This window comes from Bidens hawaiensis, unplaced genomic scaffold, assembly GCF_021521415.1.
Source record: "Bidens hawaiensis isolate Kalapana, Puna unplaced genomic scaffold, B.hawaiensis_p1.1 tig00000296_1, whole genome shotgun sequence".
Classification (NCBI taxonomy): domain Eukaryota; kingdom Viridiplantae; phylum Streptophyta; class Magnoliopsida; order Asterales; family Asteraceae; genus Bidens; species Bidens hawaiensis.
In genome coordinates this window covers 3,008,765-3,080,853 of record NW_027491024.1, presented here as the reverse complement: position 1 = coordinate 3,080,853, position 72,089 = coordinate 3,008,765, and the positions used below count along the sequence as shown (strand labels likewise).

Sequence of the window (72,089 nt, the reverse complement as noted above, 5' to 3'; positions counted from 1 at the left end):
CAAATCACTAATTCAAAGTTGGTGGTTGTCATTTCTATTGGCAATCGTTCATGATCGATTCATGTTCTTGAAAGATAGAAATACTTTGATACATTAAAGAAACATGGATCCTTATGTTGTACTTAGAAATGATGAGATATAAGTTATGATGTATTTCTCTAAGTCTTGGTAATCTGAAAATGGCTTTGCTTAGGATATCATGCTAGTTAAAGAAATCATATGTTAATTGAATGCGTAATTATAACCTACATAAATCAACCAAGGGGAAGGTTGTGTGAGTTAACTACAACCACCCGAAGTTGTTAGAATTGGTATTTGAGAAATCAGAGTCAATCCTAATGTTTCTACTTTACGAAACTACTTGCCAACTTAAATTGACATCATTGAGGTGGCATGACATTAGGAAATGGTGGACTTTAAAATGCGAACGTTACCTCCTTAGCGCCAAAGATGCTCACTTAAGGTTTAAGGAGCTATCTATCATATATTTCTACGGCAAGTTTACCACATGTTCGAATATTAATTATCAATGCTAAAATGGAGTGGATTCTTGATCTTATATGGTAACCTTCACTTAATTGAACAACTCGTTGAGAATCTCTTGTCTTGGTCACTTATATATTATATATAAGTATTTATGTTTTATTAAGTTCAAAAAATTAACCCCAAAATGATTAAAACATCCGATTAAAGTAAAACAACGATTTATCATTAAAACATTTGTGTGCACGGATCGATACTTGGTTCTTACCAATACTATTCTACATATACGATAGGTACACTTGCCTATTTTGTGTGTGTTTAGTCTTTGTAGAAATCACTTTTATAAATTTAAAACACGATCTTGTGCAAAAGCTAAATATCCAATCTATCATATTTTTATACAGGCTACGCGCACACGCATCAAGTTTTTGGCGTCGTTGCCGTGGACACGGTACGCTTCTAAGAACGATCCAAGTTTAATTTAATCATTGTCTATAATTGTACAAATTTTTAACTTCTATTTTATTTTATCTTTATTTTTTTACTAAATACTAAAATATATAATTTTACGGCTAGCCTACTATTTACCTTACTTTACTCTAGCTTAATTAACTTAGACCTTAGTTTAGTTTAAAATAGCTTAGCCTAACTCGTAGTTTAGCATTAGACTAACCCTTAGTTTAACTTTAACTAACTTTTACTTTAGTTTTTAAATTTGATTTAGTCCCATGTATGTCCTCTACTTTTGAGCATGAACTTGTTTCTCCAATTTCTGAACCGGAATGACTCTTTTGTCGACGAGCACGTAAACGGACTACAGAAACCGCCGAAGCAACCAAAGACGAATCAGTAGACGCCACCACATCAGGAGAAAATCAAACAGAAGAAATGATGGCGGCCCAGAACAATGAGCCGAACATGAGCTAGTGTGCCAAGCCAAGTCTCGAAGGCTACGGAAATGGAGTGGCTCCACCCGAAATCACCGAAATTTCGAAATCAAATCAAGAACCATTCATATGGTGGAAAATTCAATTCAATTTCATGGCCTCCTCGATGAAGACCCTCTTTCTCATATATCTCGATTCCTACGAATCTTTCAGAATTGTTCAGACGATCAAATCAAGCTTATACTCTTTCCTTTCTCTCTAAGGGGCCAAGCCATAGAATGGATAGAATCTCTTTCCTCTGGTTCCATCACCACTAGGGACCAGTTGGTTGAACAGTTTCCCCTTAAATACTTTCCGCCCGATAAAACTGCCAAATACCGAGCCAGCATTACCGGATTCCGGACCGATGATGATGAATCGTTACACGCAGCATGGGAAAGATACAAAAGTCTTCTAAGAAGATGCCCACACCATGGACTGAGCGTATGGTTACAAGTACAAACTTTGTTTATCGCACAATCCAGTCAAAACAAGTAGGCTATCGACCAAATCGCTGGTGGAGACCTAGGATCCAAATCACCTAACGAAGCATTTGAAGTCCTGGAGAAAGCCGCAAAGAAGAGTTTCGCTTATAACCCACCAAGATCTACACCTACCCAAAAAGGAATACACCACGTCGATTCCAATACTCTTTTCATAGCACAGCTTGAAGCTCTTTCTAAAAAAATTGAACAACTTCAAGCCGAGCTATCAAAAACCAGACTCACCTGCGACACTTGTGGGGGAAATCATAAGACGAGTGACTGTAAACAAGTCATTATGGCCATGGAAGAAGTCGATTTCATTGCTCGACAGAACAACGCTTTCAGAAACAACTACAATCCAGGATGGAGAAACCACCCGAATTTCAGCTGGAAAGACGGAGGTAACACTCAACCCTTACCCGGATTCGAAAAAAGACCGATAATTAAACCCTTCCAACCAAAACCTCAATTTCTAGATCAAAGTTCTAGTAGCCATCAAAACCCAAGCTACTCAAAAATCGAAGAAATGCTAATCCAACTCATGACCAAAACAAATGAAGCATAGAAGAAGGCTGACTCAAGAGCTGTTGATATCAGCGGAGAATTATTAAAACGTGAAGCCGATATCAAAAGTCAACAAGCATCACTACAGAATCTAGAAACTCAAATCGGACAAATTGCCCGAAAATTATCCGAAAGACCACCTGGCACTCTTCCAAGCAACACAATCACCAACCCGAATGCAACATCTAACGCTGTTTCACTTAGAAGCGGTACAACCACTGTTGTCTCACCAACTTCAGAACCAGTTATGGAGAAGAAATCTCCTGATGAAACACAAGAAAGATTGACCCCGACATGCACCGTACAACCCAAGGAGCCAATTTGAACTTATGTTCCACCTATTCCATACCCTGGAAGGCTGAAGCAGGAACGATTGGAAGCTCAGTACGAGAAGTTTTTAGAACTTTTCAAACAACTCCATATCAACATCCCTTTTGTCGAAGCCATCTCTAAAATGCCAAAATATGCCAAGTTTCTCAAAGAAGTGCTGACAAACAAAAAGAAGCTGGAGGAACTCTCGAATGTCACTCTGAGTGAAGAATGTTCAACAGTCCTCCAAAGCAAGTTGCCAATGAAAATGATCGATCCAGGGAGCTTTACTATCCCTTGTCTCATAGGAAATTTGTCTATTAGCAATGCCCCTTGCTGACCTAGGAGCTAGTATTAATTTAATGCCTTATGCAGTTTTTGCAAAACTAGGGATAGGAGAACCAAAGCCCACCCGCATGAGCATTCAATTAGCTGACCGATCTGTTAAATATCCTCGGGGCATTGTTGAAAACATGCTTGTCAAAATTGACAAATTTGTTTTCCCACTAGATTTTGTGATTCTAGACATGGAGGAAGACAAAAGTGTACCTCTGATTTTAGGAATACCCTTTTTAGCCACTGCGAAGGCTATTATTGACGTTTGCACCGGCAAACTCACTCTCAGGGTTAATGACGAGGCAATCACTTTTGACATAGGAAAATCTATGCAATATCTGCAACATCATGATCACACATTATACTGTGTTGACATCATAGATTCCATCGTAAGTTGCTATATGCGAGATTCCTCCATTAATACACCACTAGAAACATAAGTCCTAGACAAAACACTCAACATACCCATGTTAGAAAACGAAAACATCAAAGATGATTATCAGGAAGCATCAGAAGTAATATATGAAATCACTGAACACAATGGCAATCAAAACCATCAATCGAAGAAACACCAGCCGTAGAATTAAAAGAACTACCAAAACATCTCGAATACGCCTTTCTAGAAAAAGACTCTCAACTCCCAGTAATTATCTCATTTCACCAATCTAAAGAAGAGAAAGACGAACTTCTTAAGGTTCTCAAAATCCATAAGAAGGCTATCACATGGAAGATCATGGATATCAAGGGCATCAGTCCTTCCTTTTGTACTCACAAAATTCTCATGGAGGAAGAATACAAACCCGTGGTCCAACATCAAAGACGTATCAATCCCAACATGCAAGATGTGGTGAGAGGTAAGTATTCAGAGTCCTTGATGCCGGATTAATCTACCCGATCTCGAATTCACCTTGGGTAAGTCCCGTTCAAGTAGTACCTAAGAAGGGAGGAATGACGGTCGTAATGAATGAGAAGGACGAACTAATACCAATGAGGACCGTAACAGGCTGACGAGTTTGCATTGATTACCGGAAGCTTAATGACGCCACAAGAAAAGATCATTTTCCACTTCCTTTCATCGTCTTTTTTTTCTTATGACACGAGAATTCAATCCGGATTCTTGGATTTTGACCACAAAATAGAAATCCGCGTTTGAGTTCGGATGGGGGTTTGAATTCAAGTTAATAACCAACTCAATTCTATTTCGTCCTTTGTTCCCCGAAAGAAACCTCCCGGCAAGGCCTAGGAAAGCCCTCATCTCTTTTTCGTGGTCATCGAGCTCGTCGGAGAAATATACCCTCCCTTATTCATCGCTCTTATCGGCTAACGATCATTAGGCGAAGCGGTTGAATCATCGCCGTTCTTAACCGAACTAAGCATGCCTTTACGCGTGTGCCCGCAGTTTATTACGGAGAATTGGTTGTTGATTGCGGAGAATCAGTTATTGGCAATTCATTTCTCCCCTAACATGTACTCAATCTCACTTCCACTTGCCTGAATCGGTACCCTTTGATATATGGAAGCGTGAGTTGATGCTTATTATCTTACTTGTGCTTTAGATTTGATTGAATGAAGGTGGACGAAGCATTGGGTTTCGATAATTAGCAGACCTCAGACATAAAATGAACAGGGATTCGATAAACGAAAGTATGTATACCGTAGGGGACAAGGTGCATGGTCCTACTATTAACCCTGTTGTCACCTTACTTGTTGGATCCTGGTACAAACGATCTAGCCAAATTACCTGTACTCTAGAATAGTAGCCCCCCGTCATTATCAATGAATTCCCATTTTCCGCTGATGCAGGCAAAGGGATAAAAAACCTACTTTGTTTGTGAAACGTCAAGTCCCGCCTGCTTATGCGTACCTTCGTTAACTGCAAGGGTTGTCGTAGGCTCACTAAAATCTTTTTGAGTGCATGTTTCTCATATGATCGCCTGCCAATGTTTACTATGGGAAAACTCTTGCATAAGGTTGAATCTAAGGTGAGAATGACTTGCTTTCGCGCATTCTTTCCGGTTCTTTTATTCGTCGCTCTGATGATGCTGTTCTCTCTTCTCTGTCATGTACTAGGGGGAATCTCCTTTTTCATTTCTATTATGTTAAAAGTGGCAGGCTTCATAGCGGCGAAGGGCCTATCTAGCTGTTTGAAAAAAGGGGGGTGCTCCTCGGCTCTGGCCTCAGTGATAGGCTGTGCTTTTCGAGCGCTCGTCATCGCGGGGGTCGGAGCTAATATGATGAATCCGTCGGGTGGGGAAATAATCCCTTCCAATTCAGGTTCCGGGGGACCATCACACTCGAACTCCTGGACGGAAGATTCGTTCTCGATAGGAGTGTTGATAGAGCCATTTCCCGAAACATCAACGGAGGGCGCCTCAACCGCTTCTGCAGATGCAGGGCCGCCCCACGTTGTCCGAAATGCGAGCTTGGAGTCGTCAATGCGAAATCGCATTGTACGACTCGAGCAGGACAATAGCCCTTATCTACTAGATAAGGGCAAGGGGGCCTACTGGTCGGACATAAAAAGGGAGCTGGATCATGCCCCCTCTCAGGGGGAGTATAACCGGTTAGTCTCTTTTGAGAACAGGGACCTCCTGCTCCGAGAACTCAAGCATGAGGATTTACGCCTTTTTCAAAGAGTCTTGGAGCAGAATGCTCCCTTGGCCGACCAGGCCCCGTACAGCCCGCAAGAAGTTTTTCAAGACTTCTTGGACAAGCATGGCGACCAACTGGACCGGCTCCAGTTGGACGTATACCAGCGAGACCAGTTGGAACTAGAGTTTTTATCTCTGGTGAGGCAAGGGCTCAAAAGGGATGGCCCCGCCTATATCAGAGAACGCATTTTCTAAATGGAAAGCGTACTGACTCTGACTGCTATCTACGATGCGATCAGGGGGGAATAGCGCAAGGGCTTAAGTCATCGATTCAAATCCTATCTTTTTTTCGGTATGCCGCTCCGCGAGCAAGGATAAAATGATCAGATGCCCCTTTCGTTTACAACAACCTTAACCGCACAAGCCTGGGCTGGGCCTACCTCCATCCCTAGAGGAGCCGTATGAGGCGGAAGCTCCACGTACGGTTTTGAAGCCGAGCCTTTCCAGCAACGGGGCCTAGGGACCGATATGATATTGGTTTAGGTAGGGCGGCCGGCCTACTACGGGCACCTGTAGGGATTAGCGTGTGAGATCGCGATCCACAAACTGACGCATGGGACTCACCCTTTACATGGGAATAGAGAGGGGAAACATAGCATGTCACAAGAGCGAGGTGAGGTTTGGAACTCTACTGCGAGAGGGACGCCTCGCGAGCCGGGCCTTTAGAGATGAGGCCTTTTGGCGAAGCCAAGTCAATTTCGGGCCACCAAACCCTACAACTGATGAAAAGGCCCTATGGTATGGAGTAAAGGGAAGCGTGTACGTTGTCACACTCCCTGCCTTCCAAAGGTGCCTAGAGGACGGGCCAGACGCAGAAGAGCGACGACCCGGGAGCGGATTCCTCACCGGCGGGGGGGGGGGGGGGGCAGGAGACGGCCATCTCAAGGTACATCACGACCTACAGGCAACACCGGCGAGACCTGGGAAGGCAACCCGATTGGGAGTCAGAGGATCCATAGTACCTGCAGCCTCCCGGACTTCATCTTCATCATTTTTGAAAGCGGGGGGAAGGGATCTTTTTTCTGCAACGGAAAAAAAACGGAGCATATTTGACTCGGCACAACCTAACGATACATCCAATACCAATGATCTGTGCTTAGTGCTTGAGTGATTATCTGGAAAATGTTCTACTGTTTTCTTGACGGATTCTCCGGATATTTCCAAATTCCCATTGCTCCTGAGGATCAGGAGAAAACCACTTTTACATGTCCATACGGAACCTTCACCTACCGAAAAATGCCATTTGGACTATGTAATGCTCCAGCCACCTTCCAACGTTGCATGGTGGCCATCTTTCATGAAATGATCGAAAACTCTATGGAAGTCTTCATGGACGACTTCTCAGTTTTTGGAAATTCCTTCGATCATTGTTTAAACAATCTCGACAAAATGTTAAACATATGTGAAGAAGTAAATCTAGTGCTCAACTGAGAAAAATGGCACTTTATGGTGAAGGAAGGCATTGTTCTCGGTCACAATATTTCTCAAGCGGGACTAGAAGTTGATAGAGCCAAAATAGAAACCATATCCAAACTTCCACCGCCAACTTCAGTCAAAGCCATTAGAAGTTTTCTAGGTCACGCAGGCTTCTACCGCCGCTTCATAAAGGATTTTTCCAAACTTGCCAGACCTATGACCAAACTTCTGGAGAAAGACGCACCATTCATATTCTCTGAGGACTGTGTTGAATCATTCAACATATTAAAAGAAAAACTTGTCAACGCACCAATCATGACTACACCCGATTGGACCCTTCCATTCGAAATCATGTGCGATGCAAGTGACTTTGCAGTTGGAGCCATACTCGGACAACGCAAAGAATAACACTTTCACCCTATTTACTATGCTAGTAAAACTCTTAATGATGCACAAGAAAACTACACCACAATTAGCAGTAGTTTTCGCTTTTGAAAAGTTTAAATCCTACCTAGATCTTTCCAAAACTATAGTCTATAACGACCATGCCGCAATACGTTACCTCTTCAAAAAACAAGATGCCAAACCCAGACTTATCCGATGGATCCTACTACTCCAAGAATTCGACATAGAAGTCAAAGACAAAAAGGGAGCAGAGAAGGTCGCCGCAGACTGCCTCTCACGTTTAGAATGCCCAGCTTCAGAAGAACTTCACAAGAAAATTATCAACGATAATTTACCACATGAAAGTCTCATGTGCATTCAGGCGGTCATTGAGGAGAAAGACGAAAGTCCTTGGTATGCCGACTTCGCAAACTACCTAGCTTGTAGAATCCTAAGAAAAGGACTTACTCATCAACAGCGGAAGAAATTTTTCTCCGACATTAAGCTTTACTTCTGGGAAGATCCATACTTGTTTAGGATAGGCGATGATCAAGTTTATCGTAGGTGCGTAGCAGGCAAGGAAGACTTAGATGTTCACAAACACTGCCATGAAGGACCTACGGGTGGGCACCACGGTACCGCCACTACGGTCAGAAAAGTGTTTGATGCAGGTTTCTTCTGGCCCACCATATACAGAGATACACATGCTTTGATCCAAGCATGCGATGCTTGTCAAAGAGTCGAGAACATCTCATCCAAAAATGAGATGGCTCAAAAAGGCATCCAAATTTGTGAAATCTTTGATGTATAGGGAATAGATTTCATGGGCCCATTTCCCAACTCATTCGAAACTAAATACATCCTTGTAGCAGTCGATTACGTATCTAAATTGGTAGAAGCACAAGCTCTTCCCACTAACGATGCTCGAGTAGTTGTAAGATTTCTGAAAAAGTTATTTTCACAATTCGGCACTCCAAAAGCCCTAATCAGTGAAAGAGGTACCCACTTTTGTAATACTTTAATGGACAAAGTCATAGCACGATATGGAGTTCACCACCGACTGGCAACACCATACCACCCTCAGACTAGTGGGCAAGTGGAGGTCTCAAATCGACGAATTAAAAGGATTTTAGAAAGAACTATAGGAATGAATCGCAAAATTGGGCAGAAAAGTTAGATGATGCTTTGTGGGCCCTCAGGACGGCCTACTAAACCCCCATAGGAATGACACCTTTCAAACTCGTTTACGGGAAAGCATTTCATCTACCAGTAGAACTAAAACACAAAGCCTACTGGGCTCTCAGAGCAGTAAACTTTGATCTAACGTCCGCCGGCGTAAACCGGGAAGATCAAATTCGTGAGCTCGAGGAACTGAGAACATTGGCCTATGAAAATTCATGGTCTTACAAGGAAAAGACTAAACGCCTGCACGACGCCCATTTGAAAGGAAACAAAAAATTTCAAACTAGCGACCGTGTACTGTTATACAACGCTCGTTTACGTCTTTTTCCAGGAAAATTGAAGTCTCGATAGACAGGTCCATACGTAGTTGAATCAGTTTTTGACTATGGGACAGTTGAGATCTCAAATGCAAATGGCCAAAAGTTCAAAGTAAATGGACATCGATTAAAGCCATATATCGATGGACCATTTGAAGAAGTTCTGGAGGTATTAACCCTCCAATAGGAAATCAAGAAAACAAGGTCTGGCCAAGACCTTCACAAAACTAAGCCTTGTTAATAATTTATAAAAAAAAATAAAAACGAAATAAAATAAAATAAACCTAAAAAGCTCAAAACACGGGGGCGTGCTTCCAAAATCACGGTCCTGTGCCAAAAATAGCGGACCAGAATCTTCGCTGCAAAAATCTCAGTCAGACTGGTTTGTAACAGAATTGTCAGAACAAAAACACGGGCCGTGCTTCCAAAAGCATGGGGTGTGCTTAGGCAACTGGTTGGCTATAAAAGGCACCTTGTGTCATTGCGTTACTTGCACCAACCAAAACCAATACAATAGTCTCTGAAAATTCAACATGCCGACCGAGATGAGTGAAGCAATCCCCGTTTCCCGACACCGGAGAAACGATGCCCGCCATGTTTCCAAAACCGAGCTTCTCTTGAAACTTCAAGAACTCGTCAAAGAACTCACCGAAATGAATCTCCTTGCTGAGATGCGTCTCGTTCAACTCACCGAATCAGTGGAAAATATGAAAATGGAGCTCCGAGACATCAATGAACAACTCCAGTTTCAAGTTTTCGGTTTCACATACTTTAAACCACCAGGACCATTCGGAGGAGGAGAGCCTTTTGGGGAAATCTAGGAAACTTAATTTTCTGCTTTTATGTGTAAACAAGTGCGTTACGCACAATGTGTTAGGATTTCAGGCTTAACCCGAATATTTTTTATTATTTTTAGGAAAAACCGGGCTTATCCCGTATTTGTCTTAGGACCTTTTAATTTTAATGAAAAGTAATTTTTAGATGACCAAACTCCTAAATTATCATACTAAACATCATTTTAAGAATTCCAGCTCTCGCATCTTGCTGAAAATTACAAGAAAATTACCCTGACAAAAAGCACGGGTCGTGCTTCCCTAAGCACGAGGCCGTGGTCACCCAAGAATCTCAGCATGATACGCGCTGACTCCGTACAATTCTTTGACTTAGAAACATTTATTCCCCTAGCAGCACGGGACATTTTTTTGGAAGCACGGGGCCGTGTTCAACTTTTCAGTCTCTATATAATGCATGCATAAACTCACTATTCCATTCACACCAAAAACAACATTACTAAAATGGAAGGCAATAAGGTTGAATGGAGGCCAGTAAGGAAGGGAAAGCAACATGAATCCTCCTCATACCTTGAGGAGGAGGTCATGAGGCTCCAATGCATCATAATAGATCAAGTTGAAAGCAACATTCAAACCGAAGCTCGCGTAGTCGAGTTAATTAACAAAGTCGAACTGCTTAGGTTCGAAAACTTCCATGTTGTGGATGGCCACCACAAAGATGTGGCTTCGAAGCTCAACTTTCTCAACCGAGAATTCGTTAAGCTCGACAAAAAGCTTTCCGAGCTCTTGGAAGCCAAACGAGCACCACCTCACATTCAAGACTTGTTCGGGAATGGTGGTCGTTGAAGTCCCGACTTTTGTTTCGCTTTGAAATTGCTCCCGCTAGTGTTATGTGTTAGGATCAAGGATTGTTGTTGTACTTTCATTTCTATTATGTTTAACCACGCTTTTATGTTTTATGTTTAATGAAATTTAGGACTTTTAATTACTATCTTAAAACTAACCAGCAAATAAAACCAGTTATAAACAAACCAGCTCGACAAATAAACAAAAATAAAAAAATAATAATATTGTCTGCACAAAGCAGCACGTTACCGTGCTTCCAAAAACACGGCGCCGTGCTTTTTAACCCAGAACAGTTACAATTTTTAAAACATAAAAGCAACTTTCTCAAACACCAACCCTAACACCCACTTCGTTTTCTGGACGATAAACCGCCGACCAACCCTTATTTCACTAATTACTTCATCGAATCTTCAATTTCGAATCAAAGGTATGTTAATTTAACAATTGTATTGTTCAAATTCATCATTCTAGGTTTAGTTTACCCTAAAACCTATCAAATTGACCAAATCGGGTCTAAACCCGAAAATAATATGGGTTATTCTATTAGTATAGGATGAATGAATTGGCAAAAGTTTGATTGTTAAGGTTTAATTGAAAGAAGCAATTCGGGTTTTGGATATTGAGAGGAATACCCAACAAACTAGTAAACCCAATTGTTATAACCGGTTGCAAACGAGGGTTCGAGCCTGAATAGGATCGAAATCAGAATTAAAAAAAAAACACGAGCTGTGCCCGAAACAACACGAATCATGGTCAACCAAAAGTCAAAATCAAAGAAAACTGAAACAGTAGCAACAGCACGGCACCGTGCTTTTGAAAGCACGCCGCCGTGCTTTGCTCTCTGTTCCAGCAAATTGAAAATTTTGGATGGCTTTTGACTAATTTGGGTATAAATTGCAGATGGCCGAGTATGGAGAAGATATTCATGCATTTATAGTCTTCACCGGACGTGATGCAAGAAACAGAAGGGCCCAGGCAAGACTAACTTATCTTAACTGAATACATCCAAAAGCCAACTTCTATGCATGCGAAGACACTCTGAGACACGTCAACCAATGGAACCGTTACGAAAACATTGTGAGAGGACCATGGAGACGGGTTCTGGGTCAAAGGGGAGAAGCAGTAACGGAACTAACGAAAAAGTTTTTAGCTTCTTTCCAAACCGGACATGTGGTATGAGGACGCCATTGAATTTAGATGTGGGGGTGAGTGGTATACAACTTGTTTCACTTAACTCGGAATCGATCTGGGCATTTAAACAGAAGAAGAAACGGACCAAGATATTTGGTTAAGGGCTGGAACAACTTTTGCAGATGAAGACGAGGATGACGATGATGATGCTGGAAACACACGTTTAGAGGCTTGGGAACAACTAAGCTACGGAACCAATAACTACAATGCGAGTGTTTCAAAGAGTACTGCACTATGAGACCCACTGATGAGATACATTCCCGATTGCTCAGTCACAGTGTCACTGCCAGAGGTCAAAGCGAGGGGGTTGTTAATTTAAGGGATCTTTGGACACTTTACTAGCATAAAGAATGACGTCCCGTGCAACATCACATATCTATTCTGCAAGTTGTTCACAACTAATGCAAACTCCAGAGGAAACACACCGATCTTTGGCGGACCATGGATCTACAACCTCTATGTAGCCTATCATGTGGATACAGAAGGGACCCGAAGCCCATATTCGATAGCCCTCAGCCTTGACTATTGTGAAAGCACGCAAATGGTTCAGCGAATAGGACGAAACCCCGATGTGTGGAGATTTTGTGACAAGAATAACCTGGTTTTGGATCCAGAAGACCCTACAGAGATGATGCTCCAGGATGTGCCCGAAAGACGAGAGTCACCACCCAGACAGTACCGCCGCCGCACCTACCATCAGCGAGGAGGCCCATCTTCATAAAGGGCCGGCCCCAGCTCGTCACACGATAGGCGATACTCTTTAGAGGGTATATATGGACTTATTGATCAATTCTTAGCTAACACTACTGCCTCATTTAACAAGATCACAGAGCAGATGGCTGCCTCAGATGCACAGCGAGCAGCCGAGTATGAAGAAACGAGGCAAGAGATTCATCGATTGGGCTATCGCATGGACAGGTAGTGGGGACCATTTGACCCGGACACGGGGAACTGATGACTGGCTGCACTGGTAGGTCGTGCATTGGCATGGGTTGGTAGTAATTTATGACTTTATTATATGTGTTTAAACAATTTACTTTCTGTCGTACTTATTTATTTGTTTATTTGTTGGTTTGGATACTTTTATGGCCATGGGTGCTAAAGACACTATTGTAGGAACTAATTTAGCCCAATAGGGCAAGGGATGGATGATTACATACCCAATTTTCAGCAGTTATACTTGGTTGTTTGTGGTTGTTTGCAGTTTTATATTATACATGTACAAAAATAGGAAAACGGACGATAAACAGGGGACGCTCTATCGAAATTTCGTTAACCCGTAGGTAAGTAACTCTCCATTTTAACCCATAATAATCAATTAGAATTTTTATCTTTTTATGAATCTTTTCACATTGAGGACAATGTGAGATTCAAGTGTGGGGAGGGGAATTACTTGACCAATTATTTGTTCAAATAATTATAAAAATTCTCTAAATCAACAAATATTTTTGCAGTAAACAAAGATTATTTTAAAACCTAAAGAAAAATCCAAGAAAATTTTTCGCAAAATAACCAATCATTATTCAAGGAAAGTGAAAAGGTAAAAATAAGTTTTGTAATATTGAGAATAAATTTATGCAAAATATGGCGTTAATACCCAAGTCCTCCGTTATTGTGAGATAAACCTCATGCCATATAAAATTTTTTTTCGGAAGCTTTGAGCGAGTCATATGTTTCGTGTGATTTAGAACTTGTCACAATGATGCAATTCAAGACCGCACGAAGCGTTGTATAAGAAAGAAGGTAATATTGTCACAATTTTATCAAACCAATCGCCAAATTACAAAACCCAAAGACCTTCACCAAAACCCTATCACCTTATCCATCTCAACGGTAAAATACAACACTGGTCTTTTACCGGCAGACCCTGAAGAATTGGAAATGCATTCTTTTGATTTAAATTTCCTTTGCCTCCTTAACTTAGGGAGAGAATCTTTCTCTTTATCAATGAGGTGAGGAAAAAGTGGCACCAAGACGAACAAATGCCACCATTTTGTGGAATTTTCAAAAACGCAATGAAGAGAAAAGCAAAAGGATGCGAACGATGTTTAGTTCTGGAAACTGGTCCCACGAAAGAAGATGTAGAAAAAGTCAAACTCAGTCTCAGCATGAATATACCGAACTGATGAGGGTGGGGGCTATTAGGCTTAAATCCGAACAATCCATTAGAATCGGAAGTTATGTTCAGAACAGGATTGAGGAAGAACTAATCCACATCCTCGATAAAACTGGTCTTGACGATCTGACCTTAAAAGAGTCACTAGGTTTATAAAAAAATGGGTATATCTCGAGATGAAAAGCTAAAAATCGAAGACATCTCATAATCCCTGATGACCAGAGAAGTTGTATTTACCATCCTCAATCAAGAGCCCTTATCCACCACAAAAATACCAAAAATCCCAACTCATACAAAACCAACCCGTAATACCTTCTGATCTATGCAACCTTTCACAAAGGTGGAGATTTGAACTTGTTACAAGCTTATTTATCACAGGTTGCATTATGACTAAGAGTGTTCACATACATACATCACAGGTATGATCAAATATAAAACCGAGTGTGAGTGAACATTGTGAGAACGTGACGTTTTGCATAAACGGAAGCTCATAAAAACAAAAGTTCCTTTTTATCTATCACTAATACAAATTAATATTGGTTATTTTGTTTCCATCTTCTTGGAGCTCACTTAAGGGATGGTTATAATCTAAGCTTGCTGTTTTTAGAGAGTATTTATAAGAAGATTTCTTGAGGACAAGCAATGTTCAAGTGTGGGGATGTTTGATGTACATAAAAATATACATCTTTTCAGCATCAAATAATCTCTAAAAACTGCAATTTCTATCAAATAACATAGCATAAAAAAGCTACTTATCATAATAAATTGTAATTTCAGGTGAAACCAAGCCCCAAACGAAGAAACAAGCGAAAAGACGAAGAAAAACAGAAGAAAACACAAGAAAAATAAAGAAACACCTCCCCATTCCTCAAGAAACACGCCCCCATGCTTCTGAACACCAGAAAAGACAAAAATCTACAAAAAAAGAGACAAAATCTGGAAACAAAAGCACGGGGCCGTGCCTCTCAACCATGGGGCCGTGGATATCTACCAGAAAAGACACAATGAATTTAGCACATGTCACTATAAAACACGGGGGCGTGCCCAAGAAAGCACGGGGCTGTGCTTCACACTCCAGATTGCCTATAAATAGTGGCTCATGTTGCACTCATTTGGTGTGCCTTGAAAAGAATTCTATCCGGTTTTCTCTTATAAAAACACACACTAACACTCACATAGAAGATTTAGTGAAGAGTTTGAAGGCTTGTAGGTCATCATCATCAACCATCATCATCATCATTAAGAAGGAAGATTCATCTATATTTGGTTAGATTGTTCCAAGTTTAATCATGTATTTGTTATCATCAATCATCTTAATGTTTATCATCATGCTCATTATGAGCTAAACACCTTTTACCATCTAAAATCTATGAAGAAGCTTTGTTTTACTTGATAATTATACAAAGCATGTGGTGTAGTCAAGTAAAGTACATGGTTATATTACAATTATCTTTTGATGAGAAATGTTTCACCATCTCAAATCACTAATTCAAAGTTGATGGTTGTCAATTCTATTGGCAATCGTTCATGATCGATTCATGTTATTGAAAGATAGAAATACTTTGATACATTAAAGAAACATGGATCCTTATATTGTACTTAGAAATGATGAGATATAAGTTATGATGTATTTCTCTAAGTCTTGGTAATCCGAAAATGGCTTTGCTTAGGATATCATGCAAGTTAAAGAAATCATATGTTAATTGAATGTGTAATTATAACCTACATAAATCAACCAAGGGGAGGTTGTGTGATTTAACTACAACCACCCGAAGTTTTTAGAATTGGTATTTGAGAAATCAGAGTTAATCCTAATCTTTCTACTTTACAAAACTACTTGCCAACTTAAATTGACATCATTGAGGTGGCATGACATTAGGAAATGGTGGACTTTAAAATGCGCATGTTACCTCCTTAGTGCCAAAGATGCTCACTTAAGGTTTAAGGAACTATCTATCATATATTGCTACGACAAGTTTACCACATGTTCGAATATTAATTATCAATGCTAAAATGGAGTGGATTCTTGATCTTAGATGATAACATTCACTTAATGAACAACTCGTTTAGAATCTCTTGTCTTGGTCACATATATATTATATATAAGTATTTATGTTTTATTAAAAGTTTAAAAAATTAACCCCAAAATGATTAAAACATCCGATTAAAGTAAAACAACGATTTATCATTAGAAACATTTGTGTCCATGGATCGATACTTGGTTCTTACCAATACTATTCTACATATACGATAGTTACACTTGCCTATTTTGTGTGTGTTTAGTCTTTGTAGAAATCACTTTTATAAATTTAAAACACGATCTTGTGCAAAAGCTAAATATCCAATCTATCATATTTTTATACAAGCTACACGCACACGCATCATTAATCTTTTTCTATTTAAGGTTTTGAGACAAGTATTTTATATTTATTATGTTTTAAATCTTTTGGTGTCTTGCATGTTAAGATTTAATTCTTTCTATCATTTCATGTGAAGTTTATGTTCGTGTTTCCTCGTCAATGATTATATGGTTTAGATCACTAATGTCTTGTTACGTTTTCATATAGATGGTGGCTTGGTGGTCAAGGAAAAGAAGGTCTAGAAGTTCCTAAGCGTTACTTGGAGTTCAAGGAAGAAGATTAATCAAGATTTTGCAAGATCTAACTAAAAAAGAAGAAAATTCGAAAATCCTCCCCTAATGTGCGCCGCGCCGCGCGACCGGGGTAGCCAAGGCCCGTCGCGCGGCGTCTAGGACTTCCGGTCAGTTATTTTTCGCAGGTTAAAGGGCCAGCTCGTTTATATAAAGGGGGATATAAACCTAAACGAAATAACAACTATTGGCAGCCGATTTTGAGAGGAGAACCAAGATTTTGAATGTGTTTTGAAGCTAGGAATCAAGGAGGATCGAGTGTTCTTTCAAGGAGGTGTTCAAAGATCAATTGCTAAGGGTTTTATCGCTCTAACTTTCATTCCTTGTTCATTATTTATCATGTCTTGCTTCTTCGTTTTCAATACTTGTTTGGGATTGTTTTTAATAATGATTCTAGGCTAGAATTCATGTCTACCTAGGTTTGATGAACATGTTTGACGCTTGATTCTTTCTTTGGACTGTTGTTTTGATTATAGATTTGTTGGTTTAATAGTAAAGACTTTATTTTGTTTTCATGATGCATATGAGTGTTTTGACTATTGCTTCACATGGATCTTGTTTTCTATTGATTGTGTTCTTTAGATATTAGGGTTCATGTTTAATCAATTACTTGGTGTTTTGATTATTTTGATTGAATAGGCCTATTAGATCATAGAATCTTGTTGATTGTTGATTAGGATTTTGAATATTCTGCTAAATTCCAATAGCTGTAAGGTGAGGAGTTGTTCATGTGTCTTGGTCAATTGCATGCTAGGATAGATTAGTGACAATATTCTTGCTTATTGTGTTGATCCTTGTTCATGATGTCATGTGTAATTTATCAAGTTATCTAAGGTTTAGTGTTTCGTGAGATTGCTTCATTTAGATACTATTAATTAACCCTATTTGATAACTGTAAGGAAATCAATTCTACTGATTTCTTAATAATATAATAACTTTTCTTTAGGATTTCGTTTGATTCGGTCAAGGGTCCTTTAGGGTTTGTTAGATGAATATGTTTAGAAATCAGTTTCCATATCATGTTATTTGTCCATTGCTTGATGATTGTTGATGCATGGGATTCTTACCAAGGTAGATTCATTCTCTTATTGGTTGCGATCTTGTGATTTATTGCTTGTTTCTAGTTTATTTAATTTCTTAGTTTAATATTAGTTTAAAAACCCCCTTAAAACATTAATAATAAATAGTCGTGTCGTAAGTCGAGTCTAATTAGTTAATTTACGTAATTTATAGAGTCTCGTGGGTTCGATATTCCGGACTTACTTAGCTTTAGTACAATTGATCGGTTCACTTGCCGGTGTTTTGTGTAGTTGAGTCTTACGTCTAGTTTTTATTACTTGTTTAATTTAGTTAATATTTAATTGACTGTTTTTAGCACATCATTATCCCTAATTGGACTCTGTTATCCCTAATTGGACTCTATTATCCCCAATCGAACATTGTTATCCACAATTGGACACGGTTAAATCCCCAATTGGAAACTTTTATCCCCAATTGGACATTGTTATCCCCAATTGAACTATGTTATACCCCATTGGACCCTGTTATACCAATCGGACTCTCTTATACCTAACTGGACTTTGTTATCCCCAATTGGACTCTATTATCCCCAATCGGACACTGTTATCCCCAATCGGACACTGTTATCCACAATTGGACACTGTTATACCAATTGGACTCTATTATACCCAATTGGACTTTGTTATACCCAATTGAACTCTGTTATCCTAAAATGCAGTCTATTGTACCCAATCGGACTCTGTTATCCGCAATTACGCTATTATCCCCATCTGGCCAAAATGGGTTGACAAATTTAAACTGGTTGGGTTTTGGTTTCTTATGTTTTTTTTTTTGGATGATTTCTTAAATTTTTTAATTTAAAAATAATGAAAAAAATCATAACTCAAAATATTCAAAAAAAAAAAAAAAAAATCATAACTCAAAATATAAATCAAAAATAAAAAAGTAAAACAAACTAAAACGTTTCCTCCGTTGTCCTCGTTAAAAAAAACTAGACCCAAACTCGTTCCGACCCATGACCCGTTTCGACCCAAATCTAATTAAACATAACTCACGTAGGTTCGACCCAACTGATAAACACATGACAACGTGGTTCCAAATCTAAACCTCTGTGAGAAATACAAAGTAAGGTATGTATTATTTCCTTCTGTTTAATTAGTAGAGTAATTATGTTGTTCGACTAATTGATAAGAATAATTACTTAGTTGGTTTAATTATGTTTACAATGGTGATTTCAAAGATGGACAAGTCTTGGATGGCAACGAATAGAAACATGAAGGTTTATATGGATGGAGTTCTAAGTTTCATAGATTATGCAGTTAGACATTTAAAGAAATCGAGCAATAAGCCAATAAAAGAAATACCGTGTCCATGTCAGACTTGTTTAAACCACATATCACTGAGTCTGGACGATGTGAAACATCACTTATTCAAACATGGCATAGATCAAAACTATACGATATGGTCTAAGCATGGAGAAAAGGATGAGCCCCAAATTAGTTATCTGGTTTTGGAAGACAACTATGAAATGCACACAACCGATTTTACATCAGAATTACCAACTGATGTCGCCCAAACAGTAAATATGGTTGAAGCTACAAAAGATAACTTCACGGATGACCGTGATGATGCAAAGTTCGTAAAACTAATTGAAGATGCCGAGAAGCCACTTTACAAAGGTTGTCCCGACTTCACAAAGTTGTCTGCGCTGGTACAGCTTTTCAACTTCAAGAGAAAGTACGGATTTTCGGATAAATGCTTTACAGAGTACATATGAGGTTAAGAGAACATTCAAAGCAATAGGGTCAGGTTATAATAAAATACACGCCTGCATTAACGACTGCATTCTTTACAGGGGAATGTACGAAAAATATGAAGTATGTCCCACTTGTGGAAAATCAAGATGGAAGGTGGATGATATTAAAAAATTAACATACAATACAATTCCAGCAAAAGTATTATGGTACTTTCCCATAATTCCACGGATTAAACGACTTTTTCAGTAACCGACGACTGCACGACATTTGAGATGGCACGCGGAAAGTAGAATAAAGGATGGTGTTTTACGTCACCCGGCGGATTCACCAGCATGGTCTGCTATAGATGACGGATATGAATTCATTAAACAAGATCCAAGAAGTTTGCGGCTAGGCATTTCAACTGATGGGGTGGATGTTAATAGAGGAAATCGATACCACAGTGTCTGGCCAGTTTTAGCTGTCATTTACAACCTTCCACCGTGGCTGTGTATGAAAAGGAAGTTCATCATGCTATCATTATTGATATCGGGGACACCGGGTAACGATATTGATGTATTTTTAGCAACGTTGATTGAAGATCTACAACAATTATTCGATACGGGGGTAGAAACATACGATGCGTATGCCCGAGAAAGGTTTACGCTACATGCTGTTGTCTTATGGACCATAAACGATTATCCCGCCCTTGGTACACTTTGTGGTCGTCCATATAGTGGCTTCTTTGGTTGTGTAGTTTGTGGTAAGGAAACAAATGTGTTAGACTAATAAGATCAAATAAGCAAAGCTATGGTGGCCACAGACGGTGTCTACCTTATGACCACCCGTTAGACTAAGAATCAGATACAATAGATCAAGGCAGCAACGATAAACCCTACTGGAAGAAATTTAATATTTGGCATCGGAAACTTAGATATTGGCGGGTTAATTCTGTCAACCATTGTATAGATTTTATGCATGTTGAAAAGAATGTGGTAGAGAGTCTGATTGGAACACTATTAAACATTTCGGGAAAGACGAAAGATGGATTGGAGGCTCAACTTGATCTGGATGATATGCACTTAAGGTCAGAGTTACAACCGAAGAGAGACGACACAAACATTAGGCTTCCGCCTGTGAGTTACACATTAACAACAGAGGAAAAAGACAAGTTCTGCGACACGCTGTACAAGTTAAGGGTCCCACAAGGGTATTGTTCAAATTTTGCTATTTTGGTTAGTCTAAAGGACAGGAAGCTAATAGGACTTAAATCACACGACTATCACATGCTTATGCAACAGTTTTTGCCCCATGCAATATGATCTATTATGCCACAACCCACAAGATATGCTCTAATAAGGTATTGTTCTTATTTTTATATTCATATCACCATATCACTCCTTAATTTTTTGGTAAGTTGGAATACAGCATGTGGTTACGTGACCGTATACTTTTTTATTTCAGCATCTGTTTTTTTTCAAATAAATTTGTAGCAAGGAGATCGAGATCGAGGAGGTTGACAAATTGGAGGCAAATTTTTTTGTGACATTGTGCCTTCTCGAGAAATACTTCCCTCCATCGTTTTTTGATGTTATGGTTCATTTAACCGTGCACATTGCTAGGGAAGTTAATTTATGTGGTCCCGTATGCTTTCGGTGGATGTATCCGTTTGAAAGGTGTATGAGGGTTATTAAGGGGCACGCGCAAAACAAAAATAAGCCAGAAGGATGCATTGCTGAACAAAATTTTGCTGAGGAGACGATTGAGTTCTTGAGCGAATTCAAAAAATACTTGAAGACTATTGGTATTCCTAATAGCTTGAGGAACTCGATTGAAAATAAGAATAGAGCAAGTAATAAAGACGGAGTCCGACTATCAACGGGCAAATCGATGGACGACATTTCTTCAGATCTGTTTGTGAAAGCACATTTCTATGTGCTGCAAAATACATCCGAAATTGTTCATTATATCGAGTAAGTATTATGTACATGGATTATATTAGTTTATTTTCTACTACACGGTGTATAAAATTTGTCAATATTTATTTACAGTCGGCACATGGCATCTCTTGAACAACAACATCCTGACAAGAAAACAACATGGCTAGAATAATCTTTGATTGAAATTATAACTTATTATACAATAATCTTTGATTGAAATTATAATAGTAAATAAGACAATGGGGTATAACTTACGAGGGAACCCTTAACTACCCTCTTAAATGTGTAGTCGTATTCCAGCCCTTGAACGTTTGTGTAGTCTTCTGCATTAAATCCAAAAGAACATGCATATATACTTAATATTTTGATCAAAATTTTAAAAATCAAAATCGGATTCAGATACTAGATTGTATAATTAATTAAAACCCTAGTTCATGTATTTATAACTACGTTCGATATACGCAAAACTCGAATAGAAAGGAAGACGAAATATCGTGCATGGTTGCATATGGTTATTCATAAATCGATCAGACGTGTAAAGCATATATGAAATACCTTCGTTATGGGCATGATTTTGAATTTTTTTTTAGAATTATCTGATCGATTAGGGAGTAGGGACAGGGCTGACGAAAAGGCGCTTGGATACAACTGCGTATATATCGTGTTTTAACCAAAAAGGCCCAAATAATCATCTTTTAAGCAAAATGGCCCTTAAAAAAATAATATAGTCTTTAGTCACACATTACAATTAAAACTATCAATAAACTACTAAGACAACACTAACGTTTCCTTAAAGAATGTAAAGAATGTAATGGTCACATGTTAATTAATTAAAGGTACTTACACTTCACTAACATTTCCTTAGTAATGAACATTTAGTCACACCCAACAAAGTGAACAATTAACATATGATACTTCTAGTCACATATTGTATGCGTTTACTATCACCAAAACATATATTTCATCACACAATCAAATTGGAGATGAGACCAAAAATTAATTATACATCAATAACGATGATTGTCTATTGAACATTTGGTCACGCCTAACTAAGTGAGCAATTAGCATATGTTACTTCTAGTCACAAATTGTATGCATTTAACATCACCTTAATATATTTTTTGTAACACATAGGTAATTGGAGATGTGACTATAAAGTACTTACACTTCACTAACCATTCCTATACCATCTCCATTCACAAATTACTAACTCAACTCAAATATATATATTTTTATAAACTCTGTTTTAGTTAAAATTTATACCGGCGTGTTCACAAAAATAAACTGAACAAGATATAGATATATATATATATATATATATATATATATATATATATATTTATGAATGTATAATAGTTATTAAAAATTGATAAAGGCTTTAATAATAAAGATTTTAATAAGGTTTTCAATTTAAAATACATAATCAAAAATATATCTTGTTATTTAACATATTCAAATATAGTTATAGGTACAAGTATTTTATAAACGAATATATTTTATTTACAATATTAATTTAAAAGTAATCTTTATTAATAATAATAAAATTTAATAATTTATTATTTCTCAGATACCCATTCATATCTCAAATCTCTATTAATCCCTTCATTAATCTATAGTGTTTTCCGCCATTATTATTACATAGGATTTTCCGTTGATATATCTCGACGAGCGTGACGTTTATTTTTGATAAGGTGAGTAATCACTCCCCTCATTTTACTTGTTTTTCAATGTTTTGGGGACATATGCGTATTTATATTATTTACATATTATTAGTATTCACATTAGCAATTGTTAACCTTGTGGGCTATCAGTTAATTGCCTAAATTGTTGTATGTTAACTTGTTTTATTTGAACGCATTCAGAGAGGTCCATCATATTCACATATCAGTATGATCATATGACCGTCGTAGTAGCCAAAGCCCACTTCACAAGGCGGTGGTTTTACCAACACTCATTAATTCCTCATTGGCTTGGTTGTATATCTCATAAGGACAGTTTGCTCATTTTCTTATATTATATTACATTGAACTAACTGGAGTTTTACTCACTCAACTCAGTGTTAACAAATTTTATCTTTATTTTATACGCATATGCAGGTTTTAGATTGAATTGATTTACAAGATTGGTGAAGAGTTAATGATGCTTTAAGTTAAAAGAACTTTATCAAGACATAAATTGATCAAGACTTGAATTTGAATTTAAATGTTTTTGCTTTAATGTTTTGTACTTTGTTATCTGAGATTGTCTGGATTTATTTGACTATTTAATATAAATAAATAGATATTGTCATTTTTCAAATATTGCATGATAGTACCTTGAGATCTGTGAACAATCAGTTCACGCCCCGACATTTTCGCCTTAGGTTGGGGTGTGACAGCACCAACCAGTAAGCCCCAAGTGGAAGGAAGCGCCAAGAAGAGACCGGTATAAGTTCGGTCGTTACTCCTTATTGATCATTCTAGTATTTAGTATCTCGCCCGCCTTAAGCAACAAAAATTCACTCGGGAAAATGGGTATTTTCTTGACATGTTTAAACAGCTTAAAATTAATCTTCTGTTCATCGAGGCCCTCAAGAACATGCCCAAGTATGCCATTTTTTTTAAAGATCTGCTTAAACGAAAAAGATAGACTAGGGGAGATCTCCATAGTTCCACATAACGGAGATTGTTCGGCGTTGGAATTGAATAGGCTACAGGATAAGTTATCGGGTCCGGGTGTTTTCACGATACCATGTTTGTTCGGTAGTGACGCCATGAGTCAAGCGTTGGCGGATTTGGGAGCAAATACTAATCTCATGCGTGTAGTTCTCTTTATAAGAAAAGTTGGATTTCGATGAACCCACACCCACTCGCATATCGTTGTCATTGGCCAACCGCTCGGTTAAGTATCCGCGGGTGATCATAGAAAATTTGCTCGTTAAGGTTGATAAGTTTGTTTTCCCCATAGATTTTGTTGTTATCAATATGGAGGCCGACGATAGGATCCCATCATTCTAGGTCACTGGTTTTTACGTACTGAAAAGGCACTTATCGATGTTTTTGATGGGAATATTACACTCTGTGTTGGCGATGAGAACGTTACATATGACGTTTTAAGATCGATGTAGCATCCCGGTGATCAGGACGATTTTAGTGTCTTTATACAATTATTTTCATCAAGAACCAAGTGAATCAATGTGTCTACCTCAAGATGAGTGGGATCAATTAAAAACAACTTTGTCCTTATATAGATGGCATTCTTTTGACAAGTATATGTTACATAAGTCAAAGTATTGTTTATATATATTTTGATATGATAGGTCTCAAATATATCCCTTACATGATAGATATAATATACCAAGATAGACCCAAAGGGACATTAGTTTGGTTCCATAAGTTTTACCTTAAATGGGTCCTTACACATGTGACAAAAAATATTGCTCTTCTTTAGAGGATAATAGGATCATTGATATTATTTTCTTATGCTACATTAAGAATAACCCTTATGTAGGTTCAAGTCTATACTCGTTTAGATATTAGTTAAATTGTAACACACTTGATATGTCTAGATTAATGAAGCATCTAAAAGAGTATTAAAATACAGTTAAAAGAAACGAGAGACAATAATTTCAAATGAAGAAATGAGAACTCAAACGGGTTAATAACTCAACTTTTTATATTAAAAAATAACATAATATAATTTTCGAGATACATTCTTATATCAGCAGATAAATCTATCCCATGAATGAGTCATAATGAACTAGTATCAACAATCTAAGTTATAATGACATAATATGTTAATTAATCACAACGCAATTGTCAATAAATGTTATTGAAAATTTACCAGTGAACTCATAAGTTTATCAAGACCATATAAATTATATATTGAAAATTTATTGTGATAAATTCAGCTATCATGTTTTCTCAAACAGTAACGTTCGAGAGGTGTTGCATTAAAATTCAATATGAAATTAAGTATTCATATATGAACGAATTAAGGAATCCAAATTTCGTATCGAATACGTTCATGATATGCTTAAGGATCCTATAACTAAAGGTCTCTCACCCATAAGTATTCTAAAAGCACTTATTATCATGCCGGGCTTATTGATTATTATGCTAAACTGCATATCATACTATGAATGATTAACTATTAATTTGTTTTCTCACCGTTTTTGAATTTGTATGTCTCTTAATATGTTCTGCATGCATAATGACATATAGGCAAATTACTATACAAATGAAACGTTCTAAAGGGCTTACTATAAAATTTTGATCATAACTACTTATGTTTTAAATAAGGACTGCAGTATGATTAATAGGGGTCTTGAGTTGATGACTAATTAAATGGTTGTGTTCTCTGCTCCAGTTTGAGTTCAAAGCTAAAATGAGTGTTTAACTCCTAGTCAGGCTTATCTAATACTTATAGTAAATGATTACTCGGCCTAGTGGGAGAATAAGAATAAATATATATCATAAATAACATAAATTTATAACATATATATTTATTAATATATGTGGTCATTATAATCATTTACATTATAATAGTTCAAATATTAATTATACATTATTATATATTAGTTTGGTAATTGTTAATGGACCACCCTTAGGGTTTTCCTTTGGGTGTATTTAAGAGAGTGAGTAAATTAATGTCATAACCTAATCGCACAAACTCACAAAATTCGTGTGCCTCCTTCTCTCCCCCATAAGCCTCCCCATACTTAACTATACACCCTAAAGGGGAACTCGATCAACCTAACAAAGTTGTTGTCTAGATCATACTTTGCAGCTGTTGCTACTCCACTACTATAAAATGTACTTACGTTATCATAGATTTATCATATTATCATGTTTTTCCATTATCATCATGAGAAACTGGTTTAACAATTATATGAAAGAGACTCGATTCTCGGCCATCTTATGTGTAAGCCTTTGTACCTTAATGTTGCTTGTCTTTGCTCTAGTCTCTCATTTTCTTAGAGCATTCTTAGCAGCTCCTTTAACATATTATGAGACAAATCTCTAAAAATCTTTAGAGGGTTGTAAGTAATTGTGAGTGGAGGAGATAGAAAATTTTTTAAAGAGATGGGTAAATTTGGAGGAACACTGTTCATCCTCTATTTATACTTTAATATATTTGAAAGTGGTTGTGAGTGAATGAGAGTGAAAAATAGTGATAAAGATATAAAAATATATTATTTAATTGTATATGATAAATGATAAAGAGTAAATTTGAATGAACAATGTTCATCCTCTATTTATTTTTTAATATATTTGAAAGTGGTTGAGAGTGAAAGAGAGTGAAAAAAAAATAATAAAGATGTAAAAATATATTATATAATTGTATACGATAGAGAGTAAATATGAAGGAATAATGTTCATTCTTTATTTATTTTTTTTATATGTTTAAAAGTGGTTGTGAGTGAAGAAGAGTGAAAAAATAATAATAATAATGTAAAAAGATATTATTTAATTATATATGAGAGAGAAAATATAATGATTTTAGTATAATTATATATAAAGAGACAGAGAAGCTATGAGGAATTCTCTTATACCCAGCTACCAATATGATATCGTTTGTAAAAAGCATGTAGCACGAGATCTCATCCAAGATCATTACAAAAAGAAATGGACTACACACCTATCTCACCTATACAAGAAAAAAAAATTGTATCACCCACTAGTGTTTGAATGCTTTTGTTAATAGTATTAAGTTTATTTCCAAATTAACTTATTTAAAATTATAGATTTTTAGTATGCATTAATTACTTTTAATTAAATATGAGTAATAAGATTATCTCTAAGGCTGTGTGTACGGGGCGCCGGTTCGGGCGATTTTGGGGCGCGAAAGGGCTAGAACACCGCCCCCCTGACGATTTTTGGGCGATTTGGGGCGGGGGCGGAGTTCTTTTATCGTCTGGAGAAGATGAAGTATATTATTATTATATTATATATTATTATTATGGGAAAAGTGAATATGAAGCTATTAAGCACCCAAGCTTATATATGAAACCATCAAAACTGTATAGTTTTGATTAACGTTTCTTAAAAAAACTGATTTTATTCTTTTGTGTGTGAACCACCATTGATCTCCACTTGTTCAAACTTTTTCTTATGCCTTACTTTGTTTTGATCTATGAAAATGAATAATTATTGTTTCAAATATAAAAAAGAAAAATATCAATGTTTAAGAACTTGTGATTATGTTCATGACGAAAGGTCCAGAACATGGGCTCGAAAGATTAATATTCTCTTTTGAAAGTTTTTAACATGAGAGTTGTGAATGAAGATGATTTGCTTGTAGAATAAAAATTGATACGATAATAAATTATTAATTAGGATTAACCAAAATTTTCTAAATTAGCAGGGATGAAATAGATACAAGAAAAAAATAAATCATTTTTTAGGGATTATTGGTCAAAGCTACGTGTTGAAGATTTAAAAAAAATATAAAAATCAAACTCAATTGTGCGATGCATATTGGATCGAAACCAAGAGTATTCTTATATGTATTGAGTTTAGGAGATTTTTAATCATAGAATTGTGGCTGAAGATTTAAGAGGATGGTTTGAATGCTACCTATAAAATCATAATCAACTTTGATGAAATAGGAATTACGGATTCAAATGAAATTGGCTAAATCAATGGAGAAGAAACAAAAATTAAAAGAAAATAAAATCAATTTTTTTTTGCAAATGTTGATCAAAACTACCTATTTTTGATGTTTCACTTTCACATATAAGCTTGGGTGCTTAACAGTCTCATATTCACTTTCCCCTATTATTTACTATTGTATATATATGTATATGTATATGTATATATGTTGTGTGTGTGTATATATATGTATATGTATATATGTTGTGTGTGTGATATATATATGTATATGTGTATGTATATGTATATGTATATATGTTGTGTGTGTATATATATATATGTATATGCAAAATGAATCCTAGAAACAACCCGAACCAACCGAACCACCCATTTCCTCCTTTCGGTCAACCCCATGGTTCGCAAAACCAACCGAACGTGAACTTACAATGGAACCCGATGAACCTAAACCAACCGAGCTATCCGTTTCAATTTCCCGACCCGAACCTAAACATGTACGCCAACCGAGCTATATGTTTTTTTATATTTTTAGTGATGTATTTTTTTTTGTATTTCTTTTTAATTTTAATGCATTTTTATTTAATTATTTAAATAAATTGGTTTTTATTTAATTAGTTTAATTATAAAAAGAAAATAATAAAAAAAGATATTGTGGGCCCAACTTGTAGCCCCTACACCATTACACCCCAAAAACAAATTCTCACCACTTGCTGACTGGGCATCACGTGTCACAATTCGCCCCTTCATTACACATGGCCTAATAGTTTATTGTTCAAACCAGCCATATCATTGTCACATCAGCTTTCTTAAAAACCATCTTTTTTTCTCCAACAATACACATTCTCAAACCATCTTTACATTTCCACATCATCACTTACTTTTACATTTACTTTAAATAAGAATTTCACAATACTATAAAATATTAATTTTTTATAATTTTTATTTAAATAAATAGCAATATAATAAAAATTTAGTAAAAAATAGATTAACTAAAATATAATAAATAGATAAGCGTTGTAAAATATATAATAAAATCGTTAAAAGACTAGCCGTTTTAAAAATTAGCCGTTAAAAAATTTAATCGTTAAACTAGCCGTTACGTAAAAAAATACACTAACAAAAAGACATGATTTTTGAAATAAATATAAAAAATATGTATAATATTTTAATATATTTTATAAATTTAAATATTTGTATATATATATATATGGGGTGAAAGATGTGATGCTTTGGCCCACAATAAACGGTTTTTGTTGGTTTGAAAAATCAAACTTAAAATCTTGGTTTTAGGTTTGAATCACCACTCCAATAGTTTATATGGTTTTTGGCTTGGTTTAAACCAAGAAAAAACAACCATCGGAGATGGTCTAAAACACAATGCATTTAATGCAACATTTAGATCTTAAGATTATAATATTATATTTTATCTTTCATTCTTTTATATCATATAATTATGTTATATTCATACACGTACGAGGAATTAGAGACACATGGGTAGCACGTGAGCACGGTCCGCCATTTTCAAACTAGCCATATTTCTGGTCGGATCCGACCAAAGCACAAACTGATTCAACTGAATTTTAACCAGTCATGACGCGCCACGTGCCTCATGTTCGGTCGGATCTGACGTTTTAAGGTTTTGGCCGACCGATTAGCATGACGAACCGTCAGAAGAAAAGACAATCGGATCCGACGGTTCATTTCATGCTTCTGTCGGATCCGTCTGTTTAATTTGTACGATGTACCCTAGATTTTTCAATTCGGGTTTTTTTTTTATTTTTAGTTCTATGATATTGAACACTATAGTTGTGTTCTCCTCGAAAAACTAAGCGATTTGCCTTGTTGATTTGCTTGATTTTGTGAAGAAATAAAGAAGATGGAGACGGAGGTTGGTTATGAAAGTTTATGGTTTGAGTGGTAGAAGATGAAAATTCTGTCGGACCCACTAAAATTCAGTCGGATCCGACGATTTTAAGAAATTTGATCGGATCCATTAAAACGTTGACACATGGCGCGATTTTAAAGGTCCAAAAATTGAGTCAGATCAGAAATAGTTTTAGTCTTATCCGACTGAATTTTTTTACTAGTTTAGGTATTTTATTTGATCTTATGCGTTTTATAGAAAACCATGATGAAAAATAGATATTTTAGGAATCTTCTCTTTTAAAATTATTTGGATCACTCATTTATTAAAATTTGCTATTGCATCACTCAACTTAAATAAATTGGGATCGTTTGTGTAATTTATTTTTCATTTTTCTGATTAACAAGTTTTAAAATTAGTTTATGTAATGGCCGGTGTCTATCATAAGGTTTTAACAGGTTTTAAAATCACGTCACAAGTTAAAAGCGTTTGTCAGAGCCGTCTCGTGGGTAAGCTAAATGAGGCAATGGCTTTAGGCCATCAGATTTATAGGGCCTCCATCTTATATAAGAGTTATGTATTATGAGATTTTGAAAGTAGAGTTCTTTTAGAATTTGTAATTCAATGATGAGCCACAAGCTATGGATTATGCCTTCATATCCATTATCACGACATATCATCCCTATTCTATAATTCTTGTATACTCTCTAGCGCTATACGCATAAAGAAAATAAAATTAAAAAGGCCTCAACATTTTATTTAGTTTTAGGCATCCGAAAACGTTGAGACGGGTCTGACTTTTGTAATATGACAGAAACCAACTTTCTTGGACGGCTTAGTTTCAATGTTTTGAGCTTCGGTCTATTATAATAAAACTGTATAAATATAAATCTTCAAATACATAAAAGGAAATTGACTATTAAATAAAAACATAGAATAACTGTTTTCATGAGATTCTTCAAATATAACTTTGCTTTTCTAGATGATAAGATTGACACTGTTTCTATTACCATTTTGTATACAAAAAATTAATACTTGAAAATAGTCTTATACAACTACTATCGGTTCGATCCCCTTCCACACAGCTTTACAAAAGTTGAAAGGGGCCACTTTGTGCAAATACTTTTTTAGTCATTTAGATAACGATAACAATGTAACATGGTCGAACACTCTAACCAACGCAAAAGGCAAACTATTCGGGCCTTCAAATATTTTAGACTAGGCTTAGATTGCACGAACATCACAAATTTGAATAATTTGTTTTACTCTTTTCATTATTAATTAATATATTAAACGAAAAATACACAAAATACAATGGTCATACACATCTATTTATGCTAACCTTAAGTTTCCACTCTAAGGCTAAGGGTAACGGGGTTTGATCTCACCCCAAGTGATCCAATACAAATCTGACACGTAAGCGTTGACGTGGCACAGGATCAAGCCCCAGAGGGTGTAGTGATCCAGATGATTTGGGGCTTGATTGATTTTTATTTATTTATTTTTTTGTTAAACACAAAACTACTAAATTAAAACATTTTATTACAACATAAATAAAAAAAGAAAATAAAAATGGGGTTGTTATTTATAGTGGTAGACTGGTAGTGGTAGGGTTTGTAATTAAAAAAAAATAAAACTCAAACCCAACGGCTCCTTTTGAGCTACCCAATGTCCAACGGCTATTTTTAGCCCCGCGGTCCGGCTCGCCCCAGGGCTTCGCGCCCCTAATCGCGAATAGGTGGTAGTGGTGTTCACGATCACTGCCTGTTGCCACGTCCTTCGCGCCCCCCTGTTGGCGCCCCATTACCCAGAGCCGACCACGGCGTACAACTCTGTACCCCCATCTTTCCAGCATTTGGGGTCTGCGGGAGACGAAGCAAGAATATCAGGCTAGAAGACGACAAGAAAAACTCTAAGGTCGATATCCCGAAGTATGATCAGACGAACAATCATATCGAGCAAAGCCTTATTACAAGCCTGATAACCCCAAGATTAATGCAGTAGATGAGGAAAATGATGAAGAATATCCTAAGATCTCTGAATATTGTTTTTCTGTTGATATTGGTGGATTAATGTGTGCCATGCAGGATTTAGGTAAGAAAGCCAGGTGGCCAAGGAAAATGGAGAGACTAGGAGCCTGGAAAGACAAATCAAAATGGTGTGCCTTCCACGAAGACTTTGGGCACTTGACTGATGATTGCATTGCACTCAGAAGGGAGATCAGCTATCTTCTCAGCAAGGGCCACTTGAAAGAGCTATTTGGCAAGAAGAAGGGAAGAGAGCACGATCCCGAGAAAATTCCTGAAAAGCCGACTCCTCCACCAACGGATGCAAGAACAATCATGTACATATCCGGAGGATCCGACATCTGCGGAACCTCTTATTCTGCTGCAAAGAGAAATGCTGATCAAAGGAAGTTAGAAGTGGCTGACAGGCCAACAAAGACATCTATTCTCACTCAAGAGAGGATTATATCCTTCGATGAAAGTGATAGAGTCGATGTTCAGGATCCTCATCATGATATTTTGGTAATAACTTTATATGTGGCTAACCATTATGTTCGCAGGATCCTCATAGATGGCGGAAGCTCTGTCAACATTATTCAATTAGACGTGCTGAAAAAGATGAATATTCCTGAGGATGATATCATCCCCAGTTCCTCAGTATTGGTTGGATTAAGTGGAGAAACTAAGAACATTATTGGAGAGATTAAGCTCCCAATATATGTCGACGGGGTAAATAAAATGCAAAAATTTTGTGTTATTGACTGTTTATCTTGTTGCAATATTATATTAGGCAGGCCCTGGATACACGACATAAAAGCAGTACCCTCCACTTATCACCAATGCGTGAAACTCCCAAGTCCGTGGGGAGTTATCAAAATCATCAGTGACCAACAAGACGCAAATAATTGCTACACCTCTTCCATGAAGTGTACTGTCAAACCCCAGCAGGCGTAGCAATTACAGAAGCCAGCACGAGACGTAATGGAGGCTAGGGAAAAAGAAATTAAAGAAGTACCTCTTTATCCCAAGGATCCTGAAGTCAAAGTGCTGATAGGAACGAGTATTCCTAAGGATATTGAGTCAAATCTGCTCGATTTCCTCAAGACAAGGCTGTCAACATTCGCATGGAAACATGAAGATATGACAGGTATTTTCAAAAATATTATAACACATAAACTTGGAATTGATAACTCTTTCAGGCCAATCCATCAAAAGAGAAGAAAGTTTGCACCTGAAATAAACATAATCATTCAAGAGGAAGTAGAAAGACTCTTGAAGGCAAATATGATTAGGGAAGTTCAATATCCCCGATGGTTAGCAAATGTGGTGGTTGTACAGAAAAAGAATGGCAAATGGAGAGTTTGTGTAGATTTCACAGACTTGAATAAGGCTTGTCCTAAAGATCCATTCCCTCTACCACACATCGATTCAATGGTGGATGCTACGGCCGGCCACGAGATGCTGACATTTATGGACGCATCCTTAGGATTTCAGCAAATTCAGATGGAGCCCTCAGATCAAGAAGATACGGCCTTCATGACCCCCATAGGTATTTATTGTTATATTGTTATGCCCTTTGGACTTAGAAATGCAGGTGCAACCTATCAGATGTTCAAAGAGCAACTAGGGGACACGATGGAGGTCTATATTGATGATATGGTGGTGAAGTCCAAGAAAGCTGAAGATCACCTTCAAGATCTCAAGGCAGCATTTGATATCCTCGACAAATACAACATGAAGCTGAACCCTTCGAAATGTCATTTCGGAGTAAAAGCTGGCAAATTCTTGGGATACATGGTCACCAAGAGAGGAATAGAGGCGAGTTCGGAGCAAATACAAGCTATCATGAACCTGAAATCCCCAGAATCAGTCAAGGATGTTCAAAGGATAACCGGTAAGATAGCGGCACCCAACAGATTCATATCCAAATCCTTAGAAAAGTGGAAAGAATTTTATGATATCCTGAGGAAAAATAAAAGGTTCGAGTGGACCAGTAAGCATAAGGAAGCTTTAGCATCCTTAAAAGCTTATCTTTCTTCTGCTCCTCTACTGGTAAAACCCGAGGAAGGTGAATCTCTATCTCTATATCTAGCTGTATCAAATAATGCTATAAGTGCAGTTTTGGCTAAGGATCTCGAAGGTCAACAACATCCCATATATTATGTAAGTAAAAGTCTTTTGGATGCTGAAACCAGGTACTCTTATCTTGAGAAATTAATTTTAGCACTTATTATGGCATCTACTAAACTTAGACACTATTTTGAAACTCACCCTATATGTGTTAAAACTAATTATCCTATTAAGTCTGTTTTGAGAAAACCAGAAATGTCAGGTAGAATGGCAAAATGGGTAGTAAAGCTAAGCGCATATGATATAACCTATGAACCTAGGACTGCCATCAAATCCCAGGCATTAGCAGACTTTGTAGCAGATTTCACCAGTGAACTTATAGAAAAGGCAGACTTGGAAGTCCAACAACTTGAAGAAACCAAAGATAAGTGGACTCTATACACTGATGGTGCTTCAAATGTTAGAGGAACAGGTCTCGGGATTCTGCTGAAATCGCCACAGGGGGACATTATACCTCAATCCATATCTTACGGATTTCAAGCCACAAATAATGAGGCAGAATATGAAGCTTTGATAGCAGGATTACAACTAGCAATCGACATGAAAATCAGGTTTATTCAAGTACATGTTGATTCATTATTATTAACTAATCATTTTAATGGTTCTTACACTGTTAGAGGAGAAATACTAATGAAATATCTAGAGCTAGTCAAAAACTAGCAAAGTGTTTCGAAATGTTTGATATTTCACAGGTACCTAGAGAAGAGAATGTTGAAGCAGATGCCCTAGCATATTTAGCTTCATCCTTCAGGATACCAGAAGGTGTCAAGATCCCTATCATACATATCCTGAGCCCAGCAATAGAAGAGCAAGGTGTCAATGAAATATCAAAAGATGATGAAGATTTAGGTGCCAAGAATTCTGAGAATAATGAAAGTTCTTGGATTATCCTAATCAAGGAATATTTCAGGATGGGGTTATCCCCAAGGATGAAAACCCAAGAGCTTTTCGCACAAAGGTAATCCCATATACTATAATGAATGATATATTATACAGAAAATCTCTTGCAGGACCATATCTTAGGTGCTTGGAGAAGGCAGAAGCTCAAGAAGTTCTTCAGGATATCCAAGATGGAGATTGTGGGAATCACACTGGGGGAAGATCACTATTCTCCAAGATCCTGAGGACGGGGTATTTCTGGCCAACAATGAAGAGGGATGCTATGAATTATTCTTAGAAATGTGATGCATGCCAGAAACATAGCAACATTTTGAACCAGCCAGCAGAACCATTATATCCTATTATAACCTCTTGGCCTTTCATGAAGTGGCGAATGGATATCGTGGAGAAACTACCAAGAACTCCAGGAGGAAAAGTCTTTATGCTGTCTATGACAGATTATTTCTCGAAGTGGATCGAAGTGGAAGCCTTTGTTCAAGTCAGAGAAAAAGAAGTTATCTCATTCATCAAGCGCAATATCCTGACTAGATTTGGGATCCCGACAGAGATAGTGTGTGACAATGGCTCGCAATTCATCGGCATGAGAACAACTAATTTATGTGCCAGTTGGGGAATCAAGATGATCACATCAACACCTGTCCATCCTCAGGCTAATGGACAGGTCGAATCAAGCAACAAAATCATTACTAATAACCTGAAGAAAAAGTTGGGGTCTAAGAAAGGAAAGTGGACCGAGGAACTACCTTTTGTTCTTTGGACGGATAGGACCACTTCTAAGAATGCTACTGGTCAGACTCCTTTCTCATTAGTATTTGGAGCTGAAGCAGTTATCCCTACAGAGATGGTTATCCCAACAGCCAGAGTTAGTCATCAAAATCCCGAAGATAATACTCGAAGTCTACTTGAAGATCTAGATGCGTTGGAAGAACTCCGGGATTTGGCAAAAATCAGAATGGCCTCTTATCAACAGAAGATAGCAAAGTCATACAACAAGAATATCAGAGTTCGAAGGTTTCAAGAAGGGATTTGGTTCTCCGAAAGGCTTTTTAGAATATTAGCAATCCTACGGATGGAAATCTCGCACCAAAGTGGGAAGGTCCTTACTTGATCGATTCAGAAGCAGGAAAGGGGGCATATAAATTATCTAATTTGGATGGTGACTTGCTACCAAGGGCTTGGAATGTTATACATCTTAAAAAATATTTCATGTAAGACTTCTATCCCGAGGATAACTGTTATACTAAACAGTCAAGGTATGTACTCGAATTTATACTTTTATTTATTTTTAATATTATTATTCTTCAAACAAGGTACTGACTTAAGCATCGGAGGGGTGTTAGCAAGGCTAACACCCACCCCTCACTTAGAGTTGACTGTTTTATAGATACGAGGGATTCTCATATGGAATGGAGTTAACTTGGGCCTTCGTCGCCAGTTTCTAAAGGCCTTGTCGCCAGCTTATTCCTAAAGTATAAGGGGTTTTCACCTCTTCTAAGGTTTAAGGGGTCTTCACCTCTTCTTAAGATCGCCTGTAGAGCACGTTTATTCAGCCTTAGTTCGAGAAGCTGGGCCAGCACATGAAATATAGTGACTTGTAACCTCGTTATCCTCGGCTATTGGTTTGAATCCCGAGGTTTAAGGGGTTTTCACCTCTTCTTAAATTCTTCTGTAGCACATGTTTATTCGGCCTTAGTTCGAAAGGCGGGGCCAGCACATGAAATATAGTGACTTGTTACCTCGTTATCCTCAGCTATTGGTTTGAATCTCAAGTTTATGGTAGACGTACCATATCTAAGGTTTAAGAGATTTTCATCTCTTCTAAAGGGTCTTGTCGCCAGTTCATTTCTAAGGTTTAAGAGATTTTCATCTCTTCTAAAGGGCCTCGTCGCCAGTTAATTTCTAAGGTTTAAGAGATTTTCATCTATTTTAAAGGGCCTTGTCGCCAGAATTTCTAAAATTATTTTCAGGATAATGCTGATATTACAATTCTACCGCTATATCCCCAGGATTAGAAGAACGTCCTAAAACCATGGTCTTATCGCAAGAATAAGATTGTCTATACAATATTCAGGTCAATTGACATGCGGTTCTGGTATGATTTACTATTTGTAAATATTTTATCTATCATATTATTTACAAGATAAAGTTTATGACTTAACATTGGTTTATTGGGTAAAACTTAAACTATAACTAAGAAGTTTTTCATTTCTAACAAATCTAAGTTTTTCTCTAAAAACGGAAAAAGTGAAAGACTACCAATATAAGTCATAAAAAGTTGTACTAATAAGCTGTAGTAATATTATAATGCAAGAAAAGATAGTCCGGGTTTCACTCAAAACGGAGCCTATCCACCCGAGCTATCATAACTGTTCTAAAAGCAGAAAATAAAAGACGGTTTGGGCTTCGTCCTGAACCAGGATCCCTCCATCCAAACCATTATCCTGAGCATACCACATTATCCATACATAACCAAAATAAAAATTGTTCAAAACAACCACTGAAAACACATTAAAACAACCTGGAAACCAGGTACAAACCTTTCCACCTTCAACATTGTCGCCTTCCTTCTTCTCCAAATCCGTCGCCTCACCAGCCTTAGTCTCCTTCACCTCTTCACTAGCTCCAGCCTCCTTGATCACCTCAGCAGTACCTGTCGTCTCATCTTTTTCAAGCTTCTCCCCCCTCAGCATCTTCAGTTTCTTCTTCCAAGCCACAGAATTTCAGGAATCCATCACGTGACCTTTCGCTTATGCTTCCTCTGACATCTTGATCATCGACTCCAGGATACTGGCGGCTGCACACTTCTTAGTCTCCTCAAAGAACTCAGTCTTCTTCAACTCAAATGAGGCTTTGAGATCCGAAATCTCTTTATCCTTCTTTTTGAGCAGCTTGTCCTTTGTGTCAACAGCCTGTAGGAGATCGGCAAGCTTGGATTCAGCCTCTCTCTTGGACAATTCAGCATCTTGGGATATCTGACGGTAACTTTCAGTTTTCTGTTATCCCCAAATTAATATTAGTTTTTCTGCAGATTGTTATTTTCGGGATAAACAAAGATACTTACTGTTCCGGGGAAGTTAGCAAGATCTTGCATCTTTTCTACAACATGGTAGTGCTCATATCAGCAAAAGGCTCGGTCTCAGCCGAAGTGGTGGTTTTCCTCTTCTTCTGTGCAGCGCTTTTCTGGCGAGTCGTTGGAACTCTTACCGACGGAGAAAGCATCTTGGAATGTTCTTGTTTCACTACCATCCTATCCTCAATAAGATCATCCAGGTAAACTAAGCTAAAAGACTTTGGCTTCAGCATCCCTATACAATGATTTATCAAGTTATTTTCAAGATAACAAAATTCCTAGAAAACCTAAAATCCCCAAAATACTTACCAGAAGTCATACTCTCAGCGGGTTTCGCAGCAATCACACTTGTTTCTCCTGTTTCTTCCTCTAACCAAAACTCCCTCTCCTCTGCTGGAACCTTGAACAACGCCTTAAGCCTTTTCTTCGTATCCTTCCTAAGCTTTACAAATCCTCAAACACAACTGTAAAAAAAACAAACCATGTTAAAATAAATCGTTTGCAAAAGGAAATTATATCCTATAGATTTCCTACCCTTATGAACCCATTTAATAGGCAAGTTCATCCCATTCGGAATAGAGTCTCGACGAACAAAAAAGAAATGTTTCTTCCAATCGGGGTCGCTACTAGACACCTTGGGAACCATATAAAGACGGCTGGATTTAGATTGAAGACAGTAACGAAAAGATCCGTGAGTTCAGAGGTTATAAGTCGCGGCTATTTCGGGCACGCCTATGGACAACCCATGGGTTTTGTTCAGACGATCTACTGTGGTCAAAACCCTCCACACCATTGGCATGACCTGCGAATACGAGAATCCGATCACGTCAAAGAACTCCTTGATAAGCGGGGAAAAAGGGTATGAAAGGCCGATTGAAAAAAGGATAATAAAAGAAACACACCCAGGTTTTGGAGGAGAAGTCAGCCTTGGCTTTAGAACCGAAAGGTTTGATGATGGCTTCGGCAGGTAACAGGCCTGAATCTTTCAGAAATCTAATGTCAAGATCCCTAAAGAGACACTGGTCTTCATCGGTGGCCGGAATGAGAGCCTGGTCAACGAAATCATCCGAGGTTGCAAAGGAGAAAGGATTGGGCGCGCGAGGGGTTCTCTTCCTCATTATCGTTCAGATAGGAAGAAAGATTTCAAGAAATTAAAGAGGACGAGAAAGAGGAACTGACCTGATTGTGAACCGGTGGAGGAATTATTATTTTGAGATTGGGAAGTGGTTTGATTATAACCTGGAAGGACGGTTATAGGGTCTCCTCAATCCGTGTGCATGTCCTTTCAGTTGGCAGAAGATATTTTACTTTTCAAAATTCAAAATTTTTACAGCTGTTACGCGGTAAAAATTGGGGGCAATTGTTGGGTGCGGATTTTCATCCTCGGAATTGAGCCTGATTTAAGGATAACGACTTAAGCTGCTATTCTGAGGAAGGTACGTTGACTAATTCAATTGTCCTATATTATTCTTGTTTGTTTTGCAGATAAGAAACGTGGTAAATGTGATTATAAGAACGTGGATTGCAACGGATATTATCTGGACTTCGTCAATTCGAACGTGGACAACTAACGGATGATGAAAGAAGTAGTCTAGGGTTTCTGGTTATTTCGGGATAGCAGTTGTAATCTTTTATTATATATATAAGCTGATAATATCATTAGAACACACATTTCACTTACCTAGCTACTAGCATACTCTGTAACACTTAGCATTCGATCACTTATCAGCTCCACAACTTGTAATCACCTATTTTCGATATTAATAAAGTCGACGGTGTTAGTTTTCACCGTCTGGGGGTTTTTTTGTGCCGGAGATTACCGTAATCATATACGAATCTGACCAAAAATTACGTTCTTAATCTTTGACCGAAGCAATTCGACCAAAGATTACATTGTTAATTCTTGACCGACGTAAGATTATTGTGATCAAGGGTTTTTCCCTCGTAATCATATCATTGTGTTCGATCTTATTATCAACAAGCACTCCACCTCACGCACTAATTTGATCAAAAGTTGCTTTACCAATTTTTGATCGAAACAATATTCATACACATAATAAAAAAAACCTTTATATATTATATCTAACTCAAACAATTAACCATTTAATGTATTCATATTTATCTACTTTTATCTTTAAACTCTTTATTCGATTCACCCATTATATTTCTTAGTTGTTCATATTAAACCTAGCTCATATGTGAAATCAAGATTATATACTTCAAGTTGTTTGTTGACTCATCTATGACTCTATGAGTGTTCGTTGGCTCGGTTTTTATTTGATCCGCTTTGAAGGTTTTTCAGTCGAGACCGAAACCTAAACCTAACCAAATTCAAGTAGCACAAAACCGAACCATAACTGAAAATCAACTTGTTAACGAACAAAAAAACTGAAATTAATCACACCGAAAAAATCGATCAGTTATGGTTAAGTAAATTTGATAAACCGACCATTCGATTACGGTTACGATTAATGTGTATTCATTAACCGACTTACCGGACTCGAACTGAATATTGTATGTTTGTGTTTTTCCAAATTTTATACCATTTTTTTCCATCTTTTATGCATAAATTTTCATCTTCAAACATTTAAATTCATGCGTCAGCTGTCTATAACTAAGCTTGGAACACAATGATGAAGCTTGAAACCCGCATATTCCAGCTTTGAAACTTTAGTAGCTAATTTCAAACACCATACCGAACTGTTTTCAACATAAATAAAATAAAAAAATAATTTGATAATATGTTTGAGAATTTACCAAACTTAATCGAACTGGCCAATAACTAACGATTAGCCGTTCATTGTGTTGTTAATCAATTTTCTATACTCAAAACATGGTTATATGCGTGAAAATACCTCTATTTAAATAATAACTGTCAATGATCCGTAACCCAATTGAACGAAGTGAGACAAATCCAAATACCTTATTTAAAGTGGTCTTGGGTGCAACTCCCATTTATGACAAAAAGAAAATTAAGGATCCTACATTGGGCCAGAAGGTTTTTTCATAAATAATAGATTTTTTTTATAAAGAGAGTCTCTGGATCGAGACTAATTTCATTTCATACTCAATAAATGAAGGATCTAACATACCGGTGTGAGATTTCTTTTTCTTTTTATAAGAAAAATAATAAGAATAAGTATAGGTGTGAATATAATAAACCCGTGTTAATTTGTCATAGTATAAATAAGCCCGGCCACCGCCACCGCCACCGCCACCGTGGATATCATCGTCTCTAGAAGCCTCATTCATTCCCGTACATTTGTCCCCTTATTATCTCCCTTCACATTTTTAATATATTCATAATAATATTTCACTATCTTTCTTTTGTAAAGCAAGCACTTGCTTCACCAATTTGTCTACTACTATCATCATCTTCAATCATGCCTCCTTGTCTCCAGCTTCTTTCTATCCTGCTTCTGTTAGCTCTCGTTGGTTATTCAAGTAAGCTACTTTCCATTTTAACCCTTCGTTTTCATTTCCTCACTATTCATACTGAAAAAACACAGTTGCAACGAACTCATATATTGTTAGATTCTTTCTTTTGCCTTTTGTTCTTTTAACCTTTTTTTTTAAATCTTAAAACTAGTCGTTTGTCCCCTGTAAAGTGAAAGAAAAACTTACCGGAAGTGGCGGTATGGTTTTGGTACTGTATTACAAATTCGGCTTACCATATTCAAAACTTAGGTGGTTGTTTGTGTAACTTAATGGAACCCGAGGGTTGCTATATTAAAAATGTTGTGTAACTCATGGAATTTGAGCGTTATCATATTAAAAAGATGTTGGGTTATATGTGTAACTAAATGTGACTTGTGGGGTACGATATGTAAATAGTTTAGCACGGATATAATTTTAATACACAATATAATATAATTTGTATGATAAGAATAAAACATAGATATTACATCAACATAGCAGGTAGGTGGGCAATATAATATAATTTGTATGATAAGAATAAAGTTTACATTGAAATACAACACAAACGGGCAACAAATTTCACCACTAGCCCTTTTTGAATGGCTAATGAGGTTTTTTTTAAATTACATTCATAGACCCTATTATTCATGACTCGTTGAACATGACTAAGTAGCTCAGGCCCGTTTCCGAGGATCGTTAAAAAATTTGGGCCTTAAGTAAAAGGGTTTTTGTTGGGTTTAAACAAATAAATTTTTAAATGTGCTTACTTGGTTATAATCGGGCCTTGAAGTAGCTCCAAGGCCTTAAAAGCTACGAAAACCAAAAGTATCATTACAATGCTTTGATTTTGCCTTTTGTGAATTAGCTGTCCTGTTTAGGATGTTTTTGTAGTGATATGATTTTGTTTGATTAAAAACAGATGCTGCTTATTGTGTATGCAACACTGCAATGAGTGACTCGGTGCTTCAAAAGAACATAGATTATGCTTGTGGAAATGGTGCTGACTGTAGTCAAATCTCTCAAAATGGGGCTTGTTTCAACCCTAACACTGTAAAAGATCATTGCACCTTTGCTGTCAATAGTTATTTCCAAAAGAAGGGTCAAGTGCAAGGGAGCTGTGATTTCTCAGGCACCGCTAGTGTTGTCCAAGCACTACCTACTGGTATGAATTTACCATTTTACCCCTCTTCAAGATTCTTTTTATAGTTTTTTTTCTCATTTCTATGTGTTTACAGGTGTAAATTCTGCTTGTTTTTCAAGGTATGATCACTTTCCATCATAATTGGATGTTGTCTGTTTTCTCAGTTTATGATGCGTGTTATTTATTGAAAGTTGTGTCAAGATCTGATTTTTATTGTGAGGTTGTGTGTTGTGGGATAACTAGCAAGAACTAGCTATCACGCGACGTCACCGCCATGTCGACGGTGTGGTTTTATCTTAACTAGCGCGTTGTGGGTTAACTTTGTTTAATCAATATTTAAAATAAAAGGAAAAAAAAGTTAAAAAGTAAATAAATGTGTGAGTGTGTGTTTGAATATGATTGGTGAGTTTGAAGTGGGCCCCATCCATCAAGAGGGATAGCGTCGCCATAAAAATGGCGCTCGAGGGGAAAAGAGTGTTGGGCGCCATCATGATTAGTAGAGTGTTGTGGTTTAACAGCGCCATGGGAGGACGACTACCATAGCGCCGTTATCCTTTCTCCACAACGGGCAGTCTTATTGTGTTAATAAATAGTTTTTACTTGGCCAAAATGATGAAATGCAGAGATTTGCTTTAATTACTTGTACGTTATGCATTACAAATTGTTTTTGATCCCAAAAACCTGCCTCTTGACATGAAACTGGTATTTCAATAATTATTATGATGAATTAATATCTTTTTACTACCATAAGAGGATTACGGTTTTGTCAGTCTAATTAAGTGGTCATATGAGCATGTTTGCCGTTAGGGATGCTCATGGGTCGGTAGGTATTGGTTTTGGGTTCAAACTAGACCAAAAATCGGAATTTAAATGACGACTGAATATTCACATTCTTTGGATTCTAACATTGCAGCACTTCAAGTCCATCACCACCCGGAACCGGAACTGGAGTTGGGACCCCGCCTCCTGGAACTGGAACTGGAACCGGAGTTGGAACCCCGCCTCCAGGAACCGGATTTGGGACCCCGCCTTCAGGAATTGGAACTGGAACTGGAACTCCTGGGACTGGAACTCCAGGGACTGGTACGGGAACCGGAATAGGGACAGGTGAGATCACACCGATTGGGCCCGGGCCAATAGGAACAAATGGCTATGACAGTAGTGGTTCGATATCCATTCACGGAATGACAAACCTTCTGACACCTGCAAGCCTTTTAGTTTTGGGCTTTAGTTGGTTCAGGCTTATCTAAATAGGGTTATGTATAACATCTGGATGAGATATTCGTGTTGTAAAGTAGGCTATAAATTGTTTGCTGTATTCTATGAATTCAATTTTAGTATGAGCTTAAAGATGTGTTATTTATGTTTCAATATAATAAAGGTATGTTATGAAATTGTAATGTATATTAGCTAGGTACAACCACTTACATAATAAAAGGTGGGTACCTCTATGTTAGGGGTGTAAGCGAGTCGTGCCTAAGTTCGACTAGGCTTGAGCTCGGTTCATTTCAAGCACGACTCGTGAGTTATTTTTTCAAACCCGGGCTCAACTCATATGTTATTTATTAACTAGTTTATACGTTTCTAATTACTTTTATGTATTTTGTGAAAAAACCTTAAAACAAGCATAAACTCGGCTCAAGCTTAGTTGTGTAGTGCGAAATTATAGAAGTCTAGAAAGGTAAAACTTAAAAGTACTTGAGGATCGATAAGCCAAAACAAGCTTCCCATACAAGGCTATAGCTCGGATTTAATAACTAAATGATAAACCTAAACAAGCTACCCATACAAGGCTATGGCACGGGTTTGGTAACTATGCTAGCTTTATTTTAGGCTTAGGCTTGAAAAAGCTTGGCTCGTTTCGAGTTTTTCTTCGATCCGATCTTGAGTAGCTCGCGAGTAGCCTGGCACGTTTGAACCTTTAATCCATACCGTTTGAAAATGAAAATAGTGGACACTGAATTTATGATATTTTGCATAAAGAAGAATTAAAAAATTGTAAGAATCTGGACAGTACCAGAAGAATTACTAAGATCATACAATAATTATTAACATGTTCCAAAAAATGAATCAACACTATGATTAAATCATCATTATTCAGTTTGATTAACAACGGCATTCTCTTCCTGCTTCGAAAATAATGGAAGATTATCCCGGGTCTCCACAAAATCCTTGATGACTTTCGCGACAGCATCTGGTTTTTCAACGTGTGGTATATGACCGCATTTTGGTATTTGCTGAATTGTTGCATTCGGAAGCTCACTATGTAATCGCTGCATGATATTTGATGGTAGCCGGTTATTTAACTTCATCATACGAAAATGAGAGTAATGATTATTATGATATAAAATTATAAATGTACCAACCGCAGCTAGTGTACAGTTGATTACTTGATCATCTTCGCCCCATATTATGAGTGTTCTCTTCAGAACCTAGTGTGTCGTCATATTATTATCAGATTTACTTATAAATGCGTCAAATTGGGTTATGCTATATGGGTAAAGTTAAAATACAAATGACAACAAAAATGAGAGGGTGAGAAGAAATCTAGTCCATTGATCTTAGATTTGAATTATTGAGATTTATTTAATAAATAAAAATTGATGGAAAGGGCATGAAGGTAATTACCTACCTTTGTTGACTTTCTCTCTCCACATGCAAGGCACATGTCAATTCCCCCATCATTTTAAAATGTCAATAACTTTTTTATACGACATTATTTTTTTAAAAAAAAAATTCTCCATAATAATAAGCGTTTTTTATCTTTAATATGAGTATCATATTGTTATATAAACATAAAAAAAATTAATGGGCTTTTTTAATTGTGTTTTTGTGTTGTTCATTGTGTCTTTTAGTTGAGTTTTCATATGAATTGTATTATAGATTTTGATTATTATATTTTTCAATTGGTACTCATATTAAAGACAAAAATTAAAACAAAGATTACGTCATTGTGTCGTTTTGTTCATCATTAACTTTTAGTCATTGTGTAATACGTTCATTGTCTTTTATTCGGATTGACATATGACAAATTCATTTAATTTGAGAAAAATAATATTGCGTTCATTGTATATTACGTTCAAGTCATTGTGTAATGTGTTGTTTCCATTGTGTTTTACGTTTCAAGTCATTGTGTTATATATATTCACCATTGTGTCTTACGTTTTAGGTCATTGTGTTATATGTATTCACCATTGTGTCTTACGTTTTAGGTCATTGTGTTATACGTATCACCATTGTGTTTTACGTTTCAAGTTATTGTGTAACATGTATTAATCATTGTGTTTTATGTATTAGATAATTTGTTGTTATTTTATCATTATTTTTACATATTATTATTACACAACGGTGTTATTAGAATTTAAAAAAGAACATATTGATGAGTTAAAAGACACAATGGTGTGCGAAAAGACACAATGACGAAAAAAGACACAATGATAAGCGAAAAGACACAATGGTGTGCCAAAAGACATAATGACGAAAAAAGACACAATGATAAGCGAAAAGACACAATGGTGTGCGAAAAGACACAATGATGTGATTTTTGTTTTAAATTTTTATATAACAAAAATCATACTCATATTAAAGATAAAAAAAAACTTGTTATTATAATGAATTTTTTTTAAAAAAATATATCATACGAAAAAGTTATAAACGTTCTAAACTGATGGGGGTATTAACATGTGCCTTGCATCTGAAGAGAGAGAATGTGTACAATTACCTCTATACCCTTTTTCCTTTGGTCCCCCATTTGACACATGTCAATTATTTATGGCTTATCACACTTCTCATTTCTGTTACCTTTTGTAGAATAACTTAACCCTATGCTATATATATATATAATCAGGGCCGGCCACAGGGGAGGGCAGGGAGGGCTCAGGCCCCAGGCCCATCCCTTAAAAAGGCCCCATGGTTTTCTTCAAAAAGATTTTATATATACATGTATTTTTGGTTCATAGAGTTCGCTTATTGATTAGTAAGATGAGAGAGTGAACGGATTTTGATTTTCTGAAAATTTTCCGGTGAGAACGAGGACGGTAGAGGCGGCGGCGGTAGTATGGTTCATGGAAAAATGAAGAGGACGACCTAAAATTAAAGTACAGCCTCTCCTATAATATTTTATTTGGTTTAATATTTGAACGGCGGGAATTTCGAAGATATGTTATATTAATTAACAAGTGACAAACTTTAATATTTGTTTATTTATTTTTCCTTTTTTTGTTAATAGATTGTAACCTTTTGCATCTTACTAACCTTTTATACCGTTAAAATAAATTAACTTAAAGTATTTATTTATCCATCATTTAGCTTCTAAATATAATTTTGAGTTAAGTGCTATTTTAGTACATGTGGTTTGTTTAGGTACGCAGCTTTAGTACAATTTTGGAATTTTTTGCAAATGACTACCTTAGTTTTCTAAAACTTGCGAATTTAATACTTTTTTCTAAACCCGTCTATTTTTATCTGTTAAGTCAGAGGTAATTTGGTAACTTCACTATTTTTTTATTTTTTTCTTTTCTTTTAATCAAATTCTCCATTTACATCTTCATAATCTTAAATCCCTAAATCTCCAAAAAAAACCGTCACCAAAATCCGCTTAGCGCCAGAATGTTCCTAGCTCGTCGGAAAACCTCACTCGATCAGAGCTTGGTCAGTTGATATCGGGTATAGAAATCATCAAAGGATGATCGGTGTTGGCTATCATCGTTGTATTCTTGTTCGTCGTCAAATCGAGGATTGCCGGATAAATATGACACTCATCAGAATATACTTCTTGGTGGTCGGAATATAGATCGAACTTTTAATCCACTCTTTTATGTTGCCTAAACAGTCACCGGGTTCACCTTTTGATATGGCCAGGCCCTGGTATCGTCGCCACAACCCTGAACTGTCAGCGCTAGGCGGAAAGCGCCGCCACCGGTATCCTTCGCCTAGAATTCGATTTCCTCAGCAGGGTCCTGGCGCGGTAATCTCTTTCGTTCACCGACTTCGCCGGAGCTGTGGTAGTTGTCACCAGCCGCCGATTGATGCCACTGGACATCGTCGGAGTTTTTATAGTCGTTCACACCTCCGGGGAAAACTATTGATGTGTTGCGTGGGTTTGGGGGGATGTGTACAGAAGACATGAAGGGTACTGCTTTTGTATATCAGAGTGACCATTTGTTAATGAATTCAAAAGCTTTGCAGCCATTGATGTTCTTCAACAACCAATTTTAGGATGACCCAACAATCAAAATGCCTAACAATTAACACATTTCCAACATACCAACAAACTTGGAGATTTAGGGATTTAAGATTACAAAGATGTAAATGAAGAATTTGAATAAAAGTAAAGAAAAAAATAAAGAAAATAGTGAAGTTACCAAATTACCCCTGACTTAACGGATAAAAATAGACGGGGTTAAGAAAATGTACTAAATTCGCAAGTTTTAGAAAACTGAGGTAGTCATTTGCAAAAAATTCCAAAATCGTACTAAAGTTGCGTAACTGAACAAACCACAGGTACTAAAATGGCACTTAACTCTATAATTTTATAAAAAAAACTATAATATTATTTATCGTATCCTATAAACACCAACTAAAGTAATATTATATAAAGGCGTAAAGTATTCTCACGTATAAATGACATTTCGTTAAAAAAGCTACTGACAAACACTTATGTCCAAAAATAAAGTTTTATTTAGACCCTTTAATTAGAATTTATTAGTTTCACCACTGCAACAAAGAGCGGGCGATGAAGAATTATAAAAGATTACCCTATTATTGATGTTTGACAGCTATAGTTAGATAAAAAAAAATATAGAAGACAAGTTAGATTAACTTGCTAAAAGGAATTTTTGTTTTGTTTATTATTAACTTATTATCATATTTGTTTAAATTATATAAGAGTTTGAGTTCGTATTTTAGGGCCCTTTTCTTTTCATGTCCTAGGCCCTAGTTTTTTTACGAATTCTCAGAGACGGCCCTGTATATATATATATATATATATATATATAAACACAAGAATAACCTGAGGAATCTGGGCAGTGACATTATATCCCCCGCTGTTCATAAAGTCAACGGTCGCGTCTTCCCACCAAGGTAATAGACAATGTAAACGTCCAATCTAAAACCTTTAAAATTTATAAAAATAAAATAATTTAAAAAACATTTGGAAATTGTACAAATCGCGAAAGAAATATTAAGAACTTACACGTGTCCAATCTAAGCATGTATCAAGTCCAAGAGAATTAAACGCGATATTAGTAGCATAAATACGCAATGGGAGGCTCTTTAACAAAGCTACCTGGTCAAAATGGTAAACAAATGTTTTAATCATCAATAATAAACAAACTGCATCACATACTGACATATACTCACACCGGCATATGCTACAAACTTAGGTAAACTCGAGAGGCTTCCCGTGCCTTTTGCATAAACGCTTGCATCAATCAAAATCAGCTTATCAACCTATAAAAACATCCAAACAAATAAGAATTACGTGTTACGGGTCAACTTGAGCCGAACCCAACACTGTTTCATATTTTGCCACCTATAGTTTATCATATTTGTAAAAGAATTAGTTTGTACTTACTGCTTCGGGATGATTGATTGCAAAGTCGATTGCAACTGCTGCTCCAAGACTCGGCCCGACTAGCAACATAGGCCTTCCAATATAGGTCTTCCAAAACTAAATGAAAAAAGGTGTATTAAAAACTAATTGGGGAGAACTCATGACTAGTAAAAGACGAATTTACCTGAAATAGGTGATCGCGTTTGGACTCTACGTTACATAGAGGAAGATTTTCTGATGTAGTCAAAAAAATATAACAAGAAAAGCGATTAACCAAAAAACTAATATATAAACCCAGGGGTATGTTCAAATGAGAATCAACAAAAAAGGCGAGAACCATGACAAGAATTACACAATCACATGTTAATTCACATGTGAATTAACATATAGGTTCTCACCTATTTGTGAATCTTATTAGAATCTTCCACTATAAACCGGTATATAAAGATGGAAAATATATATTAACAAAAACAACCTAAGTTTGAGAAACCCCATCCGAGAATATCAATTGCCCAAGTCTCAAAGCCAGCCTGCTCAAGAAGTGGAAGTGTGTATCTCCATTCTAAACAAGAGCTGCAAATTAATAGTCAACTGACCATGTTATTGAAAGTGAAACTTTTGACATAACGCGTTTAATATAATGCCTAAAATGACAAAGGGGTAACGCGTTTAGCTAGCATGAGTATTTTACCAAAATTTTTACATTCTTGGTAAGTTAAACTGAACAAATTTAGAGTCGTTAGATGCGTGTACCTGTCAAACCCGTGAAGTAGAACAAGTGGATTGGTCGTATTTTGTATCAATAGCTTCACGCAGCTACTCATAATGCAATTGTTTGAGATGCTAAGCTGTGAAAAACATCAACAGAAACTCAATATAAATCTATATCTGTTCCTTTTTAATATAATTTAGACTAACCAAAGTGATAAAAGATTATATCCAATTTGACTTTAGTAAACCACAGTACCACACTTCAGGTTTAGGAAACACTAAATAAACATGAACGTACTATGAATAAAATGTTTAGCAAACTGTATTAAAGTTTGTTTTGATCCCAAAAGCAACCATCCATGTAGCAAGCACATTGTGATGTTATGATTATTTAGCTGTCTAGTCTCTAGAGACTGGTTTCCTATTTTGTTCTATCAGACTGTTTCAAACTTCCTAATTTATAACAGGGTTGATTTAATCTTGAAGTATTCATAAATAGTACATTAGCTTAAGTACAAAATTTCAGACCCAAAAGTAAATAAATAAATAACAACAACAATAATAATAATAGTTAGATGACGAGGGCTCGAGCCCCTTCTCTAAAGCTTGATCTCGGCAATTGAGTTTTTTCAAGCTCGATCTCGACTAGTTTATTATTTATTAATTAATTTATATACATTTTTGTTATTTTTATATATTTATAGAAAAACCTTAAACAAGCCTAAAACTCTGTTCGAAAGCTCCTGTAGTATCTTAAACGAGCCAAAGTTTGGCTCGAGCTTGGATGTGTAGTGTGAAATTAACACATTAAAGTCCGAATAGGTAAAACATAAAAATACGACAAGCCTAAACGAGCTTCGCATATAAGGCTCGGGTCGTTTTCAGTTGCACCCGTAGGAATGAATACCTCAACGGGCAGCCTCTGAATCCTTGAAGCTAATTTTCGGGCAAATGGGTCTTTAACTTTCTCCACTTGTTTAGGCAGAAAAGAAGGGAAATTAACCTCCGCCGATACTCTGAATATCATGGTAGTAGTGGTGACACACATTTGGAGCGTCAATTTACGCGCTGCGACACGTTAAAATTTGAAACAAAAAGAATGTTAAAAATGTTTAAAAGAAACGGATGACACTAGAACTTATCACATATGAAACACGTCATACATTTTAGCACGTGAACGACATTAGGATTATACCCACTCAGAAGTTCCATGTTTAACTTATTAATTTAAAGGCTAACACCACTCTTGAATTTTAAGAGTGGTCAAGTAGGATTTACCTGACCTGAACCCACACCCGATTAATAGTAAAGATGAGACTTGAGAAGTGACCCTAAAGTAAATAATTGGTTCAAGTTAGTATCGGACAATGGCGGATCTAGACTAAAATCTTAGGGGTAACATTTAATTTTTTTTATCGTATATCATATAATGTAAACGAAACAAAAATAGAAACACGATAATAAATAAATTAAGCACGTGGGGTATATGTTTCCCCTCTTTGGTTTTTAAATGCTTGAAATTGAGCGACTACATCATCTTATTTTAATTTATCAAAAGTTTATCTTTCGATCTCACAAACTAACGTATTGTTCAAATACTCACTACCCATTCGATTGCACAAATCTGTCTTGATAAGCTTTATTTTAGAAAAACATCTTTCAACGATTGCGGTTGCAGCTGGTAAAACCAACGTTAGCTTTAATATTCGATAAACCAAAGGAAAAGTGACGTGCTTTCCGGTTTCCACCATTACAATAGCAATGTTACACATTCACCAAATTTTACAAATTTATCATCTTCATTTGAAGTGTGATAAAATGTCATAAGTTCACCCGAAATACACCATCTTTCTTCATGACTAAAATCATTCGGAAACATATCAAAAAATGCAACCATCTTGGATATGTCAAACTTAAAAAAAGAATCACAAGGATTTAAATCATATTTTTAACAAACTAGTTGAGACCTTACTAAATCTATTTCCAAGTTTTTGAATTTACCTATCCAAAACCGTATTCAAAACTTCAAGTTAAAATGATGATTAGTAATGACATTCTTTTGGTTTATTAGATTAATGATGTAAGTAAACAAAAATAATAGAAGAATGTCGAAACTTAAAATCCAAACATTTTTTTAACTAAGTTAAATAAAAGAATAAAATATAAACAACTAAAAAAGGGAAGGCATGTAAATAAAAATACTTATGTTAAATTATAAATTATTATCCCGATTATTGTTTAGTATTATTCTTTATATTTAAGAAAACAAATAAGTATTTGAAAAGGAAAATAAATACTAACATTGATAACAATAGGCCTAGACCATAGACATCTAGTTAGCTTAATTGCATTATTATAACATTACCCTTTATCTTCTTCACAACACTTTTCCATTAGATAACCTACAACTATTTTGTAAATCTGAAAAAAAAAATTTATTTGATACAGTTCCATATAGTTCCGATGTTGACGAGGGGTAGGACTATATATTTTCATGGGTAACGAAAGGTAAAAATCGACCGAAAAAATATAATTTTACACTAGCGGGCGAAAGTTGAGGGGTAGCGAGGGTTACCCCTGTCTTCAAAGCAGGTCCGCCCCTGTTATTGGACCCGTTTCTTTGACACGAGAAGGTTATAGTTGAAAAATTACTAGACTTGCATTGCAATTTGTAAAAAACAATCACGCAAAACAACTAACATAATATAATCCAACTAACGTATGTGCAAATTAAAACTTTTGTTAATAATACTATACAAATGGTATGTTACAAATGATGATTCCCATAAAACTTCTTAAAAAAAACAATTCAAATTAATAAACTAAAATAAGTCATAAAAAATAACAATCAAACAATAAATCAACTAAGTTGTATGATTGATTTGAAATACAAACAAGTTCGCAAGTCGTCCTTCAAAATCGTTGTTGACCCGACCCCTGACTAAATCCATATGCTATATCTAGGAACCAACCCTATTAAACTACAAATGGGGTTTCACAGGTTCGGGTGTGACGGTCTCACGGTCTTGAATGCCCCAACACGAGTGTAGCCAGTGATGTTAGACGAGTGAACAACATTATGTAGATATTAAGGGGGTATTTGGATGAACTTTTAGATTTCTTATTTAAATAGCGTTGGTATCATTCCACCTTGTTCATAGAAACTACTTGTTTATTGGAAAATCTATTACTTGTTTATTAAAAACATATAAAACTAATAATTAGTATTCTTGCCTTGCGGCGGAATTGTTAAAACGTACCAAAATAGACGTTGAAACGTTAATCAAGTACACACATTTGGAGCGTGAACTCACACGTTGTGGCACGTTAAAATATAAAATAAAAATATTTAGACTGAAACGTCAAAAATGTTTTGAAAAAGACGAATGTCATTAGAAAATTATCGCATATGAAGCACCTCATACATTTTAACACATGAACGAGCATTCCCGACAACTTCTCTATCTCTATCTGTATAATTACACAAAAAACACAACATTTTCTTTTCCATATACAATTAAATAATATTTTTTGCATCTTTATAATTGTTTTGGACAAAAATCTACTAAGGATAATGTATCCAAATCTGTTATGTGAGGATTAGTGCTATGATGACAATAATGAATATATGAACGAAACAGAGATGAACACCGTGATTTGTTGTGAGGAAAAACCCCTTGATGTTGATTAGATCAAAGGAAAAAAACTCCGGGTGATGACAAATCGTCTATCACCACTTTATTAATATAAAAAACGAGGATACAAGGTTGGAGATTATGATCAGTGTTTACAATAATTCTAAGTGTGTGTGTGTGTATTGTTGTGCTTCTCTACGAATGTAGCAGGTGTGTATATATAGGGTGTGTGTCTTAACTGATCATAACTCAATTGAGTTATTAATAATAAAGACAATTAACTAATAATTCCTAAAAATCCGCCACTATATAAATATAAACGTAACAGCCACTTTGACCACGTGCTCCATCACTTATACTGCGAAATAGGGGGTAGACCAGGTCTTTTAGACGTTACATCTGTCAAATGTAATATTTATACAAAGGAAACAGTCGCTAGTAAATAATAAGTACTGAGGATCCTTGATCCTGACAGGATCTGACTAAGGATAACTGATCCAAGAACATATGCCAGAATAACGTATCCACAGTGTCAAATTTCGGTGCACTAACAATAATTATCATTCCTTTCTGCTCCACCCACAACCACTTTCAAATATATTAAAAAATTAAAAAATAAATAGAGGATGGATAGTGTTCCTTCAAATTTACCCATCTCTCTAAAATTTTCTCTCTCATTCACTCACAACCACTTACAATCCTCTAAAAAATTTTAGATATTTCTCTCGCAATATTTTAAAGGAGCTTTTTGTGAATGCTCTAAAGGGGTGTTTGGGATTCCATGTTTCATGACTTTTCATCATGTAAGTCCCGAATCTGGATCACTACAATATGATATCAACCCGAACACGATGTTAGTGCGGAATCCTAACAGCGTGGTGATTCAAGAACGAGATACAAAGTAATATAATTATGAAGAACACGAAGTAATACCCTAAATGCACACGGTTATATTATTAAACCGTCTAGTACATGAGATTTACACAAGATCAGTATTTGCTCTCTAGACGGTGGCTTATGTTTCTGTTAACTGAACTAGCGAACAAGCAACACTAAACCCTATACATGTATTCTCTATATATAGGGAAGCTAACAATCAGGCCCAAAGTAAAGCCCGAGGCCCACCGAGATCCCTTAGTGATCTCGGTTTACATACATAGCCCAATACGAAAACCCAATAAACATATAACTAAGTACAAACCACCAAATATGGACCCAACAATCTCCCCCTTGGTTTGTAGCTTTGTTCTTGTTTATTTCACTTCAGACCAGCCTAACCGAAATTCATAGGGATTTCGGTATTACACCAATGTAGTTCTTCAACTCGTCTTCGTTTACATCACTTTAGTCTTGATCATGTCGTGGCCCTTTGATATGTGTCATTCTAACCAATTTATGACCCAACAATCTCGCCTTTAGACTGATGCTTTCAAGATCATCAGAATCTTTACTTGAACATAATCAGCAACTTCAATGATCAGCAACTTCAGCATCTGCATCCAATACTCTACCATCTCCCCCTTTTTGATAGCATCATCCAATTTGAATCTCAGATAATTCATATGCTTCCGTTGCAAGAAATCAGTCTTGAAAGAACAATCAACTTTGATAGAAAGATCAACCAAAATATTTTTGAAAACAATTAAATAAAACAAAATAAGACAAACATATTTTTGTAATTTTTTATTTTTATAACTTTTATGATTTTCTTGAAAAGACTTGAAATGATATCATACCAGCTAAACCAACTATAACACAATAACCGATATCAGATTTCATTAGCTGAATGCAAATTTTAAAATGATTTCTCAACACATTTGTTTCGACAAGAGTAATCAAGAGGTAAAAATAAAATAAATGAAATAAAATAAAACCAAAAACAACAAATAAAATTAATTTAATCACCCGGTTTTCTTGTAATTTAGCATAAAATTGGGATCAAATTTCAGTTTTTGATAAAAATGCCGCCTTTATGAAAAGATCCGAACATGGAATCATATTGTTTAAGGTGCTTTCACAAGGATTCATGTTCAACGTTATTATGACAATAAGAGACAGGTTGATAGCAGGTATAATGAACTTAGTATGATTTTCATTGCATCAGTGATATGAATTAGGTTCAGTTCGGCATAAAGCTTAGATGGACATCACTCATGGACCTGTGATGCCTCCTATCTCTTCTCAAAGCGTATTTGGCTTTCCCCAGATCACCCCAATTTAACTCCAACCCCCTGGATTTGGTTTAAAAACTTTTAATGACAGAACTTATTTATTTGATTTTTCTTTTCAAATTTGCAAACATATTTGAGGTTGAACGTTGGACTTACAGTTTAATTAACAAGCCTTTCATTCGGGATGTTAAAGAACTTATATTATTGCCTCCACCCCTGTAGTTCTGTTATTAACCCTCATGTTTGAGTTTTTCTTAAAATCTTGTGAACATTTATCAACTCTTAGTTGATTATATATTTACAGTAATTTTGTTCACATTTGTTCTTTGTCATTCTCAATAAGATACATCATTTTGGGGACCAAATACCAACGGGCTCGTGTATGACTGGGTAATTGCTTTTCTGCCTATCATTCGGAGAGATGTATATGGAGACATGCACATGTCTTCAAAATGACTCTCCACAGTAAGTTTAGCATATTTAATTTATATCACTTCAACTTTTACGTATCATGGAAAGCTACCATACACATCAATGACTGTTCTAGAGCCTTTTAAGCTTAATAACTTCACCCGTTAAACATACAGAAACAATTTATCTATCATTTTCCAAAGGTTGGATCAATTTTCATTTGATAATATTTTAAAGCTTAAAAAGCCGTTAACTGAATAGTAATATCACTTCCCATAAAATTACAGAAGACAAACATGTTAAGAACTCAGTCACCCCGGTCACTCTTCAATTTTCAGGTAAATGGCTATCCCGTATGACCACTAGTGGTTAACAGGACCAAAACACATATGAGAATACGTGTCCCTCCAACTTGGAATTACCGACATGATTTTAAGCGAAAGAATTCAAAACACAGAAACACATCTCAAACGCCCCAGATGCTCTCAGTCTTTAGATAAATGACTATCCTGTGAATCTTCAAGTAGATCACCGGACCAAACATATACAAGTATATGTTCTTCAAACTTGAGCATCCGACATAATTTTAAGCAAGAGTGAAGTTTGAAAGACATAGAAATTTTTTTTATTAAACACACACACACACACTCTTTTTGAATTTTTTAATTTTTTTGCACAAATTTAACCTCAAAAAGACTCAATCTTCGAAACGAAATATTTAATAAAAATGAAGTGTCATAGTCAGCCAACTGATGTACTATCATTTCTCATGCACACTCAAGTCATTTTCATATTTTGAACTAAAACAAGATAAAAACTATACTTGAAAAACTAAACATGAACATATTTTTGTATTTTTATAAAAAAATTAAAATTTTAAAATTTTTTTGATTGATCAATCTTTCATACCAAGTGATACGGTTACCTTTTATCTTCAAGACATCATCTTTCCATTTGTGAGAATCTCCCCTAGGAATAAGCTTGTTTTGAGATTCTGCATTCTTGCGAGTTAAATGTCTGGAACAAACCTTTTAATATGCAATGTATTTCCTGATTTGTTCCTACACACTTAGAGAGCAGATTAAAAATGTTCTATCACCTTAAAATCCCGTCCAGACAACAAATAATCCATTTCATGGTTTAAAGATTTAAAAACAATGGATATTTGCCCTGTCATGTGCCTGGAACAACCCATATAATAAGCAAAGAGTTTGTGGTTGTTCCTACACGCATAGCGGGATCAGTTGGACACAGGAACCCAAGTCATAAATGTCTTGGGGTTCCCTTGAGCATCAACATATGTGACCTCTTGCCAACTCATATCTTTCCCATCTTTAACAGAATCATTTGTCATTACAGATTCTGTTTGCTGAGTTTTAAGTTTCCATGTCTGTCTTGGTTTAATGAAATTTGAAAAAACAGACTTTGGAGTGGTGCAATTCGAATTTGAACTCTTAGAACTCTCAACACTCTTTGATTTCTGAAAATTTATTTTTCTTTTAACAGTTTCTAAATCCTTTGAGTGCAAACCTGTCATATTAGCTTTGAATCCTTAAGTATCTGTGACCCGTTGTTCAGATACTCGGGTTTTCTAAAATAAGCATTTTGTTTAACCACTGGATTCGGTTGAAACCTGTTACCTTTCATTTGAGAAGCTTGTCTATTAACAACACGGTAGTGACACTCCTTTGCCAAATGCCCACCGTTCCCACAGACGAAACACGCCTTCATCCTTATTCTAAAGTCGACGGAAGCACTTGCCTCATGTTGGAATTACTTTTTATGAAAGGTTTTTCCATTCTTCTTGCCTCTTGGCGCAGCCTTCTGATTTTGCTTGTAACAGGGAACATATAGACGATGGACACAATTTCTGGCTATATGTCCTGGTGTGCCACAGTGGTAACATGTTTGCCTCTTAATATAAGTAGCACCCGATTATTCATCAACACATGGAGATCCGTAGGATCTATGAGGACGAGACTGTCGTTGTTGTGCTGATTTCTTCCGTGCCTTCCCTTTGTTGCCACAACTCTGTGTATTATTATTAGTACAATTTTGAGTTGTGTCATCAGAGTTTGATGACACGTTAGAGAAGGATTCATTTTCACTAGCCTGAACCCCTTTACTATCAGAAGCAACGTCATTTACTCTATCAGAAGCAACATCATTTACTATATCTACACATGAAGTAGAAGTATCAAAATTGTTCACACATTTAAAAAATAGGCTTGATTTCCTCTAGGGATACTGATCCAACAGTTTCAGATTGAGCCTGTTTACCATACTTCATGTCCTTTACCTTTTCTTCCTGTTCTTTGGTGACAGGGGTAGGAACATAATTATGGTTGTAAGGTGGGGGAACTTGACTGTATCCTATTCCCTCACCTTCATTTTCCTTCCACCATAATTGGTTTTCAATCATTGAGTTAACTACTTTACCGGAACCATCGAATTTTTTAAAATCAAGTTCAGCTTTTTCAAACTTACTAGTTAGATTTAAAATCTCTAACTTAGAAGCTTCCAGTTGAGCAGTTAACTCAGCAATTTCTTGTTTGACATCAAGGTAATGACAACTTTTTATACTAAAATCAGATTTAAGCTTTTTAATGTCCTTATTCTATGCTTCTATTTTGTCTAGAAAGCCCTTTTCATTTTTCTTAAGTTTAAAACTTTCTGATTTTATTCTCTTCATATCTCTACTTAGACTGTCGAAATGGAGCTTATACATTTCTATTTTTTCACCACAATTTAGAGAACATGGTTGAAACCTTAACTCAGATGAATTTGCTACTTGTGAGGGAGCAGACTGATTAAGAGTAACTCCAAAGATTGAGATGAGTTGTGGAGAATCTGTTGAGTAATTAAAGAGATTAAACTGATTTTCCCTCCAAAATTTCTCGAAAAAATACGATCGCCAAAATTCTCAATAAAGATGTCCCGCTCAAAAGAGGCGTCCAGAAAAAAATTTCGTTCAAGACCAATTTTTTCGAATTTCCCGCCAAAATTTCGCCAAAAATTACCCGAAAAAAAATTGTTTTCGTCAAAATTTTCAAAAATGATTCTTTACTTATAAGGAGTATTCTGGAAAAATTTCATTCAAGAATATTTTTCCCGCCAATTTTTTTTTTTTTTGCTTCAATACTCCTTTGACTGAGAACCTTGACCGAGAACCTCAAAAATCAACCAAGAACTTCTTTGACCGAAAACGTTGACCGAGAACCTCAAAAGTTGTCAGAGAACTAAGGTTGACCGAGAACACACGTTGACCGAAAACAACCAGTTGACCGAAAACACACTTTGACGGAGAACTAATGGTTTTGGCCAAGATCACCTATCCTTTCCCGAGAACACCCCTTTTTAAGCCGAAAACTATCAGAATTTGCCGAAATCTCTTGAAAGATGGCCGAAAACTATTGAAGCTAGCTAAAATGGCTGAAAACTGGTCAGTCAGTTTGAATTTTGGAAGTAACAACCTTTCGAGTTTAGTGGGATTTAAATTGTTTCCAAAAACACAACCAATCTTTCACCAAAAATAATTCATTTTCTTCTCCGATGACCTTCTCGCCGGAAAACTCACCCAAACACCAAACAAACCGAAATCTTGAATCTGTTGATATCACAATAACGAGCCTGAATTCGTCTAAGGCTCTGATACCAATTGTAAGTCCCGAATCTGGATCACTACAATATGATATCAACCCGAACACGATGTTAGTGCGGAATCCTAACAGCGTGGTGATTCAAGAACGAGATACAAAGTAATATAAATATGAAGAACACGAAGTAATACTCCAAATGCACACAATTATATTATTAAACCGTCTAGTACATGAGATTACACAAGATCGGTATTTGCTCTCTAGATGGTGGCTTATGTGTCTGTTAACTGAACTAGCGAACAAGCAACACTAAACCCTATACATGTATTCTCTATATATAGGGAAGCTAACAATCAGGCCCAAAGTAAAGCCCGAGGCCCACCGTGATCCCTTAGTGATCTCGGTTTACATTGATAGCCCAATACGAAAACCCAATAAACATATAACTAAGTACAAACCACCAAATATGGACCCAACACATCATAAGTCAATAAGGTACAATATTGTAAATTATTGACTTACACACTCACAAACATTCCCAATACCAAACAAGCTTATAACTTTTTCTATAAGTTTGTGAAAATAAGCAATCCTAAACACGCCCTAACACTAGTCATGAATTTAGGGGTGGTCAAATGGGTTAGGCCTTACCTGACCCGGACCCGATTAATAGAAAATATGAGACTCGAGAACTAACCCAAATGTTAATAATCGATTAGAGTCCTAGACGAGTTTCTCGAGTCCTATAATCGATTGTTAGTATTGGACTAATTTGTTTTTTAAGAGAAGGTTTTTTAATTGGAATATTACTAGGCTTGCATTGAAATTTAAAGAAAACAATAGCGCAAAAATAACAAACATAAGAATTATAACCCAATCAACATATATTCTATGCAAATTAAAGCTATTTTTTTTATCATACATATATGTCACAAATGATCATTCTCATAAAATTTGTCTTGGAAAAACAAATTCAAACTGTAAAATAAATTAAGTCATATCAAATAACAATCAGACAATAAATCACTAACTTGTATAATTAATTTAAAATACAAACAAGTTCGCAAGCCGTCCTTCAAACCCGTTGTTGACCCCACCTCTGACTAACTCTGTATGCTATACCTAGGAACTGACCCTATTAAACTACAAATGGGTTTCACATGTTTTGGTGTGACGGTCTCGCGAGTCTTCAACCCCCAACACGAGCGTAGCCAGTGATGTTAGACGACCGAACACCGTTATTCAAATTCGAGCCACTCGCTACCTGTTCATATTTTTTACTTACACCATCAAAAAACCGTGTAATACCTTCGGAAGACAGAGTTATACCAACAAATCCGACTGACCGAATAAGCATAGTTTCCGCATGTGTTAGGACACATGGCAAAATGTAATTGGTTTAGAATGCAGTACATTTTTTTTCCCGGAAAAATTCCCAAAATGTCCCATTTTTAGATAGAGATTCCAAATATGTCCCTCCAAAATTTAATCCCCACTTTGTCCCTTTATTAACTCGTCTTCGGCTCTACATTAGAAAATCGAGACAATATGTTTCTTAACTCGCCGACTCCCCTCCATATTAGCTCATACCCCGTCGCCTCCCCCACCATGTTAGCTCAAAACCTTTCATCTTTCCTCCATGTTAGCTCAAAACTCGTCGCCTCTCCTCCATATTAACTCATAACCCGTCGCGTCCCCACCATGTTAGCTCAAAACTCGCCGCCTCCCCACTGTGTTAGTTAACAAATTAAATCTAATACATCTTGTTATTTAAAAAAATATATCTAAGAAAGATACACATAAAATAATTTGATGGTATGCATGGCTTTTATAAATCATATTAGAGAAATTTGTCATTTGCCTCCCTGGAAAATATCGACGTGAGACCCTTGGACCACTGAAAACTATTATGCGCATGTTGTGCCACTGTATATCATATTATTATTCAAAATCCAATATACAAGAACTTAAAAACCAATAAATTATAAATGTTTAAATATTTTTTAGTTAAGTTTTGGATCCATGTTTTTAGTAAAGATAAGGTAGAATTTGTTTTTTAGCTAACACATGATGGATGCGACGACTTTTGAGCTTACATAGAAGGGAGACAATAAGTATTGAGCTAACATGGCGGGGAGGCAACGTGTTATGAGCTAATACAGAGAGGAGATGACGAGCTAAGAAACATTTAATCTCGATTTTCTAACTGTCACACCCTCAAAATCCACTAACGGAGTTTTACCGTCAGAGGGTGTGAACTAACAGGATCGGAATCATTAGTTATAATCAAACCATAAAACAAAGTTTCAAAACCATGAAAAACGTTTACGAGTAATTTAATGCGGAAGCGTAAAAACCTTAAACCAAAAGTTGCGTCACGCAGGACGACTTAAAACCCATGATAACTGTTAAAAGTAAGTTTGCATAACAAAAGCGTTTTCAAGCAATGCATGTTCCTAAACCGCGCGCCCGCCTCGGCTACCTGAGAATAACATACTAAAAGTGTCAACACAAGGTTGGTGAGTTCACAAGTTTATATAAAAATAAATGTTTAGCGTTTGCGTTCAGCGTTTTGCGTTAAGCGTTTTGCATTACAGCGTTTTGCGTTACAGCGTTTTGCGTTACAGCGTTTTGCGTTACCAGATAGTGTTATGTCAATTATATATCTATAGGTAGCTAGCCTATAAAACAAGTATCACTAAGTGTTCGACACCGAAGCTGACTGTTTATCAATTTGCCTTGCCACCAGGTCGTCCAGACCATGGTATGTGTTTAGCCAAGATTACACCCGCTCGACATCCAGTCGAGTTTAGCGTTGGGTGGGGTTTGTCAAACCCAGTAGTATTACTCAACAGTGACTCGCTATTATCCAAATATTAACCGGTTCGATGTTATGAAGGACTTTAGTTTACGCGTTTGCCACTTAGTCTTTACAAGTGATATATAATCTATATTAACAAAATCTAAAATGCGTTCGGAGTATGTTATCTCCCCCAAGAGAAAAGCGTTTAAAACAGTTTAAAGGGGTAAGTGAAACTCACTGTTTGCGAAGAAATTCCCAAATTAAATCACCAAGATGCGCATCACAGAAAAACTCTCTCTAGCGTTCTAAAACAACAAAGAGATTTTTCTAAGTGTCGGAATATTATCGAGTCTCTAGACCCGGCACATAATACCTATGCACGTAACATGTTTCGTGTTTCGTTTGTGAATCGTGTGTGACTTTGACAAGTGTATTTGTGATACGTTACATGTGTAAGCAATTATTTACGTGCCACGTATTCATAAAGTACATCACTAGCAATTACTCCCCGTAAGGGCAATTTGGTCAACACATAACAATTAACTAGCAACTATTCCCCACGAGTGCAATTTGGTCAAATCATTACAATCAATTAACAATTATTCCCCGCAAGGGCATTTTGGTCAAAGCACGACAATTAACTTGCAATCATTCCCCTCAAGGGCGATTTGGTCAAAACACGATAATAAATTAGCAAGTATCATGTTTCATGCATTTTCACAAAACTCAGCAGCTAGTTTCACCGAGACAGAAATTCTACTTGAAAGATTGTACTATTCCACCGATCATAGCATCTCAATTAATTTACCAAAAATCATCACAGAAGCATATATGTCTTAGGTTTCCAGAACATATTTTATTATATTTTTATTCCTCATAGTTTTCTCACAATCATCAAATCATTACAGCAAACTCATAACAATCAAATTCATGCGCAACGGAATGTTATTTGCAATTCCCGTTAAACAAAAAATCCAATAAATGCAAGACCACTTGGGTTAGGTTCCTAACTCAATAAGTCAACTTCCTGAAGTGGAACCAACCCAATTGGTCTCGTAGTTCATGAGATATAATATTTACAGAACAACCTAACAGCAGGTCTAACAGCTCAGCTTTGCACAACGTTTTTGTAAAATCATAAAAGTTAACCTTTACTTGTCCAAAAATTACAAATTTATACTCTATAGAAACTAGACTCAACCTAGTTTACTGTAGTACCAATAATCTCAACCAATTTTCACATTTACACTTCGTTACAGTCACTTAAACATCAAATACACATTCTGTCCAGAAACTGTTTGCATCCAAACTCAACATATTAACTATCTATGAACTATCATGCATTCATATAACACTCTAGACTCCATAAACACCATCCATGCACATCAATTACACATTACATACATGATTAGGGTTCTTGTTTGAACTCAAATCAAAGACACAACAATTAACGTGTAACAATATCAATACTAGTTATCATATCATTACTCAATCAACAACAATCATATTGGTTACATGCACACATGAAAACGGCAGCTAGGGTTTGTAGTTAACCCAACAAACATCAAAATCAAGTATAAAGGATGCATAGGATAACCAATTATACCTTCCTAGCACCTAATTCTTCAATCAAACACTTGATTTCTTGATTGTATGTGTGTGTGTGTAAGTCGACGGCAGCCAAGGAGAAGCCAAGGGAGTTCCGATCGGGATTTAGGGAGAAAGAAAAATAATGGTTAGGGTTTATTATAACATAGTATTTATAATAATCTATGTTACACTTTGGCCCCTCCACTTCTAAGTATTACTTTTCCTAGCCTAAACTAACTTGTTTACATCTTGAGTTAACGTTTATAACCATGTTATCACATAACACATAAGTCTAACATATAATTATCACATAATTACTGTTTTGACGTTTTTTGTTTATTCATCAATCGTTTGCGTCAACTCGTTTGCGTTTCGGTGCAACTCCCGAAAGACTACACATGTAGTAAGTGTTAAGCGTCATTTAAACCCTAGTTTAAATGTAATGAAGTGTGCGTTATAGATTCAGTGATCTTAAGTTTGAATTGACGGAGTTGAGTTAACGGAGTTAACCTGAAATTGACGATTGTCACATCATTCCCATGTTAAAGAATTTTCGTCCCGAAAATTTGAGTCAAGTCGTGATGAGTGTCTGAAAAAGTAAGAAAAATTTTCAGTTTGTCATATCATCCCCTAGTAGAAAGAAATTTCGTCCCGAAATTTAATTCATAGCTCCGGTGATGTCTGACGGTTTGCCGGGTTTCGTGGTTTTCTGTGTTTGGTTAGCCCTTCAAAAAGGTGAGGATACTTTTTCATCATTTGATCCTCGCGTTCCCCCGTGAACTCCGGTCCACGTCTCGAGTTCCAACGAACTTTAATGATTGGAATTTTGTTGTGCTTGAGCGTTTTGGTTTCCCAATCCAAAACCTCAACTGGTTCTTCAATGAAGCGCAACTGTTCATCAACTTGTAGTTCATCCAAAGGGACTACTTGGGTTTCATCGGACAGGCATTTCTTCAAATTGGACACGTGGAATACATTGTGTACGCCACTGAGTTCTGTTGGTAGGTCCAGTCGGTACGCCACCAGACCAATGCGCTCAGTTATTCGATAGGGACCAACATATCGTGGGTTGAGTTTGTTTCGCTTACCAAAGCGAACCACACCTTTCCAAGGTGAGACTTTGAGTAACAATTGGTCATTCACTTGAAATTCGAGAGGCTTTCGGCACTTGTCGGTCTCGTGCTGCTGCCATGCGATTTCGGATTTGAACAATCTTTTCCGAAGTTTCGAGTACCAGTTCTGGACCAGTGATTTGGCTGTCACCCACCTCTGCCCAGCAGAGTGGTGATCGACACTTTCGTCCGTACAGCGCTTCAAACGGCGCTGCTTTAATACTTGCGTGGTAGCTGTTATTATACGAAAACTCTACCAAAGGTAAGTGAGGTTCCCAACTTTTTCCGAAATCCAACACGCATGCACGCAACATATCCTCCAGGGTCGGAATAGTTCGTTCACTTTGCCCATCCGTCTGAGGATGGTATGCTGTGCTCATATCAAGACGGGTGCCTAGTGCGCTTTGCAGCGACTTCCAAAAGTGCGAAGTGAAACGAGAATCTCGATCAGAAATGATTGAGACAGGCACTCCGTGCCTAGACACCACTTCTTTCATGTAAACACGAGTCAGTCTTTCCATTTTGTCCGATTCCTTAATCGCTAAGAAGTGTGCAGACTTAGTCAACCGGTCAACGATCACCCAGATGGTATCGCATCCCGTCGGTGTCCTAGGTAAACCCGTAATAAAATCCATTGAAATGTGCTCCCATTTCCACATTGGGAGTTCCGGTTGTTGCAGTAGACCAGATGGTTTCTGGTATTCTATTTTGACTCTGGCACAAGTCAAGCATTTGCTCACGTAGGTGGCAATGTCGGCTTTCATGTTCGGCCACCAGTAAAGTGCCTTTAAATCATGGTACATTTTATTTGAGCAAGGGTGGATAGAATATCGGGACTTGTGAGCTTCGTCCATCACCAGAGTTCTCAACTCTCCGTACCGTGGAACCCAAATCCGGTTCTCAAAATATCGGACCCCGTCCGATCTGGTTTCAAGTTGCTTGTTCATGCCCCGCATGAGTTCCGATGGAAGATTATCATCTTTCAAAGCTTCAAGTTGCGCCTCGCGAATCTGGTCGGGTAAGTTTGCATGAATCGTGAGTTGCAACGCTCGCACTCGTCTGGGTTTATATGTTTCTTTTCTGCTGAGAGCGTCGGCCACTACATTGGCCTTGCCAGGGTGGTACTTGATGGCACAATCGTAATCTTTAAGCAGCTCGACCCAACGACGCTGTCGCATGTTCAGCTCTTTCTGATCGTAGATATGCTGGAGACTCTTGTGGTCGGTGTAAATGGTAAACCTGGTACCGTACAAGTAATGCCTCAATATCTTAAGAGCAAACACCACAGCTCCAAGTTCCAAATCATGGGTCGTGTAGTTCTTCTCGTGAACCCGTAGTTGTCGAGAGGCATAAGCTATAACCTTCTCGAGTTGCATCAGCACACAACTGAGACCCTGTATCGATGCATCAGAGTGCACTTCAAAGTTTTCCGTTCCCTCGGGGAGGGCTAGAATTGGGGCGCTACAAAGTTTGGTTTTCAGCAGTTGAAAAGCGGATTCTTGCGCGTCACCCAATTGTACTTAGTGCCTTTGTGAGTCAAAGCGGTGAGGGGTTGAGCAATCTTTGAAAATCCCTCGATGAAACGTCGGTAGTAGCCGGCCAGTCCTAGGAATTGCCGCACCTCAGTCGGAGTCTTAGGTGCTTCCCAGTTTTTGATGGCCTCTACCTTACCGGGATCGACATGGATACCATTCTTGTTGATCAAATGTCCTAAAAAGTGAACTTCGCGAAGCCAAAACTCACATTTCGAGAGTTTAGCATACAGTTGTTCCTTCTTCAACAATTCCAGAATTACCCTTAAGTGTTCTTCATGGTCAGCTTCGTTCTTGGAGTAGACGAGAATATCGTCAATGAACACAATCACAACTTGTCGAGGTACGCCTTGCATACTCGATTCATGAGATCCATAAATACGGCTGGTGCGTTGGTTAGGCCAAAAGGCATAACCGAAAACTCGTAGTGACCATACCGTGTTCTGAAAGCCGTCTTTGAAATATCCTCTTCGCGCACTCTTAGCTGATGGTAACCGGATCGCAGATCGATCCTCGAGTAGTAACTCGATCCTTGAAGTTGGTCAAACAGATCATCGATTCGGGGTAAAGGATAACGGTTCTTGACCGTCACCTTGTTCAACTCCCGGTAGTCGATGCACATGCGGAAAGTCCCGTCCTTCTTTCGGACAAACAAGACAGGGGCTCCCCATGGCGATGAGCTAGGTCGGATAAAACCCTTATCCAACAAATCTTGCAACTGAGTGGACAACTCCTGAAGTTCCGCCGGTGCGAGCCGATACGGGGCTCGTGCTATGGGTGCTGCACCGGGTGTCAACTAGATTTGGAATTCGACTTGTCGTACAGGAGGGAGTCCAGGCAAATCATCCGGGAAAACTTCCGGAAAATTGCGCACAATCGGTATATCTTCCATTCGCTTCTCCTCCGCGGGTTTCTCAACAATCTGCGCCAAAATTGCCGGATGACCCTTTCACAGGTACTTCTGCGCCTTCATAAGGGTAATGACGCTGGTGGTCATGCCGCTTCTCTCACCTTGGACCGAAATGATCTCGCCGGAAGGGGTAGTAATGTGAACTATCTTATCGTGACATATAATCTCCGCTCGGTTCTCGGATAACCAATCCATGCCGACCACGACATCGAAACTACTAAGCGTAAAAGGAATAAGGTCGATATCAAAGACATGACCTGACAGTTTTAACTTACATCCCGCAAGTACATGATTCGTTACTATAGTCTTACCGTCAGCTAATTCAACAGGAAACTTAGCATCTAACGGAGTTGGAGTTAAGTCTAAGAGTTGGCTAAAGGCTTTCGACACGAAACTCCTATCAGCCCCAGTGTCAAACAATACAGAAGCAAAACAATCGTTCACAGGGAACTTACCAGTCACCACGTGCGGATCATTGCGGGCTTGACCCGACCCAATTACAAAAGCTCTTCCCTTGCCATTGCTTCCACCACTACTGCCACTTCCATTACCTCCGTTGTTGTCGTTCTGTTTCAGCTTGGGACAATCTTTCATGAAATGACCTTCTTGCCCACACTCAAAACATCCTTTCGTCGTCATAGGTGGTTTAGGAGCACCCTTTGCCGCAAGGTCTCCTCTACACTCCTTCGCCTGGTGACCCATCTTTCCGCATCTCTGACACTTGACACGGTCACACGGGCCAACATGATGATAATTGCACCTATTGCACTTCGGATATTTCCCAGCATATCCGCTCGAACCCTGCCCGCTACCGTTGTTATTGTTGTTGTGACTTTGATTGTTAAAGCTCCGAGTGAATTCGGGCTTACGGTAGTGTTGTTGCGGTGGGAGGTTCGAGGACGAGGATCTGGTGTTGTCAAACTTCCTCTTTCCGCTGCTCGGGTTGCTGTTGCTGTGGTTGTCATTACTCGGGTTGTCACGGGCTTTAGTGGTTGAACCCCTAGGTGGTAACGCACCTTGGGTCACAGCCTGATCCGTCAGTTTGTGAGTTAAACGGATCGCTTGTTGAAACATGGCTGGTCTGGAAGACGTCACCATGCCCTGAATCTGCGGTGCTAATCCATCGATATACATCTCAATCCTCTTACTCGGCGGATCCACCATCCGCGGGCACATCACAGCCAACTCGTGAGAACGGGTAGTGTAGGCTTCAATTTCTGAGCCCACCATCTTCAGTGACCAAAATTCTGACTCTAACTTCGAAATCTCCTCTCGCATCATGTTTTTGAACTCCTCCCAGTTCATCGCGTTAGCCAGTTCCAATCCAAGGATCTGTACATTCGAATTCCACCAAGTGAGGGCAGAATCCTCAAGTGTTCCAGCAGCGAATTTGACCCTACTGGCAGGGGGACAATTGCACATCTCAAATGCCGACTCGGCCTTCTCAGCCCAACGCAGGAAGCCTATAGCTCCCTCAGTGCCCTTAAACGTACTGGGCTTGCAGTCAAGGTAGTTCTTGAAGGTACACGTTCCACTTGGACCTCCAGCTTGGTTCTGAACATGTGCGGCTAGAGCGGCCGCCGCATGGTCGTTCAGCAGAGTTTGGAGTTCAGCTGCAGTCAAGTTGATGTTACCACGTCCGTGTCCAGCGTTTCTTCCAGCCATTTCCTAGAATCACAGTATAAAATGTTAAACATGAATTTTTCTTTCATATACAACACACCATACATGTAATAAAAAGATAGGTAAGAAAGAAATAAGAAACAACATCCCATCACAACCATATATTAATCTAAATAAAAATTCATGATTAAAACCATTGTATTCGCTACAAAGTATTTCCAATCAATCCTTAAAATCATAGAAAATAATAGTTCGGATGGAGACAACCCCTCCACCTAAGTGTCATCATCACTAGATGTCATCGTCTGAGGACACCTCTGAGTGTGCCTCCTCCTCAGCCGGTTCTTCCTCCGGTTCTTTTTCAGGTTCCTCCTCGGGATCTTCCTCGGGGTCCTCCTCAGGCTCCTCTTCGGGATCTGCCTCAGGCTCGGCTTCAGGCTCGGCTGCGTTCTGAGCAAGTTGCATTTGTAAGACATCGCAACTCTCTAGAACTATCTCGGTTCGGGTCCTTGCTACTTGGAGTTGCTCTTGCAAGTCTATCATCTCGGCTTGCATCTTCCTCATAATCTTCATCTGTTGATCACTAGCCTCTTGCATTTCCTTCATTGCCGCTGCCATGCGGGCAATCTCCTCCTTAGTCTCGGTTCCGTCTTTTAACAGTCCGGAAACGTTGGCTCTCGAATAGTGCATGTAACCCACATCACGCTCCAAACATGAAACAACAGCTGCGAGAACTCGCTCTACAGGTTCGGTTATGGGTGGTAGGGTGTTGGGATAAGCAGGGTGGTTCGGGTGAGGTAACGGGGGAACTTGCTCGCGATAGACCATACGTCTAATCATGTTAGGGTACCAATCCCAGCTAACGTCGTTTTCGTATATGCCTCCAGATAGGCGGTACCTCTTCGGTGCGGGAGCTTCGAGTTCCGGGACTACTCGGGGTGGCGATGCGGTAGGTAACTGCGGTTCCTTCCCGTGAGCATGAGTCATCGGATCAGATGGTGATGAGGATGGCGGCGTCGACATTCCTACAGGTAAGCCGTGTATGCGCGCGCGTATGAGTGAAAGAGGTAAAGAGATAAGATAACAAAGACTACACTAATCTATGCAGTGCGTATCATTATAACTAATGGGTCGTCGCGGTTATAGTCTAGTATGCATGCAGCTTCTAGTTCGCTATAACCAATGGCTCTGATACCAATCTGTCACACCCTCAAAATCCACTAACGGAGTTTTACCGTCAGAGGGTGTGAACTAACAGGATCGGAATCATTAGTTATAATCAAACCATAAAACAAAGTTTCAAAACCATGAAAAACGTTTACGAGTAATTTAATGCGGAAGCGTAAAAACCTTAAACCAAAAGTTGCGTCACGCAGGACGACTTAAAACCCATGATAACTGTTAAAAGTAAGTTTGCATAACAAAAGCGTTTTCAAGCAATGCATGTTCCTAAACCGCGCGCCCGCCTCGGCTACCTGAGAATAACATACTAAAAGTGTCAACACAAGGTTGGTGAGTTCACAAGTTTATATAAAAATAAATGTTTAGCGTTTGCGTTCAGCGTTTTGCGTTAAGCGTTTTGCATTACAGCGTTTTGCGTTACAGCGTTTTGCGTTACAGCGTTTTGCGTTACCAGATAGTGTTATGTCAATTATATATCTATAGGTAGCTAGCCTATAAAACAAGTATCACTAAGTGTTCGACACCGAAGCTGACTGTTTATCAATTTGCATTGCCACCAGGTCGTCCAGACCATGGTATGTGTTTAGCCAAGATTACACCCGCTCGACATCCAGTCGAGTTTAGCGTTGGGTGGGGTTTGTCAAACCCAGTAGTACTAACAACAGTGACTCGCTATTTATCCAAATATTAACCGGTTCGATATTATGAAGGACTTTAGTTTACGCGTTTGCCACTTAGTCTTTACAAGTGATATATAATCTATATTAACAAAATCTAAAATGCGTTCGGAGTATGTTATCTCCCCCAAGAGAAAAGCGTTTAAAACAGTTTAAAGGGGTAAGTGAAACTCACTGTTTGCGAAGAAATTCCCAAATTAAATCACCAAGATGCGCGTCACAGAAAAACTCTCTCTAGCGTTCTAAAACAACAAAGAGATTTTTCTAAGTGTCGGAATATTATCGAGTCTCTAGACCCGGCACATAATACCTATGCACGTAACATGTTTCGTGTTTCGTTTGTGAATCGTGTGTGACTTTGACAAGTGTATTTGTGATACGTTACATGTGTAAGCAATTATTTACGTGCCACGTATTCATAAAGTACATCACTAGCAATTACTCCCCGTAAGGGCAATTTGGTCAACACATAACAATTAACTAGCAACTATTCCCCACGAGTGCAATTTGGTCAAATCATTACAATCAATTAACAATTATTCCCCGCAAGGGCATTTTGGTCAAAGCACGACAATTAACTTGCAATCATTCCCCTCAAGGGCGATTTGGTCAAAACACGATAATAAATTAGCAAGTATCATGTTTCATGCATTTTCACAAAACTCAGCAGCTAGTTTCACCGAGACAGAAATTCTACTTGAAAGATTGTACTATTCCACCGATCATAGCATCTCAATTAATTTACCAAAAATCATCACAGAAGCATATATGTCTTAGGTTTCCAGAACATATTTTATTATATTTTTATTCCTCATAGTTTTCTCACAATCATCAAATCATTACAGCAAACTCATAACAATCAAATTCATGCGCAACGGAATGTTATTTGCAATTCCCGTTAAACAAAAAATCCAATAAATGCAAGACCACTTGGGTTAGGTTCCTAACTCAATAAGTCAACTTCCTGAAGTGGAACCAACCCAATTGGTCTCGTAGTTCATGAGATATAATATTTACAGAACAACCTAACAGCAGGTCTAACAGCTCAGCTTTGCACAACGTTTTTGTAAAATCATAAAAGTTAACCTTTACTTGTCCAAAAATTACAAATTTATACTC

The 72,089-nt window shown here is 37.2% G+C and overlaps 3 protein-coding genes across 3 annotated transcripts; 2 read left to right on the top strand and 1 right to left on the bottom strand.

Moving 5' to 3' along the window:
• Window positions 1-5,052: 5,052 nt before the first annotated feature.
• LOC143620195 (putative mitochondrial protein AtMg01280) lies at window positions 5,053-6,822 on the top strand. The gene has a single exon (XM_077091935.1). It carries the CDS (start codon window positions 5,053-5,055, stop codon window positions 5,947-5,949), a length of 897 nt encoding a protein of 298 aa, XP_076948050.1. The 3' UTR covers window positions 5,950-6,822.
• Window positions 6,823-41,153: 34,331 nt separating this feature from the next.
• Window positions 41,154-43,810, top strand: LOC143620622 (uncharacterized). Its single transcript, XM_077092278.1, has 4 exons — window positions 41,154-41,347; window positions 42,240-42,482; window positions 42,556-42,580; window positions 43,375-43,810. The coding sequence occupies exons 1-4, from the start codon at window positions 41,287-41,289 to the stop codon at window positions 43,709-43,711; spliced, it is 666 nt and encodes a 221-aa protein (XP_076948393.1). The 5' UTR covers window positions 41,154-41,286; the 3' UTR covers window positions 43,712-43,810.
• A 744-nt stretch (window positions 43,811-44,554) lies between these two features.
• On the bottom strand, window positions 44,555-50,759 carry LOC143620612 (alpha/beta hydrolase domain-containing protein VTE7-like). Its single transcript, XM_077092272.1, has 10 exons — window positions 50,633-50,759; window positions 49,768-49,862; window positions 49,490-49,587; window positions 49,199-49,248; window positions 49,036-49,131; window positions 48,822-48,911; window positions 48,655-48,747; window positions 48,472-48,567; window positions 44,828-44,893; window positions 44,555-44,734 (listed from the first exon to the last, which is right to left on the bottom strand). Exons 1-10 carry the CDS (start codon window positions 50,750-50,752, stop codon window positions 44,555-44,557), a joined length of 984 nt encoding a protein of 327 aa, XP_076948387.1. The 5' UTR covers window positions 50,753-50,759.
• Window positions 50,760-72,089: the final 21,330 nt, after the last annotated feature.

Excerpts from the sequence above, each read along its gene's own strand:
- LOC143620195 (XM_077091935.1), top strand. The coding sequence starts at position 5,053 with ATGGGAAAACTCTTGCATAAGGTTGAATCTAAGGTGAGAATGACTTGC.
- LOC143620622 (XM_077092278.1), top strand. The coding sequence starts at position 41,287 with ATGCCTCCTTGTCTCCAGCTTCTTTCTATCCTGCTTCTGTTAGCTCTC. Across the intron at positions 41,348-42,239 it reads AGCTCTCGTTGGTTATTCAA|ATGCTGCTTATTGTGTATGC; the intron begins GTAAGCTACTTT and ends GATTAAAAACAG. Across the intron at positions 42,483-42,555 it reads TGTCCAAGCACTACCTACTG|GTGTAAATTCTGCTTGTTTT; the intron begins GTATGAATTTAC and ends ATGTGTTTACAG.
- LOC143620612 (XM_077092272.1), bottom strand. The coding sequence starts at position 50,752 with ATGATATTCAGAGTATCGGCGGAGGTTAATTTCCCTTCTTTTCTGCCT. Across the intron at positions 49,588-49,767 it reads CTACTTCACGGGTTTGACAG|CTCTTGTTTAGAATGGAGAT; the intron begins GTACACGCATCT and ends ATTAATTTGCAG. Across the intron at positions 49,132-49,198 it reads AACGCGATCACCTATTTCAG|TTTTGGAAGACCTATATTGG; the intron begins GTAAATTCGTCT and ends TTTTTCATTTAG.